Raw genomic sequence first — 60,948 nt, forward strand, 5'->3', positions numbered from 1 at the left:
TTGGTGAGTTTGTTTCCCAGGTCAAAGGTCACCTTTGCACCAATAATGTCGCCCTGTTGGTGTCTTCATCCTCCGAGCTGGGGGTTCTGCCTTCCTCTTGCTCTGATGGTGATCTCCCTGCTTGAGCCCCCCTCCCCGCATAGTGGCACCCCTTCCCCTCCCCGAGGATCCTGTCGGCATCACGCTTCTTTGAGAAGCTCGGGCTGCCTTTTGCTGCGGGGTCCCTGCAGTCCAGCCTCTCGCTCCCTCCGTGGGTGGTCGTCACCCTGCCCGAGGGCTAGCCCTCTCAGCCCCACCCATCCCGGCTTCACAGAGCAGTATGACCAGTCTTGCTTCCTCAGAATCATTTTCTCCTTTGCTCCCTCCCTCTTTCTCTCCCCAGCTCACTTCTCAGCCACTGGAGCCCCATGCCTCCCCCACTTCTGTGATTCTACCCAGGCCTCAGTTTTCCCCTCATACAAACGGGAAATGGGTCAGGAGAGCTGGGCAGCTCCACCTTTCACGTCAGTGCTGAGGAGGTGCTGGAGGGAGGGCGCTCAGGCTGCACAGTGAGGTCCAGGCTCCAAGAGCAAAACAGAAAAGCTTCAAGCACTCATTTCTGGGCCATGAAGTTTAAACCAACCACACACACAATCTCTTTCTCTTTTAGGGTGACTGTGGACCCCAGAATGACTCTGGCTTAGGTATGATTGGGGACATTCAGGACAGCAGTTCTGATGAGCATGAACCAGTCCCCTAGTGCATGCAGGACTGTGGCCTGCCCTCTGGCTCAGCGTGGGTTTATCCAATCCTGCAATCCACAGAGAGGTGGAAAAGAACCCGGCTCATGGTCGAGGGATGGGGCGGGGCTCCAGCGAAGGAGCAGGAGTGGCTGAAGAGAGACCCACAGACAATCAGAGCACACAGTGTTGGTCAGCCCCAGCACACTGACCCCGTGGTTAATGCCCTGCCTCTACCCAGAGTCCTGTCTTTGCCCTTGGGAGAATGCAGCCCAGGAGTTCCAGATCCGACGGCGTAGGTGGCAGCTCTCCTTGGGGACCCCTGGGGGTCCCTGGAGTAATTGGAGCAACTCTGTGTGTGTTCCGCCAGGTGAGCGGGCCCTGGGTTACAAGCACTAGGAAAGGGTCCACAGAGCTATGTGTCAATCATCCCAACATAGGAAAGCTGAGGCGGGAGGACTATGGTTTTGAGGTCAACCTAGACACCATAGCCAGACCCTCTCTCAAAAGGAATAAAGGATGTGCCAGCAAGTTCCAGACATCAGGCTGAGGGGATTAGAAGTAAGGCCACGGGGAAAGCCTGCTCAGGCCTCTGGAACAGTGCCCTGCCTCAGAGCTCTTCCTCACTCTGTGCGGTCTCTAGCTGCAGGCAGCAAGCCTGTGACTGAAGGTGTGGTGTCTCCTCTCTCCTTACAGAACCCTTACCCCAGCCTGAGGTCAAGTTCCTGGTGGAGCCACTTGGCCAAGTTGGAAGACGGCGTCTGACCATGCAAAAACAGGTGACCGGGTCAGCCTGGGCTGTGGTTGGCCTGGGCAGGGGCAGGTGACCGGGCCAGCCTGGGCTGTGGTTGGCCTGGGCAGGGGCAGGTGACCGGGCCAGCCTGGGCTGTGGTTGGCCTGGGCAGGGGCAGGTGACCGGGCCAGCCTGGGCTGTGGTTGGCCTGGGCAGGGGCAGGTGACCGGGCCAGCCTGGGCTGTGGTTGGCCTGGGCAGGGGTAGGTGACTGGGCCAGCCTGGGCTGGGGTTGGCCTGGGCAGGGGCAGAAGGTGGGAGTGGAGGAGAAAGAGACACAGGGAAAGGTGGGAGTGGCAGAAGCCACAGGTGGTGGGGTCAACTCTGAAGGTTGGCAGGGTATGGTGGCCAGCACCTGTCACTCTGGCACAGGAAAGGGGGTTCCAGGAGGTCATCCTCAGCCAGCCTGTGTGTGTGTGTGAGCAGGGGAGGGCAGTGTCCTGGGTCCTCATGCCCATCTCCTGTTCTGCAGTTGCCACAGCCTGCTGTCCCTGAGGGCTGCCTGGGAGTCGAGCGCGGTGCCCACGTGATGTACTTGGTGGATGTGAACATGCTGTCCTGTCCGTGCCAGCATCAGCCCTCAAAGACTGTGTCCCTGAGCGAGACGCTGAGCCTTTCTGGGGCTGCCTATGAGCTGGCCCTGGTCACTAAGACTCGCTTCGGCCGCAGCTCCAACCAGAAGTGGCACATTCCTGCCCAAGACCTTGCAGGTGCTCAGGGCCCAGGGGCGGGAACATGAGGGTGGTGGGATCCATCCTGTGCACCAAGCATGTGTGGGCCCGGGTTCATGTTTCACACAGAAGGATGAGATTAAGATGCTGTCCAAGTGGAAGGCACAGAAAAATTCAGTCGTTGAGATGTATGTCTAATGTAGGACTTTAAACCGCTCAAAGGGGCAACTGAGCCTCCAGCTCCAGCCGCGGGGATCTGACGTGCTCCTCTGGTCTCTGTGGAAGTGCACACACAGGACAGACAAGTTTTTAAAATTCTAATTGACAAGCTCTGCCTTAGACCAGCTGCAGTCTCCATCGGTGGGATGACGGGTTGTGCTGCATGCCCGCTGTGTGTATATCTGACTGAATTATCTCTCATGAGAAAGTTCACTGTCTCGCGTGTGCACACATGCTAGGGTGTGTGTGTGGAGGGCAGAGGCCAACCTTCCATGGGTTCCAGGGATCTAACTCAGTTTGCCAGACCTGGCAGCAATTGCCTTTACCTACTTTGCCATCTTGCCAGCCCCTAAAATATTTTTATCTACTAAACGGGAGACCAGTTGGGCACACTGGCTGTAACTGTCACTCCAGCACTCGGGAGGCAGAGGCAGGTGGATCTCTGTGAGTGCAAGGTCAGCCTTGTCTACAGAGAAAGAGGACAGCCAGGGCTACACAGAGAAACCCTGCCTCAAAAACCAACCAAACAAAAAGTATTAGCCTGGCATACAGTTTGTGCTCAATAGGTGCCAGTTGATCTCCTCAGAGGTGGAGGCAGAGTGTGGGTCTGGGATTGTCACTGATATGCTGGTGACACTTGGGGTTTCTTCCAGAGACGAGAACCCTGAATGTCAGCGTGGAAGGCAACGTAACATCCGTGCACTGGGTAGCCCAGGCTCCAGACACCACCTACTGCGTGGAGCGACAGGCATGGGGCCATGACGGGAACCACACCCACTGTACCCTGATTACACCGCCAGAAGACGGGGACCATGCTAGGGTGGGTATGTCACTCTCAGATAAATATCCTTGTGATAACACATGGCTAGCCCCAACCTGCGGGGTCTGTGCAGACAGAGGGGGTCTGAAGCCCAGAGAGGTGCCTCACTTACTCTGAGTGACACGGGCCGGAACCCTGAGGACTGGCATCTCCAACCTTGGCTGGGTTCCCAGACTCCTCCCTGGGCAGGTCACACCCTGGGCATAATGAGTCTCACATACGGTGGTGATTTAAACATTCTCCTGCCAGGGAAGGTGGCAATTCACAGTTGCTTGTTGTGAGTTAAAGAGGTCTGGAGAAGAAGCCAGATGGTCCCGGCAATGTCTGAGTTTGGGCTGGAGCCCTAGCGGGAGGGGGCGCACTTTCGTGGCTCTCAGGCCCAGCTGAGGCTGCAGAGCTGAGTTCCTTACCCACGGAATAGAGACTGGAATAGTGAGATGAAGGATCCAGGAGAAAGGCATAAGGGATTTGAGGTACGAGTCCTAGAAAACAGCACAGCCAGCACAAAGACTGAGGGTTAAGAGCACAGCGGATTCAGTGGCCTCGCTCTGCTGGTCCTTCCAGTGACCCACAGCTGGAGCTCAGAGCCTGCGCTGGGCCAGGGGCGATGTTACCGCCTCAATGTCTTCGGCTCCAAGAATCCAGAGAACCCAGTGTTGTGGTCCACGATTCTGTCCAGTTACTTCTTTGCGGGTAACGGTAAGTAGCTCTGACCTGTGCTTTGTGACCTTGTGACCTTGGAGTGTCAGGTGACCTGTGGACTGGTCAGGGGCTGTTGGCAGAATCAGGGCTGTGGGCAGAGCCAGGGCTGTGGGTGGAAACAGGTCTGTGGGCGGAGCCAGGCCTGTGGGTGGAAACAGGTCTGTGGGCGGAGCCAGGGCTGTGGGTGGAAACAGGTCTGTAGGCGGAGCCAGGGCTGTGGGTGGAAACAGGTCTGTGGGCAGGGCCAGGGCTATGGGTGGAAACAGATCTGTGGGCAGAGCCAGGGCTGTGGGTGGAAACAGGTCTGTGGGTAGAGCCAGGGCTGTGGGTGGAAACAGGTCTGTGGGCGGAGCCAGGGCTGTGGGTGGAAACAGGTCTGTGGGCGGAGCCAGGGCTGTGGGTGGAAACAGGTCTGTAGGCGGAGCCAGGGCTGTGGGTGGAAAAAGGTCTGTGGGCGGGGCCAGGGCTATGGGTGGAAACAGGTCTGTAGGCGGGGCCAAGGCTGTGGGTGGAAACAGGTCTGTGGGCGGGGCCAGGGCTGTGGGTGGAAACAGGTCTGTGAGCAGGGACAGGATTGTGGGCGTTGCCGAGAATGTGAGCAGGCAAAATGCTAATACTATGGTTGGAGTCACGTCAATAGTGTGGCCAAGGCTACACGTAGAACCCAATGGGGGTGTCAGGAAGTGGGTGGAGCCATGGCAGTGGGTGGAGCCTGGCGCGGTCACCGCGGTGGGCGGGGCCTTCCCTTGGGCAGTCCCACCGCTGAAGGTTTTGCGCAGCCTCGGCAGCAGGGACCCCGCGCCACCTGTCGGTGAGGAACCACAGCGGGGACTCGGTGTTCGTGGAGTGGGCGCCGTCGCGGCTGAGTGCCTGTCCGGGGGTCCTGATGCGATACGTCGTGCGCTGCGAGGCTGAGGACGGCGAGTGGGCGTCAGGTGCGGTGGGGCACGTCGGCGGGAACCCGAGGCTGGGCGCACCCCCTAGTCCTCCCTTAAACTTGTGAGCCTGTGAGGACCATTCTCACTTAAAGCACCGCTTTTATTTTTTTTTACACGTTTTAACTACGTGTTTACTGATTCGTTTACCGTTTATAATAACGTCGTGTCCGCGGAGCACGCGTGGGCCAGAGGACAGTTTGCAGGTCGGGCCCTGGGGTCGAACTCTCTTCAGGCTGCCTTCACCCAGGATTCACCCAGCCTGCCTTGCTTTTTGATTTTTTTTTTTTTGAGTCTCACTCTGTAGTCCAGGCTAGCCTCAAATTTACAGCAATCCTGTCTCAGCTTCCTCAGGAGCTAGAGGTGGAACCTTTGACTGTTTCTGCTAAACTTCGGCTATCGGTTGATGATTTTATGTGCACGTGTATTGCCCGCATTTGTGTCCGTGCACCACGAGCGTGCCTGATGGCTGCAGAGGCCGACAGTTGTGAGCTGCCCTGTGGGTGCTGGGAACTGAACTCGGTTTACCCTACAGGGCTGCCCCCAAGTGTCAGACTCGACCCACGTGTCATGAAAGGAGCCCTAACCCACGTTGCCTCCCTCCAGCAGAGTGGCTCGTGCCACCCACGAAGACCAACGTGACACTCCAGGGACTGCGCAGTGGCGTGGTGTACAAAGTCCAGGTGCGAGCCGACACTGCGCAGCTCCGAGGCGCCTGGAGCCGCCCCCAGCACTTCAGCTTCGGTGAGTGGGACCGCAGCCAGCTGCTTACCCAGAATGCACTTTACTGCTCTTCCTGTAATGACCTCCACAGCCCGGTGGTGGCCAAGATTCCCCCTGTAGCTTTCCATGGGCCTCCGCAAAAAGGACTAGTCGGAATTTCTCTTCTCCTTCGGCCTTCCTTACCTGCCTGCAATATTTGATCCCCACCCCCACTCCACACACTTGTTAAACTCCTATTCATCCTTCAAAACCATGCTGTAAAGTTCCCTCCTCCAGGAAGCTCTCCCTTCCTGCCTCTGATCACAGCGACAGGGTAACTGCTCTCTGCCCTCTTGACTCCTTGGGTTGCTGCACCTGGGTCAAACTGTCTTCCCTAGTCAGGTGGCTTCTGCCCTGCGGGGTGGGAAAGAAGGAAGGGCTCACCTCCCTCAGCTCAAGTTGTCCCTCCCGCCCACAGAGGTGCAGATTTCCCGTTTATCCATCATTTTCGTGTCCCTGGGGAGCTTTGTTAGTGTACTCCTTCTCGGCGGCCTCGGATACGTTGGCTTGAACAGGTAAGTCTCGCCTTCCTCCTCCCGAGCTGACATTAGGGCAGTGTTGAGCCCAAAGTGTCTATCTGTCCTGGTCTTATAGACAAGGAGACCGGGCACTGAGGGCCAGGAACCAGATGTACGGGGACTCGGTCACACCACACCCTTTACAGCATAACGGGAAAAAAAGGGAGACTCAGAAGCCCCCTCTGATCTGCCACCCTTTCTTCCCAGGGTGGCCTGGCACTTGTGCCCACCGCTGCCCACACCCTGTGCCAGCACGGCTGTGGAGTTCCCTGAAAGCCAGGGCAAGCAGGTAAATGTTCCTTTTCAGCTTCGGACTGTTGTTTGGTGCACATTGTGGGCGGGCTGGAAAGCCAGACAGGCAGCGGAGTCTTCTAGAAGTCATATCATAGAAGCAGAACCTAAGTGGCTTCGACAGACAGGGAACTTGAAAAGCAAACGCCAGGCTGCGTGCTTCAGGCATGGCTGGACCCAAGAACACGGGATCCTGCTCCCTGGGAATAGCTCGCCTCCTGAGGGCCTCACCCCTGACTGGTTCAGGGGACTCTCTGGCCTCCCCGTTAGCTGCCGCCTAAGTCTCAGGGCCAGATCTGATTGGTCCACCTGAGTCACAGGCTTAGTGGAGCTCGCGTCTAGAGTGCTCTGACCAGTCCAAAGAGATGCATGGTCACGTGGGCTGAGGAAAGAGGGGCACTCCTGAGAACACCCGACTACATAGCTTGGGCCGAGGCACTGGTCCCGCCCACACACCCTCATGCTGTCCCGCCCCCTCATTCAGTCATGGCTCCGCCCACAGCCCTGGCTCTGTCCCTCCTTTAAGGCTTGGCAGTGGCGCAGCCCTGAGGACTTCCCGGAGGTGCTGTGCCCGCGAGAAACGCTGGTGGTGGAGGTGGCCCAGGACGCGGGGGACGGGACGGGGTCGCCGCAGGCTGCCCCTGCGCCCGCCCTGCACACCGCGCAGTCTTTAGAGGACGGGAGACAGATGCCCGGACGCCCGGAGGCCAGGGGCCTGGGCCAGCACTGTCCCTGCAGCGGCCTGGCCCACGAGAGACTCCCGCTGCTTCTGGGGGGTGTGACCCAGGGAGTCTCCACATTTGGCGATCTTTGGTGGACTCAGAGGACTGATGAGCCAGAACACTTCAGCCGTCCTGTGGGTCAAGTGGACTGACGGGGCAAGCCTGGGCCCTATCATTGGTCTCTGCTTCGGGTCCTTCAGATTGAGGGGACCTGGTCCTGTGCCCTGGGCTGGGCCTAACCCCGCGAGCACTAGACAGGGAGTCTGGATATTAGAGCGTCATAAGCGAGGTGACTGGGGGCTCAGCACCGTGAGAGTGGGCGGCAGGGCCTAGACATCTGCGGGAAGTCACACATCCAGACTCAGTTTCCCTGTGGAGTACTGAGCACTTAATAAATGGGCCTTCCCAGTGACTGACAGCTGAAGCTGGCCTTCCTGTGCACTTCCGGGGTAGCCTGAGCTACATGAGACCCCGAGTGGAGGACAGTGAGTTGTACCTGGGTGGGAGGGACAGTGGTGGTGTGAGGCCTCGCTGTCCAGATCAGGGGCCGCCGCACCCCAGGTGCACCCCATGTCTGCTCCTGTCTGCATAGCCGCGAGATAAAAACACGCGTCCTTAACTGCTCACGTGACCGCCAGGGGGCAGCCGCGGCCGCAGGGTGTGAGAACCCGGAAACCCGGCCTTTTACAGGAGTAACCGCCCCCAGGGCCAGCTCTAGGAGGGGGGGTCCAACCGCACCGTGGTTCCTGTAGCTCAGGCTAGCCCAAACTCCCAGTCATCTGGACTCAGGCTCTCCAGCGCTGGGGTGTGTCGGGTTCCTCCAGGCACCCAGAGGCTGAGCTGGTCAGAGGAGGCTGCGCTTGGGAGACTTTTCCAACACAAATGGAGTCAGCCTGGGGGGCAGGAGCAGTCAGACCAGACCTGGGGGTGGGGAGTCAGTCACCTGCATCCGGCCCGCATGGTGACCAAAACTTTCCATCCAGCTCCCTGTTTGTGTCCTACCGCTAACAGGAAGGACAACAGGCCAGGAGAGGGTGACAGCCTAGGAGTCCTCTTCCCCGCAGAGAGGGGCTGGGGGCGTGGCTCAGGGGAGAGTGATTTTCTTTAACGCAGGTCGCCTTGGGTTCTACCCTCACCAGTCTCAAACATCAGAACACTGGCAGTGAACCAGGCACAGCCTGCGGTGCATGAGATGTCTCACAGAATGGTGCAGGCAAACACAGATGCAGCCATCAACAAACTGGAACCATGATGGGGGCTGAGAGGGTACAGGGTGAGGGATCCAAGAGGAGGCCAGCAGCCGTGTGGAGAGGCTGGATAAAGGTCTGTGGCCAGGGACACAGGCAGTTCACCGTCCTCAGCCTTAGCCTCCAGAGTGCCGGGTGACCGGTGTGCGCCCTCCTTCAGCCCTCTTGGTGGTTTCCATCTGTGGGTGGCAGGTGTGGAGCCTGTCAAAAGCAGGGACATGAGCTGCCTCAATTCCTCCCCAGGTGCCTCCCTGCGGTGTCCAGGAGCCTCTGCCTCTGGCTGGGATGGGTGGATTGTCACAGGTTCTGGGGAACATGTCCCGCGGGCAGTGACCAGACCACAGAGCAGCTCCAGGGTCGCCACCTGGCTGCTGGTGCTCTAAATCTGTTTATTCACACTGCGTTCACACCCCACACACTTGCTCATTTAAAGTGCACAATTCGTTGACATTTAGCACACATTCACTTGGTGTGCAAACTGTCACAGCCCCAAGCATCTTCTGTCTCTGGGGATTAGCCTGTTCTGGGAACTTCAGAGCAATGGGGTCACTCTGCGCTGGCTGCTGTCAATCGCGCACGTTGTATTTTTGAGGTTTCCCAGCACTGTCAGCTCTTTCTTCTTTGCAGCTGAGTAGTATTCCCTTGAGCGCCTCGAGCACACTTTGTTTCTCTGCCCACTCGCAGGCCTGAGGTGATGGGAGCAGGTTGCCCTCCCCGCTTTGCTCTCCCTCTCCCCTCTGCACCCCTTCACTTCACCTTTCTTGCCTTGCTGTAGATGGAAGCCAGGATCTTGTTTTGCCCTCTGACCCGGAGCCACGCACCCGGCCAGGGACTCAGATGCCAAATTGAGTCTACATGACTCTCCTGGTCTCTGAGCCACTGCGGGGGTCTCTTTCTGCCCCCACAGCAGCCATGGCAGGGAGTCAGGGAACCTTCAGCCTCTGGGAGCCACTGTCCCCAGCACTATGCCTGAAAACGGCACAGGGGAGGAGGGTTTCCATGGAGGCCCCTGCTCAGCCTGGCCTGCTGGATGCAATCTGCTCTGGCTGCCGTCCCAGCCCTGGACCCTTCCCTCCATGGAGAGCAGGTTATACAGTCAACCAACAAACATCTCAGAAGGAGGGTTCAGGCAGACCTCTGGTGCCCTCTCCAGCTATGACTGACCATGCTTCCTGTGACCAGCCCCTGCCTGAGCACCTGGGACATCCATGTGTCTCCTGGCCCCCTCCTGAGTCTAATTCCAATGCCTTTCTCACATGCCACCGATGTAGGGAGTCTGAAATCTGTCTGCAGTAGTATCTTCAGAGTTTAAATAGTGCACCCCCGAAGGACAGACTGAAGTCGGGGCTTCTGAGTCCCACATCAGAATCAGACAATAGGGGGGCTGTAAGGGTCAGGAGGGGAAGAGGAATTCCCGGAGGAGGAGGCTTTGGGCCAGGCAGGATGAGGGGAGGTGAGTGAGTACATCTCCATGCAAAGGCCCTGGGGTAGGAGTTTGTGCCTATGTAGGGGAGACCATAGGCGTGACCACAGGGCAGGTCCCCCTCCCCAGTAGCAGCGTGCCCTTCCAGGGTCTTGAGAGCCCAGAGTATTGGATTCCTGCCTCCCCAATGATGGGGGGGGGACTTCTGTGAATTATGAGTGCTTTGGAGACTTAACAGGTGGGGAAATTGAGGCACAGAGCAGAGCCATTCCTGCTGATCCACCTATCCGCCACTCCCCTGCGCAGCCTGCCTGGGGACTCTCACTGGCAGAAACAGTGGCAGCTGGTTTCACAAGTGGCTGCAGGCTGGTATCGGTTTGCAGATGACACACCGGATCACACGGCCTGGAGTGGCCAAGGGAGGTTGGCTCTGCCACAGTGTACTGGAGGAAAGAGGGCCATGGCACTGGGACAGGGAGGGAGGAGCCTGGGACCAAGCACGAGCCCTCATTCCGGGTGCTCAGTCAGGAACTGCCTGCACACTATTGTCCCATATAGCCCAGGCTGACCTGAAGCCCATTATGTATAGCCCAGGCTGGACCCAAACTCTAGACCCAAACTCCTGCCTCAGCAGAAGCCCCTGCTCACCAGTTCCCACTTCCCAGATGACAAAATCTAACCCTGGATCCCTCGGTGTGTGTGTGTGTGTGTGTGTGTGTACACATTCCCGGGGCACAGTGGTTAGAACAGCCGTTGTAGGAGACCAGATCAGCTCCCAGCACCCACGTGGTGGCTCCCAGTCATCTGTGACTCTGGATCCGGGGTTGCAGCACCCTCTCCTGGCCCCTTTGTGCAGTGCACTAAGTGGGCACACAGACTTGTAAACCGCCCTCAGCCACAGTATGATGTTACTTTGCTTCCTCTTACCACGTTCTTCAAGGCAACATGTGATGAACAAAAGGTCCTGTTACTTTTTTAAAGTATGTATGTTGGCCGGGCGGTGGTGGCGCACGCCTTTAATCCCAGCACTCGGGAGGCAGAGGCAGGTGGATCTGTGTGAGTTCGAGACCAGCCTGGTCTACAAGAGCAAGTTCCAGGACAGGCTCCAAAACCACAGAGAAACCCTGTCTCGAAAAAAAAAAAATTATGTATGTTACTGTGTGTGTGCTTGCACTGGAGCCTGTGGAAGCTGGGGGTGGGGGAGAGGTGTCCAGGTCAGCATCTGGTGTCTTCCTCTGTGGCCCCAATCTTCCTTCTTCTCTCCTTTTTTTTTTTTTTTTTGTTGTTGTTGTTGTTGTTTTCGATACAGGGTTTCTCCGTAGCTTTGGTGCCAGTCCTGGAACTAGCTCTTCTAGACCAGGCTGGCCTTGAACTCACAGAGATCCACCTGCCTCTGCCTCCCTAGTGCTGGGATTAAAGGCGTGTGCCACAACTTCCCGGCATGTTTTGTTTTTTAGAGAAAGGGTTTCTCATAGTTTTGGAGCCTGTCCTGAAACTCACTGTGTAGACTAAACTGTCCTCAAACTCACAGAGATCCTTTGCCTCCCGAGCGCCGCCACCGCCCGGCGTTTCATGCATTTTTACTAATCTACTTGTGGGGCAGAGGTCAGAGGGTGACTTTCAGTTGTCAGTTCTCTTTGTCCACTGTGTGGAGTCTGGGGCTGGAACTCTCGTAGTCAGGACTGGCAGCGGCACCTTTACCTTCTGAGTCACATCACCAGCCCCGTCTTGGTCCTTGGGACAGTGTCTTTCCCACTACTGACCCTCCTGTGTCTGTGCTGTGGTTACAGCCAGTTTTTACTGATTTGTTTGTTGTTTCTCTGTGTAGCCCTGGCTGTCCTGGGACTCCTATGTAGAACAGGCTGGCCTGGAATTCAGATTCTTCTGTGTGTCATCACCAGCCGGCTTGCAGCAGCTTTGCAGTGTACACTGGGTGTTTAAACTCAGGTCCTGACGCTTGCGCAGCTGGACTTTTCTCACTACACTGCTCCCTTGCTATCCTCAATCAAATCTGTATGCATTAATCTTTACCTTTTCTTCCGCTTTTCTTGAGACAGTCTCCCTCTAAAACCCCAGGCTGATCTCAAACTTACCATCCTCCTGTCTCTGTGGAGTCCTGGGACTATGAACCTGCTCCCTCACACCTGGCCAAAGTCACACTGGGTGCTGGTGACCCTCCCCGCCAGGATAGAACTTCTCTACCTTAGGCAGAACCCCCGGATTCCTATGTGCCGGCCCATGCACCTCTCCGTGTGGTAATCTCTCTGATGTAAGCACCAGCCACGGGCTGTGGAATTGCTCCCAGGGTCCAGCAGGGCCAGTCTTGCCACCTCACTCTTCCCCAGAAGGCGGGGTCCTGTGCCACCCTCTGCTCCCTGTTTGAGGCTTTTTGCTGTTATTGAGACAGGGGCTCCCTGTGTAGCCTATGCTGGCCTCAAACTCACTGAATAGCCCGGGATGACCTTCAATGTCCACTTCCCAGCTGTTAGGGTGCAAACCACACCAGTTCTTTGTGTTGTTGTTTGAGACAGGGTCTCACTTTATAATTCTTTGGCTGGTCTGGAACTCACAGCCATCCCCCTGCCTCAGTCTCCCATATGTCAGGATGGCAGGCCTATGCTTCCATGGTTGGGTAGAAAATGGAATTTTTCCTGGTTTGGTAATGGACTTCTCTGGTGATAAAAAGCGAGTCCCAGGCCGGCAATATGGCTGAGAGGGTAAATCCAAGCCCAAAGACCCACATGGTGGAAGAAGAGAGCCGACTCAGCACATGTGCTCTGGCACTTCAGCCCACGAAGTAAATAATATTTCAAACAGCCAAGTTCCTTCTCCCTCTTCTCTCTGTCTCACGAGCACTCCGGAGACCCCAGGGCTCCTCCCAGCTCTGCAATGGCGCCCTCTGGAGAGCAGCTATGCCGCACAGCTTCTGGCCCACCACACGCTGTGCGAGGCTTACCTGCCGACTGCGCTGGCCTACAGACCACGCCGGCCTACAGACCGCGCCGGCCTACAGACCACACAGTGCCTAGCTGGACCCCACTGTGATGCTGGTGTCTCTGGGATAGACTCGGGATTTCCCTGGCCCCAGCCCAGCCAGGGACCTCAAGGTCACACTGAACCTTTTGGAGTCACGGAACGTCCGACAGACACGTCTAGGTGCCAGAAACACACTCTGATCCAGGCCCCCAAACCAAAGCAACCAGGCCACAGCCCTGACCCACACTCCAGTTACCTTCCCACCCGCACAGGCCAGATGCAGCCCTGCCGAACCCATCACCATATCCCTCGCTCTGCACCCCAGGACTGGGACCTGGTCTCAGTTAGTGGAACACCCATCATCACAGCTCTGGGGAGGTGGAGGCAGGAAGATGGAGATTTCAAGGTCTTCTTCACCTACACTGAGAGTTCCAGACAGGTCTGGGTTACAGGAGACAGACAGAACTGGGGAAATGGTGTAGGGTTTGAAGGTCTGTCGTGGGAGAGCCAAGTTGGATGCTCACCCCTCACCAGGGGGAGGAGGACCTCTCCAGCTCTGTGCTCCTGGCTGAATTGCTGAGGTCCTGGTTCAGTGAGAGATCCTGCTTCAAAACCAGACTGTGGATGTTTGAGAGACACGATGTAAACCCCGGCCCTACAGAGAAGCTGTACCCAGTCAGCACCTGTCACTGGGTCCTCAGTTTCTCCATGTGACCCCTGTTAAAGACCCCCAAGGTATGCATGACCCAGGCGGGGCTTTGCACATCCCGCTGTCACCCCAATCCCTGGGTCTCCAGGCGGCCATAGTGAAGGATGCTGGACTTCCCCAGAAGAAACAGACCGGATCTCTTCAGAGCACCCCCACAGCCTGGCCTGGGTTTGCTCTGCTCCAAGACTGTTGCAGAACATTGTCAGTCCCCGAAGCTGACCTGGGGTGACTGTACTGGGACAGGGCTGTTCCTACTGTCCTGATGGCGCTCAGAGTTCCCATATCTCAAGAGATAGACCACAGACAAGGACTCTCTGGTGCCTCGGATCAGGGTAAAATAGACTCGGGCAGCAAGAAAACACATTATTTCCAGCTCCAGGCTTATTTGTCCCAGCCTGAAGCACAGCGGGGGGCTGAGGCAGGAGGATTGCCGTGTGTTAGAAGTCAACCCCGGTTACCTAGTTGACTCTGTTGCAGTAGTGATGAGAATAATTATCATTATTTAATCCCATTAATAAATTATTACTTAATCCCAGTACCCTAGAGGCAGAGGCAGGTGGATCTCTGTGAGTTCAAGGCCAGTCTGGTCTATGGGAGACACTGTCTCAAAACAAACAAAAAAGTAACAAAACCCTAAACAAACAAAAGAGAGAGCAAGTGTGTTTCTCCCCAACTTTGGCACCCACCCCAACATAGGCCAGAGAAATCATTGACCCCACAGTACTGGTAAGGAAACAGAGGCACTCCCTGGCGCTCACCCTCCAAACCTTTCAAGAAGAATCTGGTTGCCAGGAAACTCTGTAGAGGGCCCCGCCCCACAGATACCGGTTGCTATGGGGAAGAAGTGCCTACAACTGTGATCTCCAGCCTGAGTTTCCAAACCGTGAGGTTTTCCTTCTTTATTTATTCATTTTTGGCTCAGTGGATGAATCCGGGTCTCTGCCCCTGAGTACCACTGAGGCTGGAACACAGCCCCCAAGGCATCACGGCCTCTGCAACCCCAGGGCCTTTGCATGTGCTCCCTGCTGGGGGAGGCTGTGGCCTCCGTGAAGGTCCACGCCCGACGCCCATCCACGCCCAGGGTGTCCCTTTGGCAGGACTTGATTAGGAGGTGTGTGTGTGTTTAGACTGCTTCTGAATGTCCCTAAAATTATTTTATTATTATTATTATTTTTGATTTTCAAGACAGGGTTTCTCCGTAGCTTGATTTTGGTTCCTGTCCTGGAACTAGCTCTTGTAGACCAGGCTGGCCTCGAAGTCACAGAGATCCACCTGCCTCTGCCTCCTGAGTGCTGGGATTAAAGGCGTGCGACACCACCGCCCGGCAGTTATTTTCTTATTTAAGATATTTATTTGTTCTGGGGGGTGGGGTGGGGACTGTATGTGCCTTGGTGCTCCTGTGCAGGTCACAGGACAGCTGGTGGGATCTAGTTTCCTCCTTCCATCACGGGGGGTCCCAGGGTTCGAACTCATGCCGTCAGGCTTGGCTGCTGAGCCATTTCCCCTGACCCTTGTTGATGGGAAGCACTCGGAGCATGCAAATGTCCTGGGGTTGCAGAGCCCGCAATGCCCCAACCAGGTCACCCCAGGGCCATTCTCTGCAAGATCACACCTTCATCCAACAGGGCAGGAGGACTGGGAGTTCCAGGTCAGCCTCAGTTACACAGTGAAACTCTGTCTCAAGTAGGAAAAAAAAGAATAAAAAGAAAGTCTCATGTTCATCTGAAATGGAGCTGGTTGGAAACGTGCATTTTGTGGGGTTTTACATTTCAGTGAGAAAGCCAAGGCCCAGAGAGGCCCAGAGAGGCCCAGAGAGGCCCAGGAACTGCCCTTGGTGGCACAGCCAGATGGCAGATCACGATCAGCACCGGCATCTGCTGACATTGCCACGCTGCCCGGCTCCATTGCCACTGTCACTGGATACTTGGTAAACATTGTCCCCATGGTAGCAACTGTGAGTTCAAGGTGGGCGAGGCTCCTGCCGTGGTGATGGCAGGAGCTCTGAATTTGGACACTTTTGATGACTCTCAGGCAGACCAACAAGTTCCCACATTGGCCCAACGCCCAGCTGTCCACAGGCTGAGGCAGGAGAATAACGGTGAGCTCTAGGCAAACTCACTGCCTCAACAAATAAACAAAAGTAGCTGATTATGTGGAGGCCTGTGTACCTGGCCTGTGTAGCCATGTACCGTACCCAGCCAGGTGGGCACGTTTGAAAATGTGGTCCTGTTGTCTGTCCTTTCTCTGTTGTGCTGGCTGGCAGGATGGAGGAACAGACCCATACAAGACACAAAACACCCTGGGACTGTGGGGTCAGAGTCGGGCTGGACAGAGGTGGGGCTGAGGAAAGGCAGGGAGGAAGACAAGCCCAGCATAGTCAGGGTATAGGTGGGGTTTTGAAGAGTTGCCAGCAAGAATGAGGCGTCCTGCTGGGCTATAGTGGTGCATGCCTTTAATCTCATCACTCAGGAGGCAGAGGCAGGCGGATCTCTGTGAGTTTGAGGCCAGCCTGGTCTACAGAGTGAGTTGCAGGACAGCCAGGGCTACACTAAGAGAAACCTTGTCTTGAAAATCAAAAATAAATGCATAAATAAATAATTCTTAAAAAAGAAAAGAAAAAAGAATGCCCTGGATGTGACCAAATTGGATCTGGGGTCTGCTGTCTCACCAGAAACCAGCGGGGTCACAGGGAGATAGATGCACAGGCCTAGGACAGCGTTGTATGCTGTGCGGCCCCTGCAGGGAGCAGCTTGTGCTTGGGAGGGGACTCTGCAGTCCTCAGGCTGTCCTGAACCTGCCGGCCCCCTTCCCACCCACAGTGGCCCACCTGCTTGTTCTGGGGAGGACAGTGTTCCAGAGCTGAGGAAACACCAGATTTTCAGGGCCTGCAGCTCCATCCCTGGGGCCTCCCAGGACCACCTTCCTTCAGTCCCAGTCCCTTCACCACCGTGAGTGTCCCCAGCATCTTTGACTGATGTCTGCCATGTGACCACACAGGCAGGCCTGTCTTTCCTGGCAAACTCCTCTTCATCCATACAAACCCCAACTCCATTGTCTTCTCTTTCTAGGACCCTCTGGAATAGCTCCTCCCATGCTCCACCTTGGCTTTGTATGGCGGGGACTCTGCCCCCATCCAGGAGTCCCGGAGATTCTGTCCTATCATCTTAGTCATGGCGGCAAATGGGGCTTCGATGCCCTGATCACCGCTGCTGAGTCCCAGTCTAATTGGCCCGGTGGGGTCGTCAAAAGCCAATCCATGGCTCTGCCTGACTGTGATCAAGGGGAGCCTGGAAGAGCGCAGGGCTGACTGGGAGGGGGCGGACCCCACAGGGCTTTGTGTGCCTGGCTTGGGGTCCCCTCTTGCCCACCCTGACTGTGAGGGGCCCTTGACAGTTTCCCTGCAGGGAGATTGCTCTCTTTAGGTCCTTCTCCTACCCCGGCTGTCTTTCTGTTCCCCTCTGGCCGTGGCTGACACCACCCACCAGGCTAGTCATTGCTTCCTCCTCAGCTTTTTCAGGACTTTCCTCAATGCCACAAACAAGGGGAGGGATCAGGGCTGGGGCGCAGAGGGCAGAGCACTCTGGCAAAGCATCCGGGAACACATACACCACACACACTGGTCGTGACAGACATAGGCAGGGGGATCAGGCGTTCAAGGCCAGCCTGGGCTATCCAAGAGTGTCTCATAAGCAAACAAAAAGAAAAGCAGCCGGGCGGTGGTGGCGCACGCTTTTAATCCCAGCACTCGGGAGGCAGAGGCAGGCGGATCTCTGTGAGTTCGAGACCAGCGTGGTCTACAAGAGCTAGTTCCAGAACGGGCTCCAAAACCACAGAGAAACCCTGTCTCGAAAAAAAAAAAAAACAACAACAAAAAAAAATAAATAAATAAAAAATAAAAGCAAACGGGGTCTGGAGGCCAAGTAGCCAGAGCAGCTGGCGAAGTACGCGCAAAGGTCCTGGGGTTGGGGCCCACTCTGCTTCCTCAGGAAGATCCGGAGCTGGGAGGGGACCCTGGAGGCTGTGCTGGCAGGAGGTGGGTACAGGGTGTTCTGTAATCGGAGCCCAGCAGGACAACAGCCCCTTCCCCAGCACCCCAGGGCCCCATGCTCCGGACAGAATGTGCCCGGGGAGACACACAAGGAGACGGCGAGGGCGGCCGGGACCGTGGGTAGATTCCTGAACAGCCGCCTGGTCGGGACAGCTGCCAGCTTCAGAACAAGTGTCTGTGCCTTTCCTGTCACGCTGGGGCCCAGAGAGAGAAAGGGGTGTCTGGAGCTTGACACTGAGCCCTGATCAGTCAGATTCATGGGGGTCCCGGAAGCAGGTGCAGGGAGGTGACCCCAGAGTCCTGCGTCCTGACTGTGAGGCCTTGAGCCGCTGCTGATCCAGCAGAGGAGGAGGGGCCTGAGTAGCACAGCCCCGCCCCTCAGTCCGGGGACCTCGGAGCCAGCTCCTTCCTCCCCTTACCCGGAAAACCCTTCTGTAAGAATCAGGTTCCTCAGCTGCCGGCTCAACTGTCCCTGTCAGCTGTCGGGGGCCCAAGGAACTGCTGTCCCTGTGTCCGCTCCTGGGACAAACTGTGTGGTTCAGGAGCGCAGCTAGAAGCGGAATCCTAATCCCATGTGATGGGGTCCCCTCCTCAGCTGCACACCTGGGTTTAGGGGTCTTCCTAACCACGCCCTAGACACCCCGAATCTCCGCGGCTGTCCTGTATGACCCCAGGACCCCAGCTCACAGGGCCTGGGACTCACCTGCCTCTGTTCCCAGTGATAGGGTTAAATAATAACTAATTAATGGAATCCATTATCAATGTTATTATTGCCACAGTCTCATTAGGTAGCCTCCTGCCTCAACCTCCTGAGGGCTCAACCTGCTTCTAGCTGTCTGTATTCACAGGCTGTGTGGTAGCACTGGGGCGATCGCATGCAGAAACCACGCCTAGAGCTCGAGGCCCCTTCCCCACCTTCGTGAGGACTGATACACACAAAACAACAAATACATTTTTTTTTTTTTTGGCTTTTTGAGACAGGGATTCTCTGTGTAGCCCCAGCTGTTCTGGAACTAGCTCTGTAGACCAGGCTGGCCTAGAACTCATAGAGATCTGCCTGTCTCTGCCTCTGAGTGCTGGGATTTAAAGGCGTGCACCAACACCAACACCCAGCCAAATAAATCTTAAAAAAATAAAACAAGAAAAAGATATAGACAGACTGGTGACCAGAGGTGGGAGGGTGTGTGAGGAGGGCATGGGCCCCAGTTAAGTCCCTGGAGGGGATTGGAGCTTTACTGGTCTTCAGGGTCCATGGGCGAATGAGGTGTCAGCTCAGTCTTTCCTGTTTTTATTTATTCATTTTTAATGTACAAAGGGTGATGAGTTCTTCAGACGTGGGCATGGCAAGTCCCTGGCAGGACTGTGGAGAGGGGAGCTTTCCCAGTTGCTCCCGGGCACCTGTTGCCCCTTTGGTGACCTGCCAGGCTGCCGTGTCCCTGTCTGGATTCTACCCTGAGCAAGGCCTGAGCTTCTCGTGGCAGATCATGCAGGTGGCTCAGGGCTCACCGGGCACCAGTCCTCAGAAACTGGCAATCTTGGACCCTCAAGTCCCACAGAGCCTCAATCTGTCCTTCTCACCTTACAATGTGGCCATATTTAAGATGCCTGCACACCTGGGCTCCCGCCCCTAGGTTGCAGATGGTGGGACTGTGAGCTCCGACCATCTCCTCTGTCCTATCTGTGTGCTGAGCTCCTCAACGCCACAGCCTCGCTGAAACTTCCTCTGCGGGCCTTTGGCCTCCCGTCTGGTTCTGGCTTCTCCCAGATTCATCTCTCCCAGACTGTAACCCTCTAGGGATCTAGCACTGGTCAAACACAGAGAACTGGAAGCCTGAGGAGGACCCCAGTCCACAGAAGTCACGCGCTGCTCCTCAGTCCTGTGCGATGGCAGAAGACACTCGTCCTCCTGTTTTCCCAAAGCAGACAGTTGGACTGCAGTGGCCAGAGAAACGTGAACCTACCGAAGTGTCCGCTCACACATCAGCAGGTCATGCAGCGTGGCCTCACAGCCTCTGAGGCGGGGTTAGGATCCTCCTGACAGACAGAGTCCCAGTGAGTTGCCTCGTCCACCCTGCCAGCCCCAAGCTCAGAGAACAGGCAGTTAGGGGTCACCAGGAGGGCATGAGGCTGAGCATATACATGGGAGTTCATTTCCTCTATGTAGCCCAGGCTGGCCTGTATCTTGTGTTCCACCTGCCTCAGCCTCCCAAGGGCTGGGGGTGGGGGGGTGAGGGTAAGAAGCCCATGTGACTCAGCAAACCCCGCCCCCCAGGAGCTAACAAGGGCACAAGCAGTTTACCTCAGAGTACAGTGGAGGCGGGTGGTAGCGGAAGTCATGGAGACAGGCAAAATAGGGCCCTTCCAGGGTCACACCCAGGTCCCGCAGCAGGGGTAAGGGCCCCAGTGAGGCAATTGGCAGCGGGCTGTCCCTCACCACCTCTGAGTACTCGGGGGGTGCTGGAAGGGAGAGATGAGACAGGGCTTCTGGAGGACCCATGGCCCTGACATGACTATGCCCAAGCCTTTTCCCCCTAGGGACAGTTGCCCAGGCTGACCTCCAACTATAGCAATCCTCCTGCCACAGTTGGTTTGGTTTTGTTTTTTTGAGGAAGGATCTGAGTGTAGAGCAGGTTGCCCTGGAGCACACAGCGACAGGTCCCCTTGTGTTTGCCTCTGTTGCTGCCTGGCACTAAAGGTGTGTGTCACCATGCCCTGCTGGGTCTCCTACAGTCCTGGTTAGGTTTTGAATTATTAAGTAGGGGAGGCTGGCCTTGAACCATCCCCCAGTCCTCGGTGTGCAGGGATGGTGGGTGCTGGGATTAGACCATGCTTGCCTAGAGACCCCTGGACTGGAGGGTGGGACCGGGCCGCGGCTCTGCCTGCCCGCATCCTTGGTTGCTGACTGAGCTCACCCTCTGGCGCCTCCAACTGGGTGCACAGGCCCCAGTTTTGCAGGAAGCTGGCGCGGCTGCCTATGCTGGCCGAGCGACTGCCCTGGGGGTGCAAGGGGACCGTGCCGATGACCAATGGCAGCTCCAGCAGCAGCTTCGAGGAGCCTGGGATGTCCACGCAGACCTGAAGGGAGAAGTGGCGATGTGGACAGCTACCCCACCTGTGCCCTCCACCCTGGCCCGAACAACGGGGTGGAGGGAGGCTTGCTGGGTACCTTGAGCGAATAGTCCACACTGAGCACGCAGCAGTGCAGGATGGACGGGCCCACTGGGGGGATGCGCAGCGCGCGACCGGGCCACAACGCATGGCGACCAGGGCCCACAGGCTCCCCGTCTACACTGGCCACCACAGTGCGCTTCTGCTTGCGTGCACCTCGGGCCATGAAGGTCTGTGTCTGTACCAGGGCAGCGCGGGTCTGCACAGGTCGCGTGGAGCCATTGTCAATCTCCGCGAAGATAGGGATGACCTCACCTACAGCACGGAGCAGCTTGCCTCAGTTTCCCCATTGCTAACTCTTCCTACTCCAGCCGCATCCCTTCCCACTTGTTACCCGGAGTGTAGCCCTTGCGGTCGATCTTGGCTGAGAGAGTGACAAGACCATGGTTGCAGTACCAGGATCGAGCCACCTTCTCCCGGGCTCCAGCCTGCGGTTCCTGTAGGGACACTAAGGGTCACTTCAGGCACATGGACACTTGGGGCTTCTATGTTAGAAGGACCCTAGTTTCAGGAAGAAGATGGGACAGGGAGAACGGTGCCTGTTTTAGGCCAGCCACCCCTACAAAATGTGACCCTGTCTAAAGAAACCAAAAATTGAATAAAAAATTAAAACCAAGAATAGGTGTGGGGTGCACACCTTTAATCCCAGCAGACAGATCTCTGTTGCTTTCAGGACAGAAACCAGTCAGGGTAACACACACAGAGAAACCTTTGTAAAATTTAAAAAAGAACAAGAAAGAAACAAACAAATCTCAAAACCAATAAAACAAAAAAGTGCAAGCCCTACTGTGCCCCGTTTCCCAAGCGGGGCATCTAAAACTGAGGTAGGGCAAGACACTCGCCCAGAGAGAGCTGCACAAGTGGGTGCCTTCAGGATTTTCACCCAGCTCTAGCAAGTCACCTCTAACTTCTGGCTCCTCTGTTTCAGAGACCGCCTGTAACCCCCAACTCCGGAAGACGTCGAGAGGCCAGGTCGGACCCCACCTTGCCCCCGACGGGGCAGCCACGTACCAGCAGGGCAGGTGTGTTTATGTCTACGGGTTCAATGACAGTGAACACCTTCCGGGCGCGGCGTGCGGGGACCCAGGGCCGATGCAGGGTGGCTTTGATGGAATAGCGGACGCTGCCGTGTTTGCCCTCGAAGGATGTTACTAGGGAGCTGGAGTGGCGAGAGGGGGTTCAGGGTAGGAGACAAAGGCATGCAAGTGAAGTCCTGAGGAGTTAGGGGTCGGGGGAGCGCAGATGCCCAGCGGGTGGGCGACAGCGGGGCTTACAGAGGCAGCTGGAAGCTGAAGGGAAACTCGTGACGTCCGGCGGGCAGAGTGGCGACGTCCCCCGAGTCTAGGAGAAGACAATGGACTCAGCGGACGCGGGCTTGAGGATCGCCTGCTCAGGGTCTCGGGGGTCCCCAGCCTGTACCTGGCGCGAGCAGCGTGGCGCGGTGGTTCACGACTTCCACGCGCTCGCTGTAGCTCTGCGTATATGCGGTGCTGGAGCCCGCGCTACGCGACTCGGTCCAGTGTGCGCGCGCGCGGCCCCGAGCGCGCAGCCTGAGCGCGCCCACGCGCGCCGCCCCCGCCAGCTCCAGCAGTACCCGGCCCGCCACGGCCTGGCCTCCGTGGAACACGGGCTCGGTGCCCGCGCGCGCCCCGTCCAGCTGCACCACGAAGGCCTTCACCTTGTCGAACAGCATCGCGCTGACCGACGCGAACCCAAAAGAAGGCCGACCCGGGGCTCGAACCCGCGACACGGAAGGCCGAGCGGCTGGGAGCGCGGCAGGTTCGAACTACGCCCGCGGACACGCAGGCCGGCAGGACCCGAATACCGCTCGGGACTCGCGCGCGGCGCGGAGGGCTCTTATACGGCGGGACGGGGGCGGGGCCTGCGGAGAAGGCCGCGCCTACCGGAAGAGGCTCCGTCTAAAGCGCCGGGGGGGCGGGGCCAGAGAGGGAAAGCCGCGACCCCTGGGAGCCAATTGTGTGGTGGTGGTGAAGGAATGGCCTGAGAGAAAGCCACGTCTCCCGGAAGAGGAGCCACCAATAGCGCGGCTGGGAGGCGGGGCCTGGAAAACCCGGCTTTGCCGAACTGGACCAAAGGTTCCTCGAGGGCCGTGGCCTGAGAAAAAGCCGCGCCCCCTAGAACGGTTACGCCGTAGCGCGGGGGCGTGGCCTGGGGACCCGCCCCTCCTGTCATTAGCATCGAGGAGGCGTGGTCTAGTGGGAAAATTCACCAATAGCACCTGGGGGCGGGTCCTCCTAGGCCCCGCCCCAAGCTGAGCCTCAGTGGGTGGCGTTGTGGCGAGGGTGGCCCTGAAGTGGGGACCCGGTCTGAGACTCAAACTTTGCAGCTGTCAGTTTTTTCGTTGTTTGTTTTGTTTTTGAAACTGGTTTTCATGTAGCCCAGGCTGGCCTGGAGCTCCAGACAGTCCTGCGTCATCTTCCTGAGGGCTCGGATGGCCGCCTTAGTCATGAAATCTGGCTGCCTTTCTTTATTTCGGCTGTTTTGAGAAAGACCTGGCTGGTTTGGAACTCACTCGTGTACACCGAGTGCTGGGACAAAAGCTTCCTTTCCTTTGAGGCCGGGTCTCACACAGCCCGGCTGGCCTCCAGTGCGCCATGCAGTCGAGCCCCGAGCTTCCAAGGCTGGGTTTGCGGGCGTTTGCCACGACGCCTGGCTTTTTCTCGCCCACGGTGACCCAGGCTGTCCTGGAACTCAGGGCCATGGAACTCCGTCTCTCTCAGCACTGAGTTGACAGACGTGCACCACTAGGTCTCAGTTTCCCAGCCTCATCATCATCTCGCTGCCACCTGCAGACCCCCGGCGGTACGGATTGGTGGGGGTACCCCAGGTTGGTCACCCCCCCGTCAAAGGACAACCGCTTCGTGCTTTAATTTCCACTTCCACAGGGCGTGGCAGAAGTCAGTCCTGGCCACAGAATGTGGCGTGTGGATCGCCGTGCATACCCGGCTCGAGTCCGGGAGACGCTCTGACATTTCGAATTGTGTCTGGGGACAGCGTGACCCTTCTCGGGGACTCAGTTTCCCCTCAGAGCTCTCAGGGGATCCACCCGGCGTTTATGGGACGCGCGCGCCCCCTCGTGGGCCAGGGATGCACCGCGGCTCGTATTCACTCCTGGAGTCCTGCTGCGCGGACACGGGGATCCCAGAGACTGCTGCACGGTCACGAGGGGGTCACGCACCGCCACCTCCAGCGTGGGAGTCAGCGCTGAAGGGCGCGAGCGGCAGTGACAAGGGAGTCGGGCTGGAGGACCAGAGGTCTTGGCCAGGAGGGCAGAGCGGGAACTGAGTGCAACACCTCCAGCAGAGCGAGTGTACCACAGATGGGCCTCCACAGGCCCAGAGAGGACGAGGCCTGAGGTCACACAGCAAGTCAACCGCCGCCACCTCTCAGAGAAAGTCTGGGTCGCTTCAGGATTTTCCTTGGTTCCCACAGACCACCAGCTCAGCGCTGTTGAAAGTGCAGCCTTTGCTTCTGCCCCGCCCATTTCACAGTCGGGTACCCTGAGATCTGGTTCAGCTGTGTGAGTAAGGGGCCTGGAGCCCAGAGAGGCGGTGACATCTGCCCTGCACACACAGCTGGCGCTGGGGTAGGACTCCCTAGGCGAGGCTGAGGTGGGAAGGCTATGACCACGATATATAGTGAAAGGTTCCCCAACCCCCACAGTTTCCTCCCCGGTGGGAGACATTCCCACCTGACCCACAAACACCATCATACTCTCCCCTACTCCAGGGAAAAGCAGAGTAGCAAACACTGCAAGGAAAACTGAGGCAGGGTTCTGGGTGCACGAAGATACGGGGCTTCTTTGAGAATTGGGGCCCCCACACCTGGAAGGCCTGAACAGTGGACTCCCTAGCCCACCCAGGGGTTCAGCAGACCCTGCAAGAGGGACGGAATCCCTCCACTTTAATTGGGGTTGTACCATTTTTGTGATACTTCTATGTCCAGGTTGCTATAGTTCTGAGATGGGGACGCAATCCAAGCAGGAGTACTTCACCCAGTGGGAAATCCTCCCCTGGGAGCCCCTTTGTGTTTTTGTGACAGTCTATTATAGCCCAGGCTACCCTCAAACTACTGTGAACTGTCCTCCTGCCTCAGGCTCCCCGGTGCTGGGATGATAGACGTGTGCAACCACACCCAATTGTTGTTTCCCACGTGTTGAGAGGGGGTCCCGTCCTGTAACTCTGGCTGGTTTTGAGCTTATGGCAATCATCCGGCCTCAGCTTCCTGAGTGTCTTCTGCATAGGGCGCCCCTGCTTTCTGGGAGCTCAGCTGGGGAGCAGCACCCGCCGCCTTCGCAGGTAGGTTTCAGCTGCGGTGAAGTCACTGGCCACGGTGTTCACGCCCTCGCTGCGCGCCTCCGGCCAGTGGGTTGCCGCCGGGCCACCAGCACTTGCACCCGCAGCGGCGCTGCTGCCTCGGGCAGCACCCAGCCCAGCAGCCGCTGCCCCCCCCCCCCCCGCCCCGCACACCGCGGTGCGCAAAGGTGCGCAGGGAGCCCAGCTGCGTGCCCCAGGCCGGGTCCCCGCACACCGTCGGGACTTCCTGCTTCAGCGGGACTCATGCCAGGGCTGGGACTGACGTAGCGCTGCCTGCTGTCCGAGGCGACCTGGGGCCCCACAGCAGCGTTTTATACTATTCTGCCTACCCAGCCTCCCTGCAACGCACTCACCTAGATCCTGCCCTGAACCTTTGTATATGCAGAGTCTGAGGACTCTGTCGTCCTCTCCTCTACTCCCAAATGTCACCACCGAGGAGTGCCAGGTCACCTCCAGCCGTGTTTATTTTTTTGCCCCCTTCCCCAGTTCTCACCGTGTAGCTACGAAACTCAGAGATCCTCTGCCCCCCCCCCAAGTGTTGGGACCTTGGCATGCAATCATACCCCGCCTTGTTTATTTCTCCCGCTTCTGTTTGGCTCAGCGGACAGGATGATACCGTACTCCCCAGGCCCTCATGGGCAGTCTCTGGAGGGAGCATTTACGGAGCACCTACCCTCTGGCCATGTGTAGGGATGGGTTAGGCCCTGCCTCTCCCTGATAGACACCTGCCATGACCCACTGCAGCGGGGAGTGGAGCCCAGTTCCACTCAACAGATCCTCCCTACAAATTTCTTGTTATGGAGACCAAGCTGGACCTCCAGGAAGCCAGCCACAGGTCCACTATCTCCCAAGACCAGGTGGTTGACGTCTTCTCAGCAGTTCCAGTTGGTCCTGACTGGCCACTTATCCCTGTCAGAATTCTCAGTGGTCCCCGGGACCCCACCATTCTGATTGCTTGTAACCCCAGTCTGCCACCACCTCCAAGTCTGGCCCTCCATGCCCTCGCTCTGGCCTCAGCCCTCACCGCTCTGAGTCTGCGTATTACTCCAGTCAGACCCTGAAGGAAGGGCATTGTGTGTACCGGGTACTCGGCGCATGTGCACTGATCCCTAGGCTGGGGCATCCACCTCCTCCAGTGAGATGCTCAAGGTCCTCCCTGCCACGTAAACCGAAAATGGGTCGATGGCTCCTGATTCACTTAGAATGGCAGGGGCCCCTGCTGCTACTCCCTGCCCTCCTGGGGCTTAGGACAGCCAAGGTGGCCAGCAAGATCCCACGGTCCAGCCTCGGGGAAATGAATGCCGGTTTTCTCGGCTCAGCTCCTCCCAGGCTTGCGAGTCCAGAGGTCTGGCAGTCCAGAACGGCAAGCAGCTAGCCATGACCACATGATGGCCGAGATTAAGCAGTCTGGTGACCAGACCAGCAGGTGGTCACCTGCAGTCCGACCCCACGGTGGGCAGCCAGTGGCCTGGTGGGCTCTGGTTGGCTGGGGCTGGGTGACCAGGCCCTGGCCAGGATGGTGGCAGGGGGCATATGGCTTGGGCAATGAGGCCTGGCAGGGCCTGCAGGGAGGCACCCAGGGTATCTAGGCGATTCTCCAGGGCGGCTAGGCGCGCCTCCAACTCCTCTTGCTGGACCTGCAGCTCCGACACCACTTCACACGCGATGCTCTGTGCCTGCGGAGATGGATAGGCCCAGTGACAAAGGAGGAGCCAAGGGGCCACCAAGAGGATCAAAAGAGCAGGGGACAGGAGAAATTTCTGTTAAAGTGGCTGGTGTGTGTGAGAGACAGAGACCACGGCCTTGGCCAGCAGGGGCGCCGGAAGTTCACCATCGCAGTGGCGCACGTGAGCCAGCACCCTGCCAGAATCTGGCTAGAGGTGGGTGCTCAAGCCACTCCCATCCAGTCACTGTCCTTTGGGCTGCCAGCCCTTGCCATGCTGTCCCTCACCTGTCCCCACTCTTTTTTTTGTTGTTGTTGTTTGTTTGTTTTTTTGAGACAGGGTTTCTCTGTGTAACAGTCCTAGCTGTCCTGGAACTCACCCTGCAGACCAGGCTGGTCTCGAACCCACAGAGATCCACCTGCCTCTGCCTCCTGAGTGTTGTCTTTTCATTTTTATTTTTTATTTGTATGTATATTTTGAGACATGGTCTGCAGGTCATCCTTGAATTCAAAGCAATCATCCTACCGTACCTTCTGAGTACTGGAATAAACAATGTGGAATGATCCACTATAACCTTTGACTAACATCTCTGAATGCTAGAAACTGAGGCAGGAGGATCAAGAATTCTAAGTTTGTCCTTGTCTACAAAATGAATTCCAGGTAGACTGGGCTACATAATAACCTGTCTCAAAAACCAACAAGAATTTAACAACTTCAGAAAATATTACTGGGTAGAATAGCGCTGCGACGTGGAGCCCTGCCTCAAATCCCCAGTGAGGGGCTGGGGGAGTGGCTCAGGGTGGAGGGAGCCCCTGCCTAGGATCCCCAGTGGAGGGATGGGGGCGTGGCTCAGGGTGGAGCTCCTGCCCCGAATCCTCCAGTGAGGGGCTGAGGGCATGGCTCAGGGTGCAGCCCCTGTCTAGAATCCCCAGGGAGGGGCTGGGGGCGTGGTTTGGGGTGGAGGGAGCCCCTGCCTAGGATCCCCAGTGGAGGGATAGGGGCGTGGCTCAGGGTGCAGCCCCTGCCTAGAATCCCCAGAGAGGGGCTGGGGGCGTGGTTTAGGGGTGGAGCCCCTGCCTAGAATCCTAGGCTGTACATAAGTTCAACACTGGGTCTCTATGTAGCTTAGGCCATTTCTGACCTCCTAGCCTCCTGTTTCAGTCTATGGAAGAACCAGGCGTACTTGGCTTGCAGTCCCATGCCTGGAATATTAATCATAAATTTATATAGTGGGGCTGGAGATAATGGCTCAGTGGTTAAGAGCATTGCCTGCTCTTCCAGAGGTCCTGAGTTCAATTCCCAGCAACCACATGGTGGCTCACAACCATCTGTAATGAGATCTGGCGCCCTCTTCTGGCCTGCAGGCATACATGGAGGCAGAATGTCATGTATACATAGCAAATAAATAAACTTATAAAAAAATAAAATAAATAAAATAGATTTATATAGTATAGCCAAGTTGAACAGAAACGGCAGATGTCTATTGTGGGTTCCCAGCCTCCTCTGATGGGACACTCCATCCCCTGGGTCCCCTACCCTTCCCTCCAGCACTGCCAGTTGCTCACCTTGGCAAGGTCAGCCAGCGTGTTGGCTTGATCATTCACCTTCCCCTGCTCAATCTTCACACTGCGCAGCCTGAGGAGACAGGGGCAAGGCCAGGTCAGGCGCACGCAGGCTACAGACACACCCCACCCTTGGGATGGACATATCCTCTGCCCACTAGGGGCACATCTGTGGTATGCCCCTCCCCATGGGCGTCTTGTGCCCCCAGTCTTCCAGTCAGTCCAAGACTTACTTCTGAGCCCTGGCAGGAGCCGGCAGAGCAGAGATAAAGAGAGAAAAAAAAGCACAATGCGGTTTTAATGCCATGTAGCAACATGCTAAGTGCCTACCAGCGCCTGCCCCCACGTGACAAACAGCGTCTGTCCCCAGGTGACACCCGGCGCCTGCCCCCAGGTGACATCCGGCACCTGCCCCCAGATGATACCCGGCGCCTGCCTCCAGGTGACACCCGGCGCCTGTCTCCAGGTTACACCCGGCGCCTGTCTCCATGTTGCACCCAGCACCTGTCCCCAGATGACACCCGGCGCCTGTCTCCAGGTGACACCCAGCTGAGGAGCTGCCACCTCCATGGCAGGGATCTGGCCCCTAGCGATGCCCCTGTGCCGTCACCCCAGTGGCTTCAGGCGAACTGCCTGTCATTCATCCCACAGCCTGTGGGGGGTAGGTGCCACGCCCTTGGCTCCAAGGGTAACTTGTTCAGAAAATATCCTGGCTGGGGAACTGAGGCTGGCAAGGGCAGTGCCACAGGGACCCATGGAGTACTGTTCTCCCAGAGGGGCTCTTGTGCCATGTTCTGCAGCTAAATCCCCCCAGAGGCCATGACTGCCTCTTAAGGCCCATGGTCTGACCTGGCACTGGCTGAGCATCACAGGCAAAAAAGAAAAGAAAAGGAAAGAGGAGCAGAGTGGCAGGAGACACGCAGAACATCCAGTACAGGGGCTGGGTGAGCACGGAGGGCCAAGGTGCAGCCTCTACAGGCAAGGACCATCGGGGCTGGAAAGATTCAGACCCACTCAAACCACAAGTGCCCTCTGGGTACTTTTTCCAGGACTGTTTATTTTTGGTTTTATTTATTTGATTCCTCAGGAGCTCAATCACTAGCTCCACTGTGGGGGCTCTCCTACCCAGTGCCCCCTCCTCATACTGGCTTCCTCACCTCCCCGCCTCAGCCTGGGCTCTGCATCCTCCTTGCATGGCCACCCAGGGATCCCAGTTCATGCCCCTCCCTGCTCTAGGCCCTAATTCTAACGTGTTTGTCTGCAACAACTGCTGTAGCATTTGGAGAAGGGCCATGGAGGTACAGGCGACCTACACCAGACCACCATGCCCCAGGGCACTGGTGACTCACAGTGACACACTACCTCTCCACCCCCCCACCCCCACCCCCGACTTTCTTCTTCTAGAATCTTTGCGATGTGCGCGAACACTCCTTGGGTCTGCTCTAGGGCACAGCCCTGTGTGGCTGAGAGCCAGGTATGCGGGAAAGGAGCTGGGAAGGTGCCGGACTTACTGATGGATGGCTTGGAGGAACTTACGCTGGTGTTTCCGAACCCGGCCTTGGTCTGGCTTCTTCACTAGCCTGCTGTGTTTGTAGATGAGCCAAGTCTCCCTGAGAACGTTTGCAGCAGCATTTTTGACCTGGGGAGCAAAAGAAAACAGTTTCTTAGGGTCATTATCAGATGACCCAAAAATTCTGCAAATTTCTAGAACCCTCTGGAAATCCAACCTGTTGGGTTTCTGCTCTGTGAGCCGGAGGCACGTTTGATGCCCACAGCTAATGTAACACAGGTGTCGGACTGTCAAATACTGAAAATGGGAATTTAGCAACTTTTTTTTTTTTTTGGTTTTTCGAGACAGGGTTTCTCTGTGGCTTTGGAGCCTGTCCTGAAACTAGCTCTTGTAGACCAGGCTGGTCTCGAACTCACAGAGATCCGCCTGCCTCTGCCTCCCAAGTGCTGGGATTAAAGGCGTGTGCCACCATCACCCGGCTAGCAACTTGACATATCCCAGCTACTTTGTCTGCATTGGCTCTCAACCTTTGGGCAACACAGGTGTTCACTTAGGATTAATATCTACTTTATGACGCAGTAGCAAGTTATCGATATGAAGTAGCAGCAAAAATAATTGTGTGGTGAGGGTCACACATGAGGAACTGTATTAGAGGGTCACGGCGCTAGGGAGATTGAGAACCATTGTTTTACAGGGTCTCGTGTAGCCCAGGCTAACCTGAAACTCACTATGTAGCTGAGGCTAGCTTTCCTCGGGTTCTTGAGTGCTGCTGGGCTGACAGATCTGGGGCACCATGCTGGTTCATGTGGTGCGGTGGAGCCCAGTGCTCCACACTCTGCCAACAGGGCACTAGCCACTCATTCCTTTTATATGTGGGAAAACCGAGGCACAGAAAGGGCAATGTACAAATGTTGATAAGTTCATGGTGTGCACTTAGCAGCTAGATCCAAAGCTGGTAACACTGTGTGGCCCTGTCCCCTCCGAGCTGCAGACATTTGTGTAGTGGGAATCTGGTAGAGTCACTGTGTCCAGGGGTATGAGCTGTTTCTCACTGCACTAGTAGAATGTGTTGGTGTTTGTTGAAGAAACCGTGGCAGAGAACAGTGACTGTTTCCTACTCTGAAGGGGTTTTCCATCCATTGCATGACTTTGCTCACAAGCCTGCCTGGCACTCTTGGATATCTTGCATTACTGGGCACTGCAAACGGTACACAATAAAAACCAAGGTTCAGCCAGGCGGTGGCAGTGCACACCTTTAATCCCAGCACTTGGGAGGCAGAGGCAGGCGGAAATCTGTGAGTTCCAGGCCAGCCTGGTCCACAAGAGTGAGTTCCAGGACAGTTAGGGGCTGTTACACAGAGAAACCCTGACTCACAAAACCATAAAAAAAGAACTAAAGATGAAAAGGACACCATGGTCCCCTTCAGAGAACACATATCATAGATTAAAGGGGCTCTGTTATGAGGAACTTGTGCCCCAAACACAATCTTTGTGTACAATCAATGAATATGTTTCTGAACGGAGGGTAGACATTCAGTTCACAGAAACCCTTCTGCCCTGCTCCCAGGAAGCTGCAACTGCATCCTGGAGTGACTATCCTCTGAACGTCCTGCTAACACAGAACACACGGACATAGGGGCTGCGCCTGGTGCGGGTTTGGAATGGCTCCTGCGTGACACACAGAGTCAGGAGCCTGCAAGGAGGGGCTCACCCGCTTGGTGAGCTGCGTGTCCATCATGAAGTTGTGCACGTGTTTCTCAGCCTTGGTGAGCTCCAACTTCCTGGCCACGACGGCCACCACGAGTGCAGTGCAGCCCGCTCCCTGTGTGGGGTGAGGGCATGTCAATCCCAAAGCCAGGCACGCCTCCTCCAGGAAGCCCTCCCTGGGCCCCGCCCCTCTGCCACAGTCTCATTCCTGGTCAGGGTTAGTCTTTGAAGGGCCATAAGGATAAGGTCAAGGCAACTTTTGCAGAGAATATTCTGTGTGTAATACTACAGAATCAGGACAAAGAACGGGGGTAAGATCCGTACAAAGGAGCTCCGCCGTGGGTTCTGACTCCGAAAGCCAGGCAGAGCAGCCTCAGATTCAAGGAGAAAATGGTGGGCACTGGACAAGAGGAAGACAAACGTGTGGCTGTGCCCAGAAAGGGAAAGGGTGGCGAGAGAGAGAAGCAGCAAGCCAGGAGCGTGGAGCAGAGGATCACTGGAGTCCAGGGGTTAAAGGGCTGCCTGGACCATAGTAAGACTGTCAAAATAAGGGCCTGGGGCAAGGCCCGAACTGCTTGTTAGAATTTTCTGGAAGGAGTCGTGATGGGGAACCTCCTTCAGCTAACAGCCTTTGAGAGGCTGGAACAGGTGTGGCGTTGCCTTTGGGTACCAAAAAGCCCACGGGAGAGTCCACCCTGCCCCTTCCTGCACGCCACACCTGGATGTCGGACCCTGTTCCTGTTTCCTTGCTGTGACCCATGCGTTTCCCTTTTAATAAAGAAAAACCTTAGCCGGGCGGTGGTGGCGCACGCCTTTAATCCCAGCACTCGGGAGGCAGAGGCAGGCGGATCTCTGTGAGTTCGAGACCAGCCTGGTCTACAAGAGCTAGTTCCAGGACAGGCTCCAAAGCCACAGAGAAACCCTGTCTTGAAAAAAACCAAAAAAAAAAAAAAAAAAAAAAAAAGAAAGAAAGAAAGAAAGAAAAACCTTAGTATACCCTATTTGAAGCTCGTGTGGGATTATTCGATTCGCGTTCCCCCATCTAACACATTCAGCTTCATGGGGCCAAGTCCACGCTTACCGTGAACTCCCTCACCTCCTGCCACGCCCTCCTGCCACGCTCCCGGTTCACCAGCTCAGGCACGTTTCTCACCAGCCTGCAGCCCACTTGCTGCTGCTCAGGAACCTGACTTTCCCCGTTGAGGGGAATCGCGGCTGAGGGAAAGCCTTGGGTGTCCTTCTTATTCTGGCCACCAACTCTCTCCATGTATGGAATCACTTTAATTGTCCTTAATAACTGCTCTGATTTTGTGAAACAAAGCATATTTATCTAAGTAGGTGACAGCCCACATGGAACTGGTGCAGGGGGCTGCGTGGAACCGGTGCACACTGCACAGGTTCCCAGAGAACCACCGCTCCCAGAGAAGCCAGCAGGAGCCCTGCCTGCTCAGTCCGTCTGCCACACGGCTGCAATTGGACACCTGCTAGCCAATAAAGATTATTACACCTACTCCAATTCACTGTAATTGCCTAGGGCAGGTAAGGAAATTGTAAAACTTGAATGTTATATGATAACTGACAATATTATCATTCGGGAATTTAATAACAATTGCTTATATTATGGAGGGTATTCTGCAAGGCTTATGTGATTTTCCTTATATATACATTTATTTGAATTTTGGGAATTATCTTTGTTTTGCACATTATATCTTTAAGAAAATGGTTTGTAACAGAGCCAAGAATGAGGCACGTTTAGAGAGATACAGTCTTTACAGACCAATAATGAACAGCTAGCTGAGAAATTAATCCTATTGAAAAGGATAACATTAATTCTACAGACATAATTTAATCCATGTTGAAGGGTGCTGAGAAATTATCTGAAATAATTCATGCTGTTGAATTTAACAATCAGAATCTGTTAAAAATTTATGATAGGCTAATGGATAGGGTATCTCTCCAGGAAGGTAATATGCACAGCGTCTAAATAATGTCCAAGGATGAGAGGTTATCTTTCCTGGACAGATTTCATACCTTCGAATCATATGTGCAGAATAAGAACCAGTAGCTAAATGAATCATGAGGGACCTAGAACAACAGGACTGGAGATTCTGACTACAAAAAAGGCAGTAGTAAAAAGATTTGAAACACTTGGTAGCGCATGCCTTTAATCCCAGCACTCGGGAGGCAGAGGCAGGTGGATCTTGAGTTCGAGGTCAACCTGGTCTACAAGAGCTAGTTTCAGGACAGGCTTCAAAGCTACATAGAAACCCTGTCTCGAAAAAACAAAAAAAGAGATTTGAAACAATTGAGGAAATTATTGGAACTGATGAATGGGAAGAGAAGCTACAAGAATTGGATTTAGCCTCGTCATTACAGGTCAAAGTCAGGATGACATTCCCAGAGTTTTAACTGCGTATCCAGTAACCGCCTCTGGGAAGCCATCTGGTACAAAATACCCTAAGGTAGTCAAAGAATATACGTGGCAGCCTGTAGGTATGAGCAACCTAAAAGAAATCAAGCAAGGCTTGCAGTCCCCATTTGTTAGGGCAATGGTGAATATGTGGGCTTCAAGAAATGAGGCCATTCCACAGAACTGGCTTCAGTTAATCTCAGCAGTCCTAAAAGACGAACCCCGGCTGCTATGGAAATGCTATTGGTGGGAAGAGGCAAAAATTTTAAAACAACAGGGAAAAGCAAAAGGATTTGAGGCTTCCCAAGATCAAATTCTTGGCAAGGGCTATCACTCTGATCCTCAGGACCAGGCTCTCTATGATGACCACACCTCGTCCCTCTGTAGCACAGCAGCTTTAAATGCTCGGGACAGGATTCAGGCACCAGGACAGAGGGATGAGTCGGGATGAGTCACATATTAGGGTTAAACAGGCCCAGAGAGAACCCTTAGTGACTTTTTACCAAGATTAACTAAGGCTGTACAAGAAGGACCAACAGACCCAGAAGCTAGATGAGCAATTATTGAAACTCTGACTTTTGAAAATGCTAACTTAGAATGCAAAAAGATCCTTGGGCCTTTAAAGGGCTTCACTAACCCCACATCAGAGAGGTCTGATCTTCAAAATACACAAAGAACTCAAGAAATTGGACACCAAAAGAACACATAATCCAATAAAAAATGGAGTACAGACCTAAACAGAGAACTCTCAACAGAGGAATCTCAAATGGCTGAAAGACACTTAAGGAAATGTTCAACATCCTTAGTCATCAGAGAAATGCAAAAACTACTCTGAGATTCCATCTTACACCTGTAAGAATGGCCAAGATCAAAAACACTGATGACAGCTCATGCTGGAGAGGTTGTGGGGAAAAGGGAACACTCCTGCATTGCTGGTGGGAATGCAAGCTGGTACAACCCCTTTGGATGTCAGTGTGGCAATTTCTCAAAAAATTAGGAAACACCCTTCCTCAAGACCCTGTAATACCACTTTTTTGGGTATATATCCAAAGGATGCTCAATCGTGCCACAAAGACATGTTTGTCATAGCCAGAACTTGTAAACAACCTAAATGCCCCTCGATTAAAGAATGGATAAGAAAAAATGTGGTACATTTACACAATGAGTACTACACAGCAGAAAAAATAACGACAGCTTGAATTTTGCAGGAAAATGGATGGAGCTAGAAAACATTATTTTGAGTGACACAGAAAGACAATTATCACACGTACTCACTCATTGGTGGTTTTTAAGCATAAAGCAAAGAAAGCCAGCCTACAAACCACAATCCCAGAGAACTTAGACAACAATGAGGATACTAAGAGAGACTTACATAGATCTAATCTACATGGGAAGTAGAAAGTAGAAAAAGACACGATCTCCTGAGTTAATTGGCAGCATGGGGACTTTGGGGGAGGATTGAAGAGGGAGTGGACAGGTAGGGAAGGAAGCAGAGAAAAATGTAGAGCTCAATAAATATCAATTTTAAAAAAAGGTCAGATCAGTACCAAGAAATGAATGGATCCTGCATACAATGAATGTTGAGACATTTGACTATGGTATTGAAGCTTAGGTAGGAGAAGCAATTTCCAATGCTATGAGGAAACACCAAAATGCCAAATGTTCAAATTGTGGTAGAATAGAACATCTGAGATGGATTGTAGACAAGGAATTCCTAGAAATAATGTCTCCTCTGGGAATGGCAAGAATAGACGTTCTCAATCTTCTGGAATATGTAGGAAAAGGCTGACATTGGACCAATGAATGCAGATCAACAAAAGACAGACAAGGCAACCTGATACCATCAGGAAACTCCTTGGGGGTCTTCTTGCAGGCCCCCAGGTCAAATGTGGTCCAGTCATTCCCAGTCACTGTGGAGGACACGTCTCACCAGGAAAATTAGAAAATCTAGAGCCTACTGTGAAAAACCACACTGTTCTGGATGATGAAATAGACCTGGAGGATGAGTCAAAAACTCCAGTAGGAAATAGGAAACGTGTATTTTGGCAGACTTCTATAAATGATCAAAGACCAAAGCTAAGAGTGCATATAAATACATCGTCATTGAGAGATTACTGGACACAGGTGTGGATGTGAGTATCATGACTCCAGAATCTTGGCATCCAAATTGACCTCTTCAAGAGGCAGATGCTCAATTCCTAGGAATTAGAACCCTATTTCAAGTAAAGCAAAGCACGAGATGTGTTGAATGCACAGGGCCAGAAGGACAGAAAGGAAGGCTGAAGCCATATGTGGCTAATATCTAATATTGCAGTGAATTTATGGGGTCATGACCTGTTGCAGCAATGGAATACCCAGATTATCATTCCTGCAGTCCCCAAAACTCATGTTTCTGGGAAGAATATTATAAGGTATTTTAAACTAAGGTCACCAGCCATTCGGGCTGTACAAGAACACAAAGCAACCAGCAAACCATCAGAGGTACTAATGGCCTTTAAAATGGTTAACTGAGTAAAACCAATATGGGTTAAACAATGGCCTTTAACAGAAGACAAACTGCAGGCTGTAGAACAGCTGGTACAGGAACTGCCAGATGCTCACCATATTGAAGAATCAATCAGCCCTTGGAATTCTCCTGTATTTGTTGTTAAAAAGAAATCTGGTAAGTGGAAAATGGTGACAGATCTAAGAGCTGTCGATAAGGTTATCCAACCTATGGGCCCTCTACAATCTGGAATTCCTCTGCCTTCTCTGTTACCAAAAGGATGGCCTCTCATAGTTATTGATCTAAAAGATTGTTTCTTCACTATACCTTTACAAGAAAGAAAAGTATAGAGAAAAATTTGGCTTCACAGTGCCTACTTATAATAATTCTCGGGGGCTGGAGAGATGGCTCAGAGGTTGGGAGCACTGGCTGCTCTTCCAGAGGTCATGAGTTCAGTTCCCAGCAACCACATGATGGCTCACAACCATCTGTAGTGAGATCTGGTGCCCTCTTCTGGTGTGTTTGAAGCAGAATGTTGTACACATAGTAAATAAATAAATTTTAAAAAAAAAGAATAATAATTCTCAGCCTACTAGGAAATACCAATAGACCATCCTCCCACAGGGAACACTCAATAGCCCTGGCCTGCACTAATATTTTGTAAGTCAGTCATTGGAAATAATACATAAACAGTTTCCTAAATCTATAATTTACCATTACATGGGTGACATTTTGCTATCTGCGTCAAATGCAGATACTTTAGAAAGAATGTTTAAGAAGTAAAGAAAGTTTTTCCTAAATGGGGATTACAAATTGCTCCTGAAAAAATACAGAGAGGAGATTCAGTCAACTACTTAGGTTATAAAATAGGTTTACAAAAAATTAGAATACAAAAGGCACAAATTAGAAGAGACCAATTGTAGACTCTTAATGACTTTCAAAGATTGTTAGGAGACATTTCCAATCTACGACCGGCTATTGGGATAATACCTCATCTAATACTTCACTTAAACAAAACTTTCGATGGTGATAAAGACTTGAATAGTCCCAGAGAATTAACATCTGAAGCTGAAAAGGAATTGATTGTTGTTAAAGAGAAATTACAGGAGGCACATGTGGATAGGGTAAATCCAAATCTTAATTGTATTCTAGCCATTATTGCCTTCCAGAATTTTCCCTTCAGGAATTTTAATGCAGAAGGAAGATATTATCTTAGAATGGATCTTTTTACCACATAAACCAAGTAAAAAATTAAAACCTTATGTGGAAAGGGTCCCTGAATTAATTATAAAAGGAAAATTGATAATTCATCAATGAGCAGGTATAGACCCAGGAGAGATTATGGGGTTTTTTTTTATTGCTGATGAAATTTAAAAATTATGGGAAGACAATGAACCATGGCAAAGAGCTTGTGCTAATTTTTAGGAGAGATTAATAGCAATTATCCCCCAAGCAGTAGAAATAACCTTATAAAGAGAACTTCTTGGATTCTTCCCCGAATTGTACGTGATGCTCCAATAAATGGAGCCCATACATTTTACACTGATGCCAATAAATTAGGGAAGGCAGGTTATAAATTAGAAGATTTAAGTAAGGTAGTACAAAGCCCTTATAATTCTGTACAAAAGGCAGAGTTATATGTTATTCTCATGGTAATAAGAGACTTCAGCCGGGTGGTGGTGGCGCACGCCTTTAATCCCAGCACTCGGGAGGCAGAGGCAGGCGGATCTCTGTGAGTTCGAGGCCAGCCTGGTCTACAAGAGCTAGTTCCAGGACAGGAAACAAAAGCTACGGAGAAACCCTGTCTCGAAAAATCCAAAAAAAAAAAAAAAGAGATTTCAAAGAACCTCACAATATAACCCCTTCCTGCACGCCTAACCCTGTTCCGGTTTCCTCGCTGTGATCTGTGAGTTTCTTTTTTAATAAAGAAAAACCTTAGTATACCCTATTCGGAGCTACTGTGGGATTATTCAGTTCTGATACAGTCATGTTTTTTTGTTTTATGAGACAGGTTCTCACTATGTATCCCTGGCTGTCCTGGAACTCACTCTGTAGACCAGGCTGGCCTCTGCCTCCCAACGCTGGGATTAAAGATGCTTGCCATCAAGCCTGGCAGAAGTTGTGCCTCTAAAGCCGTATGATTAACCAGAGAAGGGGTTTCTGTGCTCCCACAGGCCTCTGGGGCTCCAGGAGAGGACAGCCCATCCTTACTTTTCCCTTTCTCCTGTGGAACTCAGCCAGTGACACCCAGAGGCCACGAAGCCTCCTGGGGAGAAAGGAGCACGTGAGCTGGGCCTGGCAAGAGTGAGCTGAAGTCTATGTGGATCGGAACTCTTTTAGTTTAGTTTAATTTTGTTTTGAGACATCATCTCACTAGGTCCATAAAGCAGAAGCTGCCATCCTGTCTCAGCTTCCCACACACTGGGGTGACAGGCTTGGCCCACTGTGCCTGGTGGTGATCCTGTTTTTACAAGAACACATCATTGTGTTTCAACAAGAATGGTGGCTTGGGGGTCCAGATGGTCGGGTGGCTTAGGAAACTTGTGTAGCCTATGGCAGCGGCACACACTTTTAGTCCCAGCAATTGCGAGGTAGAGACAGAGGGATCTCTGTGACTTCAAGAAAACTGTTGCTTGAAACAGGGAAAAGGAATCCGATGTCTCAAGTGGACTATACCTACCAAAGATGAGAGCCTTTTCTGCCTGAGCTTCCAGATCGCGAGATGGATTTTTAGAGGGGCCCGTGGACCACACAGGCTCCCTGGGATCAGATGTGGGGCCAGCTGGAGCCTCTAGGCTGGTGAAAGGTGCCCAGGCCCACTAAACAAAACCTTGCGACATGCAGAGCAAGGTAAGGGCTGAGGTCCCCGTCTCCAGTCATGTACAGCAGGGGCTTCCGCACTCACCATGATGCCCGTGAGCAGACACACGCCCTTCCCACAGTAGGTATGCGGCACCATGTCTCCATAGCCGATGGACAGGAAGGTGATAGAGATGAGCCACATGGCGCCCAGGAAGTTGCTGGTCACTTCCTGCTTGTCATGGTACCTGGGGTTGGGGATAGACGGGGCTTGGTCATCCATGCCACCCTCACCACTACTGGTACAGGCCGGGATGGGGGCACCGTGCCCTCTTCCTCCCCACGGTCTTTCCAGCCTCTCCCTTCCCTGAAGCCCACTCTGCACCCGGCTACGTCTGCCCTCCCTAGCCCCGTGACAGTGCCAAGGATGGCCCAAAGACACAGTCTCGTAAGTTAGACACTAGGAAGCACTTCCCACATCACAGCCACTGAGGAGGCCCGAGGAATGAGGGCTGGGGGAGACAAAGGCTAGCAGGTGGCTGTAACATAAGGGGGGGGAAGGGTGCCTGAGGCCTGGGTGTGGGCGGGGCCATAGTGGGCAGCCTGTGATCTCAGCCACTGCAGCTGTGGAGCCTGGGTGCACTGCCTGGGATTGGCATGACTGGAAGTTGGCTCTTGGAGTGGTGGTGAGGGACTTCCCACAATCCCGAGTCTTCCAGAGTTCTTTCTGGTTTTGGTTTTGTTTCTATTTTTCGACACAGGGTTTCTCTGTATGGTTTTGAAGCCTGTCCTGGAACTAGCTCGGTAGACCAGGTTGGCCTCGAACTCGCAGAGATCTGCCTGCCTCTGCCTCCCGAGTGCTGGGATTAAAGATGTGTACCACTATGCCCGTCAGAGACCATTTTGTGGTTAGTTATGATTTTGATTTTTTGTCTTTTTGAGACTGGGCATCATGTAGCCCAGGCTGGCCCCAATCTTGCTATGTAGCCAAGGATAACCTTAAACTCCTGATCTTCCTGCCTCCATCCATGAGCTTTGTCCCCGCTCCAGACTGTAGCTACGGAGATGCTTCAGGGTGATCAGGTGTGGGGATGAAAACTGCTAGGATGGGCTGTGAGGTCACAGCAAGGCAAGGTGGCAAGCAGAGGTGGCCTGATGTTTAAGCCGGTCTCCCGGCTCTAGGGGCAACACGAGGAGAGCCCTAAGGTCCTGCTCTCATCAGCAGGGTCGGGTGTCAGGAAGACGGGATGAGCATGGGTCTCGCACCAAGGCCTTTCCTGACTAGGCACAGGGCAGATGAACCTCACAGTCCCCCAGGCACATCCTATGACCCCTGAGGACCTCAGTCTGCACCTTCCTCGGGCCCATGTGTGACCTGGGACTCCTGGTTCCCAGAACTTAGCTGAAAAAGACTTTGGGCTCTGGGTTGTTCCTTGTTCCCAGCCATGCCCATCTTGGATGCCAGCTTCCCCTCCTCACAGCTAATCTTAAACTCTTGGCTGCTGGGACAGCAATGGCAGGCCAAGGAACAGACACAATCTTCACAATAGATATGGAGGTCCACCCTGCAAGGGTCACAGGGTGGAGGGGAGACTCAGGGTCAGGTGAGGACCTGGGGTCTGGGTTCAAGGAGGCGGCCCTCAGTCACCTCTCACACACACGCACTGTCCAGGCCGCGACAATCCAGGAAGAGATGCTGAAGACCAGCAGTGCGGTGCCCGGGCAGATGGTCATGAGGGTCTTGGTGACGAACCGCGTGTTGAAGGTGACACGGTTGAGGGCCCCAATGCTGCGGCTGGAGGCGTCCGTGAAGATCCGACTGTGAAGGAGCATGACTCTAGCCAGCAGGTAGAGGCGCAGAAACATGGGGATGGACAGAAGCACGTCCAGGTCCGCCTCGGCCGCTGACGGCACCAGCGAGAAGGCCAGCCGCGCTGTCCATGTGAAGCGGTAGTGGCCGGGCACCGGGTGGATGGCACACACGGCTAGCTCCAGCGAGATCAGGGACACGCGTTCCCACGTCATGGCGATCCGCCAGTCATCAGCACCGTTGTCCACCAGGAACAGCTGCGGGAAGGGGATGGCTGGGTGGGTCCCCAGAGGATGGGGCCACCCCTCAGTGGGAAGGGGATGGCTGGGTGGGTCCCCAGAGGATGGGGCCACCCTTCAGCGGGAGTGCTGGCCTAGCCCTCAGCCTCACCCAGCTAAGGAATTTAGACAAAAAAAGTTTTTGTTTGTGTATTTTTAAGAGAGGGTCTCGTGTAGCCCAGGCTGGCTCTGAATGCCTACGTAGCCAAGGATGACCCTGAAGTCCTGATCCTCATACATCAGCCTCCCAAATGCTGGGATGACAGGTGCAGAATACGCAATCCAGCTGGTTTGTTCTGCCTGTCGGAGACAGGGTCTTATCTCGGGCTGACCTTAGACCATCAGCAGCTCTGCCTTGGACTCCAAAGTGCTAGTATAACGGGGTATGTGCGTGTTTCTCAGGCTCCAGTTCTAACTCAAAGCCTGAGGACCTGAGTTCAAGTTCCAGAACCCAAAGAAATGACCACCACATGTTCACACACAAAATTAAAGGAAGTGTCGGGAAGAGGGCTGGGCTCAGGGCCACAAAGAACACCTTTCACAGTCCTAATTCCATCTTGCCCTGACCATGTCTGGTGTTAGGCCATGGAGGAGGACCCCAGGAGGAGGACCTGCAATCCTGAGGGGAACTGCCCACCCTCTGCGGGGTGCTGCGCTGACCCTGGGGAGGGACATAGGCTGATGTGATGCAAGCCGGGTGACGCCTTCTCCGCTGCCCACACGCCAACCACTGACCTCACCACTGTTAGCTCCCACCTTGACCCCCCTAGTCCTGCAGCTCAGAGTCTGTTTGTTCTAGCAATTTCCCTATCCTGGAACCTTCTCAGCCAGCAAAGCCATACCTGTGGCCTTGGGACCTCCCTCAGCCTCCATCCCTCCTCCACCTTGGCCAAAACACTGCAGGTGGAGATGAAGGTTTCTCGGGCACCACCCAGATAAGAGGGTGCCTGGAGGGAAAACAGGTCTTGGCTGAGCACCCGCTGTCCTCCCAGCAATGACAGGAAAATCAGTGGCTCCAGCCTGGGCTATGTGAGGTCCTGTCTCAAAAAACAGAAAGCACTGCCGGGCAGTGTGGCACACGCCTTTAATCCCTGCACTTGGGAAGAGAGGCACGCGGATCTCTGAGTTAGAGGCCAGCCTGGTCTTCTATAAAGCATGTTCCAGGACAGCCAGAGCTTTTACACAGAGAGACCCTGTCTTGAAAAAACCAAACCAACCAACCAACCAAACAAACAAACCCCAGAAAACAATCTCATGAAAAACAGACAGGGTGGGACATTGGGGGATTGAGAGGGGCACTATCCCAGAGATAGTGCTGGGTCACGCCTCCGGGTACCAACCTGGATCTCGCGGGCATGGTAGAGGACAACAAGGCCAAGCAGGATGAGCGTGGACAGGCTGATCAGGCATTTCAGGGCAAATGAGCAGAGGGACTCCTGCACAGAGACGGGATCTGTCCTTGTGGCTCCTCCCCTCCTCCATGTCCCCAGGGCTGCTAGGGCTGCCTCACACCCCTGTGGTCCATTGCAACTGCTGCGTGCAGCCACATGCACCCCCTCCTGCAGCCCCAACCCCAGGCTGAGCAGATGGGGGACGGGACCTACCTTGGTGTACACACCCCAGGACAGCTCCGTTTCTGTTACCATGACGACAATCCCAAACATGCCAAATATGAGAGCATAGTCACTGAGGCGTTTGCGCTTCTCGAAGAGGGCCCTGCGATGGCCCAGGCGGTGGCTGACTGTTGAGGGCTTCCCAGAACCTGGCTGGGCCTCATCTGCCTCTTCCTCCTCTTCCTCCTGCTCCTGGAGATGGCCCCTAAGGTCACCAGGTGACAACAGAGCAGGCTGGCCCTTGGCCACCATCTGCAGGCCTGGGCCTTGGGCGCCCGGCTGTGGGGGTCGGCCTGCCTCAGGGTCCACAGGCTCCCAGCCCAGGAATCCATGCCTGCTGCCCAGAGGCTGCCCCACACTGCCATTGTGGCTGCTGCTACTCATGGCCACCTGCCTCCCTGGGCTGGACTTGCAGCAGGCCCGTGGGGGCCCGGCATGGCTCAGCAGCGGGGCTCCCGGACAGACCTGTGAGAGAGAAAACAGTGGATGCCACCATGGCCACTCCAGGACATGCTAAGGCCCAGGAGGATCCAGAAGGCCCTGACCATCTGAAAGGGGCTGAAGCCAGTGCGCGCCTTCTGCTCCAAAGCCTGTCGTGGCTCCCCAGCACCATCCTTGCAGACACCAGCACGCCCGGCACCCACCCTGGTCCACAAGTCCCCTTCCCCTCAAGCTGCTGAGTTGGTATCAGGTGACGTGGTGCCCTGCGTGTCCACAAGGCTTACTGCACGCCACTCTCCACGCTGCATGGATGAAGATGCAATTTGGGGCTGTGACTCAGCTGCCCCACACACGTGCCAAGCGCAGCCCAGGAGCTGCCATGTTCGTTCCCTGAGACAGCCTCCTCCTGGACACAGGGGGAGGCTCCACAGTGGGCAGAGGGACTCCACGTGGGTGACCCACCAGTCCTGGACTCACTCTGCATTTTGAGCCTCCAGTTAGAAGGACTGTCTGTGGCCCCAGCACAGGTGACTCCTGATCCCATCCATAAAGACAGTAAAGCCCAGGGAGGTCGGGCTACACGGCCACACCATATGAGGGCAGAGGCGAGTGAGAGGGAACCAGCCTGGTCCTGTTGAGCTGTGAGCTGGGGACACCAGGCTGGTGACTATCCTGTGCTTCTTTCACCTGGCCTGAAACACCAGCTCAGCACCCCCAAACCGGCCCTCTGTGGGTTCATTCACTTTCATGTACTTTAGGGATGGGCTATGATGCCCAGGATGGCCTTGCTTGCGACACACACCAAGTGCTGGGGTGCCAGGTGTGTGGTATATGTCCCGCCATCTAAGCAGTTGGGGAGGCTGAGGCAGGAAGCTCTGGACTGCAAGGCCAGCCTGTGCTACATAATGAGTTTGAGATCAGCTTAGGGTACACGAGATTCTAACTCAAAATAAAATACAATAAAACCGGATCAATAGGTGTCCCTTGCTGTGGGTCTCTGGAGGGACCCACCTCCTCGCACCCCTCCACAGGAACCACACAGTGAAAATGGACCAGTGTGGGGCCACCTCCCCAGCAGCCAGAGGATGGGTGAGGCGGAGGAAGGAGCCCAGATCCCCCCTCAGCAGGCTCACTGGCTCCTCGGGATGACCGCTCTGCTTGCCCTTTGCCCACCGGCCGCCAGAGAGCTTACTGGGCCAGACTGGCAGCCCAGAGGCTGTCACGGAGTACCCTGACCACGGTGCAGAGTGGCCCGAGAGTGCGTGCTCAGTGCACCCTTTGCACGGATTTTGTAGGCTCAGCGTCCCCCGCTCGTAACCTTCCTCACCGGGGTCACGCTCACCCGCTCTCCTGTATCCGTGACCCTGACCCCGCGGCGACACCACTCCCAGCTGCGTCCCCAGTCGCGTGACCCAGGTGCTCGCGATTACCGGCCTCCCGCTTCCTCACGCCAGTACCTGCGGGCGACGGCAGGGACCTGCACCCGCGTGCCAGCGCGTCCCCGCCGCGGCTGGCCGGGGTGGGGGGCGGCGCCCGCCCCTGACGAGTGGTGCCTTGGATTGGCTGAGAGCGTCAGGCCCCGCCCCCGTGACCCCACAGGCCCCGCCCACGGTTAAAGCTCCCTCCTGGGCGCTTGGCAAGAACTGGGAACACAGGAGATGGACAGCTGTGTATGGGACGCCCGTTGTCGCGGGGTATCCTGCACACTGGGGATCTTATCTTTGGGGACAGACAAGCCCGCTCACCTCAGGGATTCCCCAGTCCTGAACCCCAACAGCCTTGCAGGCAAGAAGAGCTCCAGGGATCTGGAGTCATCCGGGCTGGGGAGACCCCCCCTCTCCAAGCCTCTGTCTTCTCACCAACCCTCCCTCATGCAAGTGTTGTTTTGAATTAGGGTCTCATGTAGCCTAGATGGCCTCAAACGCACTGTGTAGCCCAGGCTTCCCTAGAACTCACCAGATAACCGAGGTTAGCCTTTAGGGGCTTTGTAGCCAAGACTGACCTAGGGCTCCTGCTCCCCTCTGCATTCCTGGGCCACCCCACCTAGCTGCTCCAACGCTTTTGTGGTCTTGTGCTTTTTTGACAGGATCCCACTCTGAAGCCAAGGCTGATCTTGAACTCACTCACTGAAACCCTTCTGCCTCAACCTCCTTGTTAGGGTCTCCCCCCTGCCATTAATAATGCCATTCCTTACAAGCTGGGAGCTCCTTCGGGACAATGCTTCCCCCTGTTCTCTCAGCGCAGCTCAGAGCCCTGCAGAAAGGACTAAGGGCAGGTCTGTGACCGGAAAGTGGCGGGAGTTGGTGACTGTGCTCACCCCACAGCAGAGCCACCAACGTCTCAGATCCAGATCAGCCACTGGGACCATCCAGCTGTAGGGATCACCACCGCATCTGTCCACACAGATGGAGCCAGGTAGGACGAGCTTGGGGTGACAGACAAAAGTGGGCTCTGAGAGACACCAGAGTGACGGGCCTTTGCAACCCTGCTGGGGCCCAGGAGCACCATGCTCTGTCTCCAGTCCCTAAACTTCCGGCCCACTGGGCCACCTTGACCTTGAGGCCACAGACCATCTCACTGACTGTCACCCACTTGGACCACCCAGGAATCATTTTTGCCCTTGAGAAAGGGTCTCGTGTATCTGAGGCCAGGCTAGAAATCACTGTAGCTGAGGACGACCTTGAACTTCTGATCCCCCTGGGCACACTGAGAGCAAGCTGCCCGCAGTTCCCAGGGAGTGGAGCATGCCCTGGTTTGTCCCTGCCCAGGAAACCCTCCTTCAGGTCCATCTCGTCTCGGTGCCCATGGTCAACCGTGGCCCCCACACCAGCCACCCTCTCACAGCCTCAACAGCCACTTCTGCCTCTGAGCTGTGTCCCTTTTCCTCTCCAGAGCCCTTCCATGAGGTATCCTAGCAACCATTTGGGATGGACCCGAGACCTGCAGGAACCTATGGGACAGGGTGTGAACAACTGCACCTTCATCCTAGGTCTGGGTCCCAGGGAGCCACAGTGGGCAGGAGGGGACCTGGGGGCCAAGGGTACAAGTACTTGAGACACCATTGTGACTCCCATGACAGGAAACCGCCTTGGAAAAAGGGGACAGCAGGGACACTAGGGAACCTGGTCAGGCCTGGAGGCGCCTGAGACATGGCCGATGCTGAGGTGGCCTGCCTACACACTCTCCTCTGAGCTCCGTTCCCCAGCAGCCGAAATCAGCCAGCATGGAGGCACACACAGGAGTTAAAGGCCAGCCTTCCCCACATAGACAGGGAGCCATCCTGGGCTACAGCCCTGTCTCAAAAGGAAAATGCAGAAAAGATGGGAGGAGGCTGGTCATGGCTGTGATGGGGTGCGCAGGGGTGGGGTGTGCCGGGGTGGGAGGAGGCTGGTCATGGCTGCAATGGGGTGATGTGTGCAGGGGTGGGGTGTGCAGGGGTGGGAGGAGGCTGGTCATGGCTGCAGTGGGGTGAGCAGGGGTGGGAGGAGGCTGGTCACGGCTGGAGTGGGATGTGCAGGGGTGGGGTGTGCAGGGGTGAGAGGAGGCTGGTCATGGTTGCGCTGGGGTGGGGTGCACAGGGGTGGGGTGTGCAAAGGCCTTGGCGCAGAAGGGGAGAGGTAAATTGCAGAACTTGGGGCGCACATATTGGGGAACTGATTCTGGGCTATCTGGGGCTCAGAGGTCCTGGATTCACCCATCAGCGTGCCTTGGATCCCTCCTGCGTACAGAGCTTGTATCTCAGGGACAGGGGGGGCGTTGGGGGGGGATGTCTCCCCAGCCCTCTTCCTGAAGGAGCCCCCCCTCCCCCCGTGACCAGGAGATTAGACACTGAGAGCAGCTGTCAAAGCCCCGTCCCTCACCCTGCAGCCAGCAGACCCACCCTTGGCCCCCACACTCAAGGCCAAGGCACCAAAGACTTCTCACAGGCTCAGCTGTGGGGGCCCAGTTTCAACAGTGACCCTGAGCCCAAACTTCACAGTGAGGCCTCCTTCAGAAGTAGCATTTGATGGGTTGTTGTTTGTTTGTTTGTTTTGCTTTAAGACAAAAGGTCTCAGTCTGAACTGTAAACACAGTGTCCAGCACGGACCTTACATATAGTGACTAACTATGCAGTGTTTGTTGATGGACTAATATCCATCCCACGGAAGCTCAGGGCTGACCTTAGATGTCAGTCAGGAGTGGAGGTGGGAGAGGCAACATGGGAGTGGCAGGGTCTTCTGGACCAGCCTTAATGCCACTCTCTAGGTTGTGTGACACTGGGCAGGTCACCAACTTCTTCAAACTGGCTTTTCACTCCTGCTAGGGGACAGAGCCAGGCACAGCCTGAGGTCACTGCTCCCAGCTGGGGGACAGAGCCAGGCACAGCCTGAGGTCACTGCTCCCAGCTGGGGGACAGAGCCAGGCACAGCCTGAGGTCACTGCTCCCAGGCCTTTTCCCTTTAAGCCTCCGGAGTTTTATGTTTTTTTTTTTTTTACAGGTTTTTAATTTTTTCCTTTGTTTTCTTTTTCTGTTTGTTTTTGTTTTTTGAGACAGGATCTCGCGGTGGAGCCCTGGAACTCACTCAGGAGACCAGGCTGGCCTTGAACTGACAGACTGGCCTGCCTTTGCCTCCTCAGCAGTGGGTTTATGGTGTGTGCCTCTACACCAGGCTAAACATTTTTTTTTAATTTAGGAATATCAAGAGTGCCCACTGCTCCCCCGGGGTTAGGGATCCCCAGCACCCACATCAGGAGGATTCCTCCCATAGTCCCCTGTGCTGCTCACTGACACATGGATACAGACATGTGCTTTAAAAGAATCAAAATTAGTTCTCTAAAAATTTTTAATTGAATTTAAGTTTGTGTGTGTGCATTTTTTAAAATAGGGACTAGGTTCATATCACTCTGTCCTCAAACTTGCTAGGGTCAAGGCCAGCCTCAGACTTCTGAGCTGTCTGTATCCATCTGCCCAGTGCTTTATTTATTATATTGTGTGTCTGTGTGTGTGTCTCTTTCTGTCTCTGTGTGGGGTGTCTCTGAGCAGCCAGAGGGTGTCCCGTGTCTGTGAATTATCATGACTTTATTCCATTGAGACAGGGTCTCTCACTGATTCTGGGACTAGGCTGGCAGCCAGCAAGCCTGCTATCCTCCTACCTGCTCTGGATCCAAGGCGGATCACACCCTGGCCTCCCATGCTGGAGTCCTGAGCGCTGTCTCTAACCACCACCTCCAGGTCCTACCTTTGCTTTTCTGTTGCTGTTTTTTGAGACAAAGTATCAATGTGCATCCCAGACTGTGCTCCCACCTAAAGTCCTCATGACTGCTTCCCAAGGGCTGGGATGAAAGGTTCCTACCCACAGAGGTGACCAGGGTGAGAAAACTCAACCTGGGGTTCAAGGAGCTCTCAAGGCCACTAACCTGAGGCCTTTCTCTTAGTCCCTCGCGTTGGCCCTCCGTGGCAGGACAGATCCGCCTGTGGTTCCTCTCTTCTCAGTACCTATAAAGATCAGATATTGGTACCAGATGGGATAGCACCAGAGCATTCCTTTTTTTTGGTTTTTCGAGACAGGGTTTCTCTGTAGCTTTGGTGCCTGTCCCGGAACTAGCTCTTGTAGACCAGGCTGACCTCAAACTGAGAGATCTACCTGCCTCTGTCACCTGAGTTCTGGGATTAAAGATGTGTGCCACCACAGTCCAGCTAAAGATATTAACCCCTGCATTCTTTGAGGTTGATGGCTTTAGTTAAGTGTGGAGACACACAACTGTATTTGAGGCTGGAAGATCTCAGGCTCCAGAACAGCCTGGGTGTCCAAGTAAGACACTGTATTTTTTTAAAAAGCAAAGAAACAAAAAAAATCTAAACAAACAAGCAAGACCCCCAGGCTGGATGAGGTGGCCCGGGCTTTTAATCCCATTACTTAGGGAGCAGAGAAAGGCCAACCTCTGAGCTCAAAGTCAGTTGGGACTATGTGATGAGACTTTCTCCCCAAATACAATGAAATGTTTCATTTGTCAATGACTGGGTGTCCCTAAAGCTGCCCTAGGCCCATGCAGAGAGGCCTCACCCCTGAGCCTTGGGCCCTGGGTACAGCCTGTTCGCAGCACTCCCCATTTCCCTTCCACCTTCTGGTTCCTCCTCCCGCTGCTGTGAACTTGAAAGTGCCACTTCTCTCTTCCCAGGACGTGGGCAAGGGGCAGTGGCTATGTAGGTAGAGCAGACAGTGGCTGGGGAGGGCAGGGGCTGCCAAGGTCACTCTGCGGGCCCCCTCCAGACACCTGCCCCCTGGGCTTTTCCCTGCTAAGGTTTCTGGCAGTCTCCAAGCTCCTTCGCAGCCAAGTAGACAGGGCACACGTGAGCCCTGGGGACCCTAATTTAATCTCTGTAATTCCTGGGAAGCAGTTTGAGGGGCCTTACATCCCACGCTCAAGAGTGAAGGCTGGATGGGAAAAACCCAAACAGGACCCCACCCGAAGGAGGGTAGGCTTAGGACTGCTAAGCCGGCTGCCTAGCTGGGTGACCTTGGGTGAGTACTAGCCCTCTCTGGACCTACCCACCGCAGGGGGCTGAGACAAAGAAAGCAAGAGCTAAATTCTGTGGGTCTGTCAGGTCATCTCCGACGTTTCCATCCTCCACAGCTGAGGGAATCCCCGCCAAACATAGGCACCAATGCCCCAGGAAGGTATTATAGAAAGTCTCGAGGACTGCCACCACGCTGTGTGACTAGCAGTCCCCAGCCTCACCCTGGAGCTCAGCCCCTTCCCCCAGGGACTCAGGGCTAGTTCTGGGGCAGTCTCAGCTTTCCGTGGTCTGGGGAAAAACGAAGGGGCACCCTGCAGGTACCTGGACTTGGAAAGCCACTTAAAGAGACACCCCACCTCATCGCCCTGACATTCTGCCACCCTCCCCCTGCTTCCGTCTGTAACTCACCAGCAGTCTCCGGCCTCAGCTACTGGAGCCCCTGCGTCCCGGCCAGAGAGCAAAACCAAGTGAACAGGCGGCCAGGCAAGGGCGTGAGAACCGAAGAGCGCGCGCCGCCGCAGCGCGGACCCCAGCCCCCGGCCCGCTGGGGACGGTCAGGAGTCCCCTCCGCGGCTCCCAGTGCGCTCCAAGGGCTGGGGCGATCCTGGGTGGCCGCTGGTTTAAAGCGCGCAGTTTACAGACAGGGGCTACTGAGGCTACGACGGGTACTGGGAATTCCTGCCCCTCACCCCAGTCAGGGGCAGCAGCCTTTGCTTCCCTCAGGGAGTCCAGGGGCAGGGGATGGTCAACGGGAGGGACGCGTGGACACTCCCGCAGCTAATGACGCGGCCCAGGCTGGAAGGTCCCAGTTAGGAGGGGAGGGGTGTCTAAGTGACCAGAGAGGCTGGCGGAGAAAACTTATCCATTCCCGTGCCTGACTGGGAGACGCCGCCCACGCAGCCTAGGTTCCTCTCCCCCCCCCCCACTTCGCCGCTAACGGCGGAGGCCGGGGTGGCGGGACCGTGAAGGTCAAATCACCCAGACAGAACAATGAGCCTCCTGGGGTCTGGTGTGTTTAAGGAGAGGGCGAGCAGAGCCTGGGCTGGGGAGAGGCCAGAGACCTTTTGATGATCTTGACCAAATCCAAGCCTTAGTTTCCCCAGCTCACCTCTGAGGTGGCTCTCAAGATTGAGATTTGGGCCGCTAGCTGTCTTGCTTTGTCCTCTCAATGTGGTCCCCCACCAGCCACCCTCGTAGCCCCTCCCACCAGGCCCCACCCCTGAGCACCCACCCACCTTCTGCAACTGTCTGAGGCAGGGGGTTTTCCTCCTGGGAGCCTGGAGGTCTCTAAGAGCCTCCATCATTTTTCGTTGCTGTTGTTATTTTGGTAGTTTTTGTATTTTTTTTCCTCCCCTTTTCTTCCATATGTTCTAAAAATAGCCGTCCCCCTCTCGCTGGTCCCCCCAGCCCCGCAGCACGTCGTGAGCTGCCCCGCGCTCCCGCGGTGGCCGGGGATTCCTCAGATGGGCGGGGCTGGGATGCGCCGGCGACACGCGGACTGTGAGCAACCCTCCCACCGCGGAGCCGCGGGGAAGACCCGGAGAGGGAAGACAGAGAGCGGGACCTCGGGGTGTGCAGGACAGAGCTCGCAGGAGGGCGGCAGATACGTGGCGCCACAGGACACCTCCCCACGCGCTGTGTCCCGATGCAGAAAGTCGGGAAGCGGTGGGGACAAAGGATTCCATCGTTGTGGGGACCCTGAACCTGAGTGGAGTCCCCGAGTCACGGTTTGCCTACAATCCCTGCCTCATGACACACCTTGATGGCCCGGTGACAGGTCACATTCTCATCCCGCATACCTCCCTCTCTCTTCCGGCAAGCGAGAAGACCAACCTGAGTTCTCCCGAGCCCCACCCTGGCCAACCCCAGCGTCCCTCAGGACCGGTCCAGTCTCCGGACCCTTTTGCCAGCTCCGCCCTGTGACAACAGTTCGCACTCCTCTTCCACAGCCTCAAGGTGACCGTCCCCTGCCGGCGTCCGCACTGGCCACCTCGCCAGGATTTCACGTCCGTACAGTTCTCCGTTCCCAGGAGAAAAAGGAGCCAAAGGCCACTTGGCGAGCAGGAGCTGCATCTGGGGTGACCCACCCTCAAGAAATGAGGGGCTGTGCAGAGAGACACTTAGGAAGGGTCTTTGGACCCTGCCCGGAAGGTCCTACGTGCCTTCTGCAGGGCGTCCCCGAAACTTTAGGAACACAGTGGGGCTGCCCCGTCGCTGGGGACCTCGAGGACAAGGAGTGTTCAGGGTGTCGCTGGGGCCTGACCCTCCTTGCGGTTCACTTTCCCCACAAAGGAAGAATGAAAGGAAGCAAGCTTTGTGCTAAGGACAAAGGCAGCCGGGCGGCGGCCCACGAAGACTGAGTTCTCGCGCAGATGCGTCCACGTGATGTCTTGGGAAGCGCGCAGCCAGGGTCCTGGTCTTGGAGGACGCCAGAGGCGCTCACATTGAGGGCGCCACGCCTTTGCACGTTCTTGTACTCTGGGCTGGAGTTCAAGACCCGGGATGCGGACATGGAGGCGTGGAGGGGGTTATGGGAAGGGGTTGGGGGGTTGCGGGGAGACGGTAGGCACAAGGGGAAGGGGAGAAGATGGGGGTGGGGAGACTCTGGGAAGAAGACGCTGGGGAAGAGGTTGGGGGTGGGGAGCTGAGGAGCCAAATTATGGCTGCAGTTTCTGTGTCTGTGATCTATTTTTAATTTTTAGACAAGGCCTCTTGGAGCCCACGTTGGCCTCGAACTCCTAATTCTCCTGCCTCCAAGAAGTGCTGGGCTCACAGGTGTGCAGGGCCGCGAGTTTGGTAATTCCTGGGTCAGGCGGGGCGCTAGGACTAGGACGCCAGGCTCCGCTGCAGCACCGCGGGGGTCCCTTTGTCCCTGCCGCCTCGGCCGCGTCCTCACCTCGAGGGAAACCCCTGCTCCGGCGGCGCAAGTGCAATCCGCCCGACTTCCCCGTTCCTCTTACTCTGCAGCCCCCGCGCGGTTGCCATGGCGACCGCGAGGGCGGGAATGTGGGGAAGACCCCGCTGGCAACCCGCCCCCGCCGCCCTTGCGGGGAGCTCCACTCTGGTTCGAGCCGGTTTCCCCGGACCACGTGGGCATTGGGGCGGTGGGGGATTCCCCTAGTCCCCAGGGACTTGCAGCGACTGGCGCATGCGCGCGGGAAATGCAACCCCCCCTTCCCAGCACAGGGAAAGCCCAGGTGAAGAACAAACTACTCTGCGCATGCGCGCAACTCCCCTCTCACCCCCCCTCCCGGAGCCGGGGAGTTCCCTCTCCTAGTGCGCAGGCGCGGGCTGGGATCCCAGGCGAGGCGACTTTGCTACAGAACAAAGGCTGTAGCTTGGTGTTTCCGCACCTGTCTGTGTAATATTTATTTTGACACTGTTTCCCTGTATATGGCTCAACCTCGCTTTGGACTTACAGCAATTCTCCTGCCTCAGACTGGCGAGAGCCACCACACATGGCTCTGGTCCTTTCTATTCTCTCTGCAGGAACTCGCCTGCGTGGCTCCCCATGCTCTGCTGTGGACCCCACGCCCCTACTCCCTCTGCTGGCTTCTTCCTGTCACCAGGAGACCTAACTGGCCAGTGGGCGGTCCGTGGGGTCCATGAAAGCACGGGGCCCCAGCAGGAGGAAGGTCAACCTTGGCTAATCAGACCCTGTCAACGATTATGTGCCTAGTGTCTCGTCTGGACACGTGTCTGTACGTACATATGTGTGCGCACCACATTTGTATCTGGCCCGTGGCACTCCAGTGTGAGGCACCATGTGGCGCTGGGATCGAACCTGGGTCCTCTGCAAGAGCAATGAGTGCTCTTACCTACTAAGCCATCTATCCAGCTCTCTGAATAATTTTTTCTTTTTCTTTTTTTTTTGGAGAGGTGTCTGTAGTCCAGGTTGGCCTTGAACTCTGGAAATTCTGCTCCAGTCTCCCAAGAGCTGAAGCACCTGGAGCCAAAAGAATGGTGGGCTCCTCCACCTAGTGTTCGCGTCCCAGCAGCCGTCACTGGGTGAGGGGTGGGTAGCTCGGGAGTGCACTAGACACAGCTCAGGGGCGGAGTGAACGCCCAGCTGCTGAGTCGCTGCCACACCCCTTGCAAGGGGCCTTCCTATTCCTTCCCTTAACCCTCACCAGGCCCTTTCCAGAGATGCCAAGCATCCTCTAGTCCTGTTCTCGGGGTTCCAGGGTTGTGTCCCCACAACCCGCTTAGAACCGTGGAACCCAAACTGGCCTTGGCATCACCCCAGAGCAAGGATAGCCGTGAACTGCTGACTCTGCCGAGTGCTGAGATAGCAGGCAGGCACCCCGAGTAAGTACTGGGATGGCAAGCATGCACCCCCATATCTAGTTTAGGAATTTTCTCACTTCCCAGTTCTGAGGCCGGAGCCAAGTGCTGTCGGTCAGTCACATTCCTGACTCCTCTGGCCGCACTGATTTTACAGGGCTTACTGCCCCACTCTTCTAGGAACGTCCCCTGTAGGGGCAGCTAAGCCTGTGCACCGGTGGGTCCTTCTCTCACACTCTTCAAGGCCTAGTTCATGAGACTTACACTGGATCAAAACCAACCCCTTCGGCGCAGCCCTGGCCCTTTGGAACCTGGGAACACCTGCAGGGAGACCTGTTTTCCTCTTGGTACAAGAAACAGAGAGATCACAGGTCTTGAGAGGGACAGTTGCTATGTAGAGAGAATCCAAGAAAAAACGGACTGAGGAGACAGGCGGCAGATGATGACCTTGTGTGTGGCTGTCACCACTGTGGGACCTGATATCTGCCCTTGTGCCTTTGTTTCCCCAAGATGGCCATTTTAATGTTCTGGGGCCACTGGGGCCAGGAGTCCAGCAGCTCAGCGCCACTTCTTAGGCAGGCCGGAAGTTCTCTGCTCTCCAGTGAGTGCTCTTCACCGACCACACCCCCAGCGCACTTCCTGTCCAGCCTCTGCAGCAGGAACACGGCCAGGGTCTAGGAGCCCTCAGCACACTGGCAGGCAGTTTGCACTGCCTACACAGGTATGTGGGTCTCTCCGGGCCCTCTCTGATCCTCAGGGTCAATGCTAGAGCAGAGAAAGCAGTTCTGGGTTCACACCGCATGGTCAATGGTCCACCTGCCGTCCTCAGCCGGCCCAGCACCCTCATGTTCCTTGCCTCATACCTCAGCTCAGGGTGAGTACAGCCTCAGCCATCTCTGCAAACCTTGCCCCGTTGTGCGGGGGCCGGCAGGTTTGGACATGTCCATTACACCATGCCTCCCTCCAGCAGTCCCCACCAAACATGACATGTGTCTCAGGCAGCCTCGCCACAGCCTTTATTGGGCAGGTGCTCAGCCGGGCTCCATAGGGCGCACAGGAGCTGGGTGTTGCTCAGAGCGGGGACCCTCTGGATTGCTGAGGACAACTCATTGGCTCGGAACTCTCTGAATCCCCAGGCCTGGCTGGGGACGACTCATGCCTGGTCCTGTCACTTAGGTGCATTGAAAGGCAGCGCACGCTGGTTCATAGGGTTGTCTGGTGAGCGCAACCACTCCTTCTTCAGCAGCTGCTTCAGCTGTGACAGCCGCATGTTGGGGTTCTCCTGCTTCAGTCTCGGCAGCTGTACCTCCTCGAACGCAGTGAAGGCCGCACGCATACGGCGCTCCGGGTGCCGGTCTGCATCCTCTGCCACACTGTGGGGACTAGAGTCAGCTCTCAAAGTCCATGCCTAGGCCCCGCCCATGCCTGCAAGGCCCCGCCCCACCGCCCACAGGCCCCTCCCACCTGAGCACTGCTATGGCATCCTCTACAGTGCGGGCCTCCAAGCTGCCCTCCTCCTGCGCCCGCCTGTTCAAATTCTCCTCCAGCGGCAGCTCCAGGTGGCTCTTGACCTTCTCCACTGGAATGGGGGGGGGGGGGGGAGAGCGATAGACAGGGACAGGATGTGAGCAGCTGAGGTTGGGGGTGCACCGCCCCCGGCCCCCCCACCACGCACCTGGCTCAGCCCGCTGCTCTCGGCGCAGGGAGTCCTCGATCTGCGCGCGGGTGACCTTTGTGGATGCCACGCGAGGGGCCTTGCCGCCCTTGAGCCGGGAGTCCTCCTCCTCCAGCAGGCGCTGTGTCTCCTTCTTGCGTTCCAGCTGCTCCAGGCGTCGCTTCTCCTTCTCCTCCTACGACAGTATGGGGTCACCACGGGGGGCTGTATCTATCTTGATGCCGCCTGAGGCACCCCGGGTGGGACCCAAGTGGGTGCTAATCCCTTCCTTTCGATCCCCCAGGGCGCTCTTGCAGCTAATGTGTTTCACAAGGGAACTCACTCCCTGAGCCTCTGCGCCAACCGCAGGCAGGAAAGCCTATCTGAGTTCACAGTCAAAGGTGTTTGGGGGAGTACTGGAGTCTGCCTCAGTTTCTCCCTAAGTCAGAGGCAGCAGCACCCTGCTCTCAGCCAGGCCCTGCCACTGTGCCTCTGGACAGCAACTGCCCACTGGGACTCCTCCACAAGTCCTGGTCTTGGGACCTCTTCTGTCCCGAGGGCAGAGAGCCTGGGCAGCGTTGTGTGCTGGTAGATCCTGCGCCCAAAGAAGGGACAGTTTCCAGAAAGTTCCAAGAGCCCAGGACCAGGGGGTCATCAGTACTGAGTGAGACACACAAAAAACTTCTGATCATGGTTTGATCCTGTAGTATCCCGAGCTGTGGGGGAAGCTGAGGCAGGAAGAATGGCTGGGCGCAAAGGGAGCTGGTACTGGACATCTCAGGGGCCCAGCAGGGTGAGGCCTGCGGAGGGGACTATGGGTCTCTGTTGCCCCCTAGTGGGCTGACCTGTCAGCATGCCAGAAACTGCTCCTCAAGCACCAAGTTGGCACCTGGGGCTCAAAGGTCAAGAATGGGACACAATTAAGGCTGGGGACAAAGGCAGGACCACTTCAGCTAGCTGCTGCGTCCACATCCCTCCTTGGTTACCTAGGGCTGACCCCAGGCCGCAGCGCCACCCACCTTACGCTGCTCCTTCCGCATCACGTGTTTGTCCTCATCCTTCCAGTAAGCATCTTCCAGCTCCTTCTGTTTCTTGGCATCAGCTGCCGCCTTGGCTTCAGCCCTCCGTGCTCGGGCAGCTGCCGACTTGCTGTTCTCGCCCTGGAACTTCTTGGGCATCCCTCAGCAGGCTGCAGGGAGGACACTGTTGAGAGGGTTGGACAGTGGCCAGTGCCCACCCATGACTTACAGACTACATGCAAAAACCATTTTAAAAATAGGGTCTCTGGGACTAGAGAGGTAGCTCAGAGGTTAAGAGCACTGGTTGCTCTTCCAGAGTCCTGAGTTCAATTCCCAGCAACCACATGGTAGCTGACAACCATCTGTAATGAGATCTGGTGCCCTCTTCTGGCCTGCGGGCAGAACACTGTATACATAATAAATAAATCTTTTTTAAAAAAAGCCAGGGTCGGCCGGGCGGTGGTGGCGCACGCCTTTAATCCCAGCACTTGGGAGACAGAGCCAGGCGGATCTCTGTGAGTTCGAGACCAGCCTGGTCTACAAGAGCTAGTTCCAGGATAGGCTCCAAAGCCACAGAGAAACCCTGTCTCAAAAAACCAAAAAAAAAAACAAAAAAAAAAAAACAAAAAAAGCCAGGGTCATGCAGGGCGGTGGTGGCACACGCCTTTAATCCCAGCACTGGGGAGGCAGAAGCAGGCGGATCTCTGTGAGTTCGAGGCCAGCCTGGTCTACAAGAGCTAGTTCCAGGACAGGAACCAAAAGCTACAGAGAAACCCTGTCTTGAAAATCCAAAATAGGGGCTGGAGAGTTGGCTCAGAGGGTAAGAGCATTGCCTGCTCTTCCAAAGGTCCTGAGTTCAATTCCCAGCAACCACATGGTGGCTCACAACCATCTATAATGAGGTCTGGTGCCCTCTTCTGGCCTGCAGGCATACACACAGACAGAATATCGTATACATAATAAATAAATAAATATTTAAAAAAAAAGAAAAAAGAAAATCCAAAATAATAATAATAATAATAAATAAAAAAGCCAGGGTCTCTCACTATGTAAAGCCAGGGTCTCTCACTATGTAACCCAGATTGGCCAGAAAACGTGATTCTCTCTAACCCTTGTCAGTTGCTGGGATGGCAACGGGGCATACATACCCCTCAAGCAGGCTTTCCTCTTACATTAGGATAGGTAACCCTCTGCCTACACAACCTAGGCAGGGGCTCCACCCTAAGCCACGCCCCCAGCCCCTCACTGGGGATCCTAGGCAGGGACACTATGGCTAGGTCTCTTCTGGGCCTTTTGAAATAACTTTTAAACTACAATTACAATGTTGTACAAAAACTACCATTGCCTCATCCAAAAGACCCCATTTCTATCAACAGTCACTTCTGTTCCCTGTCCCAGCCCCTGATCTACTTCATTTCCTGTCGACAGATTCTACACCACATGGCCTCTATCAGGCTGCATCACGCAGCAGGGCCCGTCACTGTGTCGTCGGAGGGTACTCTATGGCAGCACATGCTGTACCCAGTGCGTCTGATCCCCCTCCCGTGTGTGTCATCACTGTAGTGGAGCCCCGTACCCTGCAGAACCTCACACTGGACTCTACAGATGAATGGACACACACACACACACGCGCGCGCGCCTCGGGGAGGTACTGTACAGCAACCAGAACCTTAAATGCAGGGCTGGTCAGTCACCCCGGGGTAGGTAGACAAGCTGAGGAGTCTGGCCTCAGGTGAGGGAGGCTATGCTGCTGGGACTATCAGGATCACATCTCTTCCCGTCAGGAAGGATAGATCTGTGATCCAAACACTTGGGAGCTTGAGGCATGAAGGTCACCCATTTCAGGCCATCTTGGCTACACCAAACCAAAAAGCAATCATGGCCGAAATACCGCCACCCCAAAACCCACCTGCCCGAGGCTTGCAACATACAGGGCCTCAGATTTCCAGACTGCCTAGTGCCCTCATTCTCTACCTCCCCCACATCCCCTACTCAGTGCCACAATGAGTGACAGTGCTGTGGGGTCCAGGACACCCGGACATCAGCACCTCTCAGCCTCTCTGTGTGAAGTCCCCCTTTCTGGCCCTACTGGAACCCTGTACCTCCATAGCCATCCTATCATGAGAGGAGCACTCCCCGGGGCAGGAATGAGCGGTGGGAAAGAGAAGGCAGCAGGACTCGGGGCTCACAAAGCCCCATCCAGCTGTTGTGTGTGAGCACAGCTGGCTGTAGACACCATGTGGGCAGGGGTCCTGAGAGCTGGCCAGAGGTGGCCCAGGAGTGGAGGCTGTGACCTGGCTCCTAAGCACGGCCCTGCCTGCTTCAGACAGTCAGGATGTCAGTCATATTGGAACACAGTGCAATGTGTAGCCCAGCAGCTAAGATCCCCTCGCTTGTGGCCAAGGCACGCCCGTGTGTGCGCCTCAGTTTCCGCACACACTGCCATGGGGCAGGCATCAGAGCCTCTGCCTGCACAAGACACCCCAGCTGGACCCCACCGAGCCGGCAGAGAACGGTCAGTATGGGCTGGAGATGGCTCAGTGGTTAGAGCATTGCCTGCTCTTCCAAAGGTCCTGAGTTCAATTCCCAGCAACCACAACCACATGGTAGCTCACAACCATCTGTAATGAGGTCTGGTGCCCTCTTCTGGCCTGCAGGCATACATGCAGACAGAATATTGTATATATAATAAATAAATAAATAAATAAATATTTAAAAGAGAGAGAGAGAGAGAGAACGGTCAGCAGCAAAGCTCTGGGGCTCCCAGGAATCTCCTGGGCACCGCGGAAACTGAGGCACCCAGCTCCACTCCATGGAGTCTCTGAATCCTTTCCCCGTGGCAGCCACACCTGCCTGCGTTTGAGTCTTCAGACAGCAATCAGCCCTGTGCCATATGCCCTTCTGACACCTGGCCTGGAACTTTCCATCCTCCTGCCTCAGCAGTGCTGGGGTGACTGGATATGCAATGCAGCACATTGCCAGGCTAACCCAGTAAACGCCTACTGAACCTTCGGGCCAGGGTGGGCGTGGTGGCCCATGAAGAGGCAGAAGGATACCCGAGTTCCAGGCCAGCCTGCGGGTTTCACTCTCCCTCTCTCCCTCTCGATTACTGTATATTTATCATTTAACTAATCATTGTCCCCAACACGCTGGGCGCACAAAGGAGGCCATGTGCAAAGGGCCCTCACCAGGAACCAGATCAAGTCGGCACCACCACCTCGGTTTCCCGACCTAAACGAAAACGACCAGAAAAAATGTTCCCAGGCTGGGCATTACTGGCGCACGCATGTGACCACGCCACTTGGCAAAGCTGAGACAAGAGGACTACACCGAGTTCGAGGCAGCCTAGGCTACAAAATGAGCCCGGGGTCCAAATAAACCCTCTCAAAAAGTGCTCACGTAATTCCCCGTGAGTGCTGCCGAGCGGCAGGAAAAAAGGTCAGGGGAAACGCCTCCTCCTCCAGGAAGCCCTCCAGGCTCGGGCTGGGCCCGGGAACGGGCTCCGCTCCCCGCCACCTGCCGCGCCTGCGCGCGCGAGCGCCCCCCCCCCAGGCACCCCATCTCCGGTTCCGTCTTCCCGGCGGAAGGACCCCAGGCCGAGCCGCGCCTGCCCAGCGAGCCCCACAGCCCGGCTCCGCCTGCGCCGCTCCTACCTCTTCCCCCGGCACCGGCCCGGTCGCGTGTCTGTGACGTCACCGCGCCTGCGCACTCACTTATCGGTGGCGCGCCGCTCATGACGCTAGCTGATGCCGCCATCTTGGTAGAGGCTATACCAGCTAGTTTTCCTCTAAACCAAAGTTCTTAACCAATGTTGCCAACTTTTCTTCTTTTTTCCGAGCAAATTATGTTGCTAAATGTCATTTCATAGTCTCATTTCAGATATTGATGAACAAAGACAGACGACAAAGAGACAATCTATGACAATGACCTTATCAAGCTGGCCGCTGCCCGGAGAAAAGATGGCGGCGCCGGCGTCACATGGGTTCTATGAATGACATTCGTTGCCGGGCCGCCAGGGGGCGGCCGTGCCCACATGGGGCCGCGGCCTGGCCTTTCCCGGGCACTTTGCCAGGTCAGTCAGTGGCCACCCTGGCTCGGGACAAAAGAGAGAACAGCATTCTTTGTCACGCCCTGGTGGGAAAACTGAAGATCAG

The 60,948-nt window shown here is 55.4% G+C and overlaps 4 protein-coding genes across 8 annotated transcripts in view; 1 reads left to right on the forward strand and 3 right to left on the reverse strand.

Moving 5' to 3' along the window:
* Il12rb1 (interleukin 12 receptor subunit beta 1) overlaps positions 1 to 7,643 on the forward strand; it is a gene marked incomplete at its 5' end in the record, with an annotated part of 11,334 nt that extends 3,691 nt beyond the window's left edge. The window contains 12 exons of the mRNA XM_041674184.1: positions 1 to 3; positions 650 to 683; positions 961 to 1,089; positions 1,416 to 1,498; positions 1,984 to 2,221; positions 3,055 to 3,225; positions 3,786 to 3,920; positions 4,703 to 4,858; positions 5,468 to 5,602; positions 6,039 to 6,135; positions 6,346 to 6,427; positions 6,956 to 7,643. The exon at positions 1 to 3 is cut by the window's left edge and continues 134 nt beyond it. Coding sequence (XP_041530118.1) covers positions 1 to 3; positions 650 to 683; positions 961 to 1,089; positions 1,416 to 1,498; positions 1,984 to 2,221; positions 3,055 to 3,225; positions 3,786 to 3,920; positions 4,703 to 4,858; positions 5,468 to 5,602; positions 6,039 to 6,135; positions 6,346 to 6,427; positions 6,956 to 7,303 — 1,611 coding nt within the window. The remainder of the gene's footprint in view (positions 4 to 649; positions 684 to 960; positions 1,090 to 1,415; positions 1,499 to 1,983; positions 2,222 to 3,054; positions 3,226 to 3,785; positions 3,921 to 4,702; positions 4,859 to 5,467; positions 5,603 to 6,038; positions 6,136 to 6,345; positions 6,428 to 6,955) is intronic.
* An 11,198-nt stretch (positions 7,644 to 18,841) lies between these two features.
* Arrdc2 (arrestin domain containing 2) lies at positions 18,842 to 22,664 on the reverse strand. The gene is made up of 8 exons (XM_041674870.1): positions 22,142 to 22,664; positions 21,997 to 22,063; positions 21,734 to 21,881; positions 21,057 to 21,159; positions 20,721 to 20,977; positions 20,467 to 20,629; positions 19,854 to 20,011; positions 18,842 to 19,588 (listed from the first exon to the last, which is right to left on the reverse strand). Exons 1-8 carry the CDS (start codon positions 22,413 to 22,415, stop codon positions 19,535 to 19,537), a joined length of 1,224 nt encoding a protein of 407 aa, XP_041530804.1. The 5' UTR covers positions 22,416 to 22,664; the 3' UTR covers positions 18,842 to 19,534.
* Positions 22,665 to 25,498: 2,834 nt separating this feature from the next.
* Kcnn1 (potassium calcium-activated channel subfamily N member 1) lies at positions 25,499 to 51,191 on the reverse strand. Of its 4 annotated transcripts, none has more exons than XM_041675307.1 (11): positions 51,073 to 51,191; positions 48,736 to 48,814; positions 42,889 to 43,362; positions 42,625 to 42,720; positions 40,845 to 41,263; positions 39,303 to 39,444; positions 31,507 to 31,617; positions 29,797 to 29,924; positions 28,519 to 28,527; positions 28,289 to 28,358; positions 25,499 to 26,735 (listed from the first exon to the last, which is right to left on the reverse strand). In XM_041675307.1, the coding sequence occupies exons 3-11, from the start codon at positions 43,279 to 43,281 to the stop codon at positions 26,490 to 26,492; spliced, it is 1,614 nt and encodes a 537-aa protein (XP_041531241.1). In that variant the 5' UTR covers positions 43,282 to 43,362; positions 48,736 to 48,814; positions 51,073 to 51,191; the 3' UTR covers positions 25,499 to 26,489. The 4 variants fall into 4 exon arrangements, with proteins under 4 accessions (XP_041531241.1, XP_041531240.1, XP_041531239.1 ...); XM_041675306.1 differs by lacking the exon at positions 51,073 to 51,191 and adding an exon at positions 50,246 to 50,618; XM_041675305.1 differs by lacking the exons at positions 48,736 to 48,814; positions 51,073 to 51,191 and adding an exon at positions 44,681 to 44,852.
* A 3,924-nt stretch (positions 51,192 to 55,115) lies between these two features.
* Positions 55,116 to 60,496, reverse strand: Ccdc124 (coiled-coil domain containing 124). Of its 2 annotated transcripts, none has more exons than XM_041674057.1 (5): positions 60,448 to 60,496; positions 56,795 to 56,964; positions 55,797 to 55,971; positions 55,586 to 55,700; positions 55,116 to 55,494 (listed from the first exon to the last, which is right to left on the reverse strand). In XM_041674057.1, exons 2-5 carry the CDS (start codon positions 56,951 to 56,953, stop codon positions 55,290 to 55,292), a joined length of 654 nt encoding a protein of 217 aa, XP_041529991.1. In that variant the 5' UTR covers positions 56,954 to 56,964; positions 60,448 to 60,496; the 3' UTR covers positions 55,116 to 55,289. The 2 variants fall into 2 exon arrangements, with proteins under 2 accessions (XP_041529991.1, XP_041529990.1); XM_041674056.1 differs by lacking the exon at positions 60,448 to 60,496 and adding an exon at positions 59,983 to 60,127.
* Between the last annotated feature and the right edge of the window lie 452 nt (positions 60,497 to 60,948).

The sequence above is a fragment of the Microtus oregoni genome, unplaced genomic scaffold, assembly GCF_018167655.1.
Source record: "Microtus oregoni isolate MIOR12 unplaced genomic scaffold, Mior012 000025F_ref0000491, whole genome shotgun sequence".
Classification (NCBI taxonomy): domain Eukaryota; kingdom Metazoa; phylum Chordata; class Mammalia; order Rodentia; family Cricetidae; genus Microtus; species Microtus oregoni.

Bases quoted from the DNA above. Each gene is read 5' to 3' on its own strand.
- Ccdc124 (XM_041674057.1), bottom strand. From the start codon at position 56,953: ATGCCCAAGAAGTTCCAGGGCGAGAACAGCAAGTCGGCAGCTGCCCGA. The intron at 55,972-56,794 runs GTGGGTGGCGCT...ATACTGTCGTAG, and splicing joins TGCGGAAGGAGCAGCGTAAG to GAGGAGAAGGAGAAGCGACG. The intron at 55,701-55,796 runs GTGCGTGGTGGG...CCCCCATTCCAG, and splicing joins AGAGCAGCGGGCTGAGCCAG to TGGAGAAGGTCAAGAGCCAC.
- Kcnn1 (XM_041675307.1), bottom strand. From the start codon at position 43,281: ATGAGTAGCAGCAGCCACAATGGCAGTGTGGGGCAGCCTCTGGGCAGC. The intron at 39,445-40,844 runs GTGACTGAGGGC...CCCCAACCCCAG, and splicing joins ACAGTGCGTGTGTGTGAGAG to GTACCATGACAAGCAGGAAG. The intron at 26,736-28,288 runs GTGAGCAACTGG...CCATCTCCGCAG, and splicing joins CGCTGGCTGACCTTGCCAAG to GCACAGAGCATCGCGTGTGA.
- Arrdc2 (XM_041674870.1), bottom strand. From the start codon at position 22,415: ATGCTGTTCGACAAGGTGAAGGCCTTCGTGGTGCAGCTGGACGGGGCG. The intron at 21,882-21,996 runs GTAAGCCCCGCT...TCGCCACTCCAG, and splicing joins TTCAGCTTCCAGCTGCCTCT to CTCCCTAGTAACATCCTTCG. The intron at 20,630-20,720 runs GTACCCAGCAAG...TTCTCCCTTCAG, and splicing joins GTGTGGACTATTCGCTCAAG to GTCTGCGTGGACATCCCAGG.